Source organism: Micropterus salmoides, unplaced genomic scaffold, assembly GCF_014851395.1.
Source record: "Micropterus salmoides isolate LMB-PRFRI ecotype aquatic unplaced genomic scaffold, ASM1485139v1 Ms_hic_scaffold_2, whole genome shotgun sequence".
Lineage (NCBI taxonomy): Eukaryota > Metazoa > Chordata > Actinopteri > Centrarchiformes > Centrarchidae > Micropterus > Micropterus salmoides.
This window is the reverse complement of record NW_024041150.1, coordinates 51,867,859-51,928,806: the sequence shown is the minus strand read 5'-3', so window position 1 is coordinate 51,928,806 and position 60,948 is coordinate 51,867,859. Positions and strand designations below refer to the sequence as shown.

General features: G+C 42.1%; 2 protein-coding genes and 1 long non-coding RNA gene across 4 annotated transcripts; 2 read left to right on the top strand and 1 right to left on the bottom strand.

Moving 5' to 3' along the window:
* The first annotated feature begins 11,348 nt into the window (after window positions 1-11,348).
* Window positions 11,349-22,986, top strand: LOC119912657 (zinc finger protein 239-like). 2 transcript variants are annotated; one of them, XR_005446197.1, is made up of 3 exons: window positions 11,349-11,616; window positions 20,481-21,485; window positions 21,548-22,986. XR_005446197.1 is itself a non-coding variant. In XM_038731941.1 (2 exons), exons 1-2 carry the CDS (start codon window positions 11,524-11,526, stop codon window positions 21,432-21,434), a joined length of 1,047 nt encoding a protein of 348 aa, XP_038587869.1. In that variant the 5' UTR covers window positions 11,349-11,523; the 3' UTR covers window positions 21,435-22,986. The 2 variants fall into 2 exon arrangements, 1 of the variants encoding a protein (XP_038587869.1); XM_038731941.1 differs by having other exon boundaries at window positions 20,481-22,986.
* An 11,599-nt stretch (window positions 22,987-34,585) lies between these two features.
* LOC119912821 lies at window positions 34,586-37,223 on the bottom strand. The gene is made up of 3 exons (XR_005446272.1): window positions 36,112-37,223; window positions 35,273-35,355; window positions 34,586-34,954 (listed from the first exon to the last, which is right to left on the bottom strand). It is a non-coding gene; the product is annotated as an uncharacterized LOC119912821 (long non-coding RNA).
* A 10,506-nt stretch (window positions 37,224-47,729) lies between these two features.
* On the top strand, window positions 47,730-57,253 carry LOC119912038 (zinc finger protein 883-like). The gene is made up of 2 exons (XM_038731013.1): window positions 47,730-48,387; window positions 55,482-57,253. Exons 1-2 carry the CDS (start codon window positions 47,730-47,732, stop codon window positions 56,690-56,692), a joined length of 1,869 nt encoding a protein of 622 aa, XP_038586941.1. The 3' UTR covers window positions 56,693-57,253.
* The last annotated feature ends 3,695 nt before the right edge of the window (window positions 57,254-60,948 follow it).

The following is a 60,948-nucleotide window of genomic DNA, read 5'->3' as shown; positions in this document are numbered from 1 at the left end:
GCAAGGAAAAACCTCGAGCAGAACCATGGCTCAGGGTGGGTGGCCATCTGCCTCGACCGATTGGGGTGAAGGAGAGAGAGAGAGAGAGAGAGAGAGAGAGCAGGAGAGGAACAGAGAGAAAAAGAGAGGGATGTAAGGAGAGAGAGAGGGGGGAGGGAGGCAGCCTACACAATATACACACAGAGGTACAGACAGTGAAGGTGATGTTGCTATAAACTAAATGAAAAATGGTACAGATATTTATAGTAGTGTTAATGGTAACAGTCGTAATGTTGATGATTATAATAACAATCAGACTAGCAACAAGTCGTTGCAGCAGAGGGTGTCGAGCAGGAACACGGGGGCAGCAGGTGACCCGCAACCACAGATCCAGACTCCACAGCTCCAGAGCCAGGAAACCTGCAGGAAGTGATAGGAGGAGAGAGGAAGTAAAAGTTGTTCCAGCTCTTCAGTGAAAATCGGCTGTGATATGATGTCATCACTGAGTGAGATATTCAAGCCAGATCCTCCATGTTTTTATGGCTGCACCGTTCCATCAAATGGAAATATTGTTCAGAAGGAAGATACATCAGCATTAGCTCGCCTGCTGCTTTTCAGTAACTAACATAATTTATTTGTGTGACTTTCCCCTGGAGGCTCAATGTGAGCACAGCTAAATGTACTGGATGATAAAAACTGTTAGTGAGCTGGACTGAATAGTTGGATGGAAAACCCCGAGTTAACAGAGGCAGTCCATAAGCAGTTCCATGATACTGGTTATCCAGGACGGCCATTGTTAGTCTCACTGAGACCAGGTCAACCAGAGAGACCCAGACTCAGTTAAACCTGCTTCAGGATTCAGGCCCCAGATGTGAGGGAGCAATAAAGATGGAGAGAAATGTTGCAGATCAGACCTGTGGTTTGTTTGTGAAGTGTGACCGCAGACTGAGATTAGAGAATGAAGAAGAAGACAGACATTTGGAGCTCAGCTCTCCTGAAGGAGTTGAGATGAAGAGGGAACAACAGGAGGAAGAAGAGAGAAGTCTTTTGGCTGAAGAAGAGGAAGCAGACAGAGTTTTTAGGATTCATTTCTGATTTGGATTCCACACACATGGAACCATTTTCATTTGCTGAATCATCATGAAGACGTTCAGAGCCTCTGCTGCTACTGTTATTCCCTTTTACACTTCTGGAGGAATATTAATATTAGAATTTCCACTTTTACTGTCCATCAGATCAGCCGACCAATCAACAAGCAGCCTGTTTCTGCCCGGTAACAGACGTCCACATAGGATCCAGCTGGGGCTCCTCTCTGCTCCACCTGATCACCTGAAGAGATGTGAAAATGTGCATCAGTCGCCTTTTCAAGCAGCTGATCCCCATTTGAATAGAGAGCCAACCTGGACAAACACACGATGGTGAAGTGAACAAACGGCTACCAGAGGAACGTTACCAGGGGAAGCCCGGAAGCGAGAGAATAAAGAAACCTGAAATGAACATAAACAACAAACAATGAATGCCCCTCATCTGTGTGTTACATGATTTTAGATCCCTTTAAGTTCGACACGTATCATAAAACAACGCTGATCCGCTGTTAGCTACCATCAAAAACATATTATATGGGGACATTGCAACAAATACATTTACCCGCCAATGTGGCAGATAGCTTTCCATCATTTAGATGCCAGACGGAAAATCTACCCACATTTGGTGCTTGGCAGGTGTTAATTTCCAGGCCTGGTTGTATTTATTCATTCTTTTCCTTTTTACAGAAGGTGAACTTATATATTGTCAACTTTTGTATACTATTTTACTCATCTCTTGCATTTCTTGCTGTACTTGCTTGCCGGTTCCCAAAATATATATATAAATAATTCCACTGATGACATTTACGTTACATTCACATTGATTCATTTAGCTGACATGAGGAAAAACGTCAGCTGGTGTTTCCCTGTAGGGATGAAACGGTTACCGGTTTAATGATAAACCGTGGTAAAATTCCCGATGGTTATTATTACCGTACACATTTTAAATAACATTATAACTGGGTTCGGTTACCGCACTTTAATAAACTCTCAGGGCTTTACAAACCAACAGCAGCATTTTGATATCACTCAATTTTTAGGAAGCCCTGTAAAGACATGATTATGGTAGTCGAGTCGACTTAAGATAAATGCATGAACAAGTTTTTACATTACATTTATTCATTTAGCTGACACTTTTATCCAAAGTGACTTACAATCTGGGGTGCTGTGTAGGGGGGAAGTTAGGACAATTCCAAGGGCCCCCCAAAAATAGGTAAAAGCTTATAAAAAATTATATTACATTATAAATTATATAAACCATCATCAGTGAGTATATATATATATATATATAAAATTTGTTTGTACTTGTTTTTGGCAATAAAAGTTAAATATCCCCATTGACCAAAAAGTAAACATCCATATTGACCGACTACCCCCCTGTATCTGTGACACTGTGAGCTGCACTTTGTTTGAGCTGCTGAAGTTAACAGGTGTGGATTTGTGGTGAGATTACTTCCTGATTGTTTTGTTTTCTGTAACTTTCAGTTTCACATACAACATGCAGTCCCAAACAGTTTTGGTCAAATTTTCTGAAGGAGAAAATTGCAGCAGGCATGTAGGCTTAAAAATTATCATAAATTCTCATTAAATGATAAGATATGTGGGAGAGATTCTGAATGTGCAGAAAGTTTTGAACATAAGCAAAAAAAAAAAGCTGCTGAAACACAGGAGCTATTAAAGTCCAGGAGTTTACAACTGAATTAATCATTGAGGTAAAAAGGCGCAACATGCACATTTAAAGAAGTTACTTCCCCAAACAAAGACACAAAGAGGGGGGAAGACAAAATCATGACTCGGCAGGGATGATATTAAATAAGTTGATCTACAGGAGAAACAGATCTGACAGAAACACAGAATGCCTGAAAGCTGCACTGCATTATGTTCTGTTATAGTTTGAATTGTTTCCCTAAAGACAAAGAACATGGGTGAAAGAATGGCACACACAGATAGCGGGATTGTATGAGCTACAGACAGCGCTGGAGGTGAGTAAAAAGTGTTTTGCGGTGAAAAAGTAGCTGTCTGCTCTCATTGGCTGAATGTGGTTGTCAAGTCGGCCGACTTCTCCAGATATTTGGCATGCTAGATATGTGGCGCCGTTTTGACGCGTCATTGAGTAGTTCACACATAACGACTGGCGACCCCTGATCAACCCGTTATTTACTCCTGATCACAGCCTGATGGGCGCCGAGCTAGCCAAGCGGCAAATGAGCGTTGAAAATCGTGTAGTGTGAACTAGGCTTTATGTGGTGTTATAATTTCCACTAAATGAAACCAGTGTTCTGATATAACGACCTTCTGTGAGATTGTTTTGTTTCATGCTTTCCTGTGAGAAAGGAGTTTCCACTGTGGCTCAAGGCTGAGAAAGGCTTTTCTCGTTAACTACACAATTATTCTCTAGCATTAAATGTCTGAGTTATCAGTTTCTCTGGGTCAGGCTCTCTTTTTTTTAATAGTAGCTTCTTTGTTTGTTCATCAGACGTTGTTGTTTCTGCTGTCAGTATTGGAGTGATTAGCTGTCAGATCAAAGTCAGGCCATGTTCCACCTTTGTTTGGAACCGGACCCAGACCACCTCTTTAGCTGTGTCTCGTATGGCTGCTGTATTCACACCTGCCAAAATGATACGCACTAAGGGGTTGAAACTAACCTGAGTTTGATTAAATTGAACCAAACGAGACCGGTGTCGATACACCCAAAATACAAAAAGGACATTTCAGTCCAGATCCCACTGCTGATCAACATGTGACATCACTCTGACCTCACTCTGACATCACTGATCAATAGGAGTGAGTGTGTAGACTGTGTGTGAGAGTCAGTAGGAGTAAGAGTGAAGAAGAAGCTGACAAAGCGTCCTCCTGTCTTCATCTGTCCTCCATCAGCTGCTTCACCTCCATTTTCTCTCTGATCCAGAGTCAGATCTGATCAAGGGTCAAAGATCAAACAACTTGATCGGCCATCAGAGGAGTTGCATCAGTGGACCTGCTTCTCTCTGCCGTGGAAACCGAGGACAGTCAGACAGAGACAGACACAGAGAGCTCTGACCTCAGTCTTCATACTGACCTTTGACTCTGAGCTCAACTGTTTTCCCTCTGAGGAAGTGTCCCTCCCAGTTGTAGACATTGCAGCTGTATGTTCCTCCATCTCCATCTGTGGGAGATTTCAGGATCAGACTGAGGTCTCCAGTACTCAGCAGGTCTTCCTTCATCTCTGTGCGGTCTCTGTAAAACTGGTCTTGTTGGTCAGAATGATCAGAGCCGTTCTGATACACATGGACCGTCTTTATGGGTTAGGAGCGGCTCCACTCCACTCTGATGTCCTTAGGGAGGTGAGCGGTGGTCTTGAAGGGCAGCAGGACCAGACTCCACCCACCTCCACCTGACAGACTGAGAGCACAACAAAGCACAACATCAGCTGTACAGACAGAAGCAGGAACTCTGAAATATGTCCCATTGTTCCATCTAACAGAGACAGTGTTGTCTTTGGTGTCTCTACAATCAACAGCACAATACAACAGTATTATTGTCGACTTTTTTATTAAAACCATTGTAATTTGGTTTCTGCCTCAAAAATCCATTGACCTGTAACTTCAGCATTGAACTGCTATCAACCAGTACTATTAAAAATCTTTACTGAACAATGTATAATTTGTTGATAATCAAATGACAACGGTCAGTGGAAACCAAACCAATTTAGGGCTGGATTCAAAATCACACTGAAACTCTTTTTTTTAATCATAGGCAAATGCAACTTCTGTGACTTTCACGGCATCACAGTCTCATAATGTGACTCAGCAGTGTGTATGGGCCCCCACGTGCCTGTATGCACTCCCGACAATGTCTGGGCATGCTCCTCACGAGGATGATGTCCTGGGGGATCTCCTTCTAGACCTGGATCAGGGCACTTGGTGGCGTCAGATGCACTGATACAAAATGTCCCAGAGGTTCTCAGTTGGATTCAGGTTTGGCAAATGTCAGGGCCAGTCAGTGGCATCAATGCCTTCATTATCCAGAAACTGCCTACACATTCTGTCCACATGAGGCCGGCATTGTCCCGTACCAAGAGGAACCCAGGGCCCAGGGCCCACCGCACCAGCGTAAGGTCTGACAACGGCTCTGAGGATTTCATCCTGGTACCTAACAGCAGTCAAAGCATTGTTGGCTAGCAAATAGAGGTCTGTGCGAGCCTCCCCATACGATAAGGATATACCTCCCCAGAGCATCATGTTGGAAGATGTTGCAGGCAGCATAACGCTCACCACAGCATCTCAAGGCTCTTTCATGTCAGACATGTGCTCTGTGTGAACCTGCTCTCATCTGTGAAGAGAACGGGGCGCCAATGGTAGACCTTGCCAATTCTCGTGTGACTATTCTTGGAGACACAGCAAACCTTGCAACGACACGTATCGATATGCCATCCTGGAGGAGCTGGACTATCTCTGCAACTTAAATGGGCTGCAGGTACCACCTCATGCTACCAGTAGTGACGAGGAAACTGGCAAAATGCAAAACTAGAGAACAATCAGTCCGGAAGGATAAGGAGAGAGCAATTCTATGTGGCCACCACCTGCAAAACCATTCCCTTTTTGGGGTTGTCTTGCTGTTGCCTCTCCAGTGCACCTGTTGTCACTTTCATTTTCAGCAAAAGAGGTGACACTGATTCACATTTGAGTATACTTCCCAACTCCCAACTGGACAGATTAATATCCCTGAAGTTTAACTGACCCGACAATATACTGTGATAATTAAGTGTCCCCTTATTTTTGAGCAGTGTTTTTGACTTGACTAAACGAAAAGACACATAGACGCACAGTAGCCTATATCATTTTCTGCAGCTAGGTGTCTTTCACATCATAATAATAACAAAAAGTGTAGCTTGATGATCTCATGATCATTGGAGTTGTGGTCTTCACCATCTATGCCTTCATTGCAGTCAGCTTCTCCTGATTAGGATTCCTAGAGTGTTCATTGTTCAGGAGATGTTTATCTGAATTATCTGCAGAGGTCTGCTCCTCTGCAAAACAAACGGACACAGTGAATAAAACCGGTAGAAACACTAAGTAAAGTGGTGTACATTAAAAATGAGTCGTTCTCTGATGCTGTTTGGCAGACAACAAGTGCTGTGAGCCGAGCTGCACTAACGTTTGCTCAGCTTGTTCAACTGATAACTTGCTCTGTGTTTCTTGTTTAACTGTTGTCTTTCCTTACTCACTGATTGTCTAGTAGTTTTCTATGTGTCATTATGTTTTCACCTCCTGTTATACTTAAATGGTTTGCTCCTTTCAATCAGTGCTGGTTCATTGTTTGTTTGATGGTCTACAGCCAGACCGTCCTGTACGCTCACTCTGCATGTTGTGTAGGGTCCCGCATATAAAACAGGGCCCCACTCACTCTCTCAAATTATAAACATTAACTACTGGTACTTTACCTGGGTCTGTAGGACTAGCTAAAGATGTCTGTATTGGGTCTGTGCTGGTCCTGACTGAGGCTGGATGTGGATCAACTGTGCTGGAGTCTGTGCTTGTACTGACTGATGATCCAGCTTGTACTCTACTGACAAACGTAAGCATAGCTCCATAACACTTTTAAAATGATGTGCACCAATGTGTTGACTGGTCCTCACAAAGGTCTGCCGGAATTACCAACTTTTTTTTTTATAGGTCCCTGAGTCTAGCATGGTGATATTTTGCTAATAACCAACCCTGCACCTCCCAGAACCCAACACTTGTATCTACAGCACTGACCTTTGACCAGGAGCACCACTTGTTTCTCCATCAGGATATTTCTCTTCCAGCTGTAGACGGTGCAGGTATAGGTGTCTTCGTCTCTGACTGTGGGGTATTTCAGAGTCAGACTGAGGTCTCCGGGTCTCAGCAGGTTTCTCTTCATCTCTGTTCGGTCTTTGTAAAACCTGTCCTGTTCTTCAGGCTGGTCAGAGTCGTTCTGACACACGTGGACCTTCATGTTGTAACTGTCCGTCCACTCCACTGTGATGTCTTCAGGCAGGTGAAGTGTGGTTCTGCAGGGCAGCTGGACAGACTCCACCCCTGAATTCACCTCCACCTGGCAGACTGACAAAAACACAACATCAGCTGTACAGACAGGAGCAGGGACTCTCCTGAAATATGTCCCTTTGTTCCATCTAATCAACAGCACAACTGGCTTTATTAAATCACATTATTGGAATCTGTGAGTATTATTGTCAGCTTTCCATCAAACACAATAAATATCAAATTATTTGACTTCAATAAGTCACAAAAGTTAAAAAAATATTTAGATGGACTCTTTATTAATGTCAGAATCTGAAGATTTTCATTTAAATAATTGTCTGTTCAGTTACTATCTATTGTCTAATGAGGTAACACAATGGTGACTAAGCTTGTGGACCACTGATGAAAGTATATCTATATTTGCAGTATTACCAAGTGAAAAACTGCAGTATTAAGTTGCTGCTAATGCAAAGCGAATATTTCCTGCTACTGCACTTCAAATTAAAAACATTTAGCTGGCGAAAACACCAATTGACTTTTATTATGAAGTATACACAGGAAATGCAGAATGTTTGTCAGTGAGATTAGCACTGACCGCTGTCGTTCATCAAAAATGCATCTACAAACAAGACAAAGGCCATTTGGGGCATTTTTTGACAACGTTTTAAGTTTCTGGAAGAAGAGAGAGACATTCTGCCTCAGCAGTTAAGGGTAAGAAGGATAACCATTGGCAAGATGGGTAATGTAGTAGTAGTAGTGAAATACCTGACATGAAATAGTGTCGAAAATGTACCAAAAGACCCCCACACAACAAGACTAACAACTAGGAGAACCAGGAGAACTTTGGCCCAGGATGGAAATCGTTCTGTGGGAACCAGAAACATAAAGAACATGACCTCCGACCTCTGACCTGTATATACAGTATAGTAAGTTAAAGGGTTTGTTGCTGACCTTTGACCTGCAGCTGTATCTCTGTCATTCTCTGTTGTCCTCTAAACTCTCTGATGGTGCAGGTGTAACTGCCGCTGTCAGAGAGTTGGAGTTTTGTCAGCTTGAGGCTGAGGTCTCCAGTTTCCAGAGCGTCAGTCATCATGGATGTTCGGCCGCTGTAAAGCTGGTTTTGGTCTTGAAGTTCATCACCTTCGTGCTGACGCTGGTGGACGGTTGGAGGATTGAGATCGTAGATCAGATGGTGACAGATAAATGTGCCTGCTGAGCAAACTGCTAACACACCTGCTAGCAGCTAACATGCTGCTGTGTCAACCATTTATGTTGTACTGTGTTTACTGTTTTACCATTATATGCATTACTATTATAGCCTTATGTTTCACTAAGTGGTGCTTAACTATGTTGCAGCTAGGTGAAAGCAGTTTTCATGGTTAAGTAACTTGTTTATAAGTTTCTTATCTGAATTGATGGTTCAGAGATGAGCCAGCTGAATGCCGGTCCCTACCTTCAGCACCTTATAAAACTCTGTTAAAAACACTCAACTAAATACTATTAGTTTGCCTCAATAGTCACTAACTTTGTAGCCAGAAACTTCTCTGGAGATGGTCAAGAGTCGGCGCAAAAGAGTTTTTATTCCAATTAGGACAGAAAAAACCTGAGTAACATCCTTGCAAGTGGATGGAACTGATATTACGGTCAGCGAACCTCCCCTTATATTCACCTTTCAGGTGAGGGTTACACTTGGTCTCCTCCCAATCTCCACTTTTGTGTTCGCTGACCACTCCCTTTCCAATGGGGAATTTCTCATCCTCTGCTGCCATCAGTGGCCATTTACATGTATCGTTTTAACACTTTTTTTAAAACAAATTTTATTTTTAGCTGTTGTTAAACATAATTTGTTATTATAATATAGCCTGTTATATTTTTTAACACTCTGGATGAAACATAAGTATATAGTGTTGTACCTTTCACAAAGACTTGTGTGTCTACTACAGTGTACATTTCATCTCAGTCAGTGGTTACGTGACCTGCAGCAGGTCCTGCAGCAAGTGTCTACTTGATGACTCATTCTTACTACTACATTGTATGTTATCAGATCCTTAAGCAAAAACTGTGCCACATTTCCTTGGTACTGAGCAAACAATACATCAATTTATCAGGTGTTAAATAAACATTACCCCATCCGAACTAGACAAACAGTACCTGCCGTACATTAGCTAGGTTTTTGCATGTTCACAACTTGACGTGGCTTCATCAGCTTCACTTCACATGTAGAGACATTGAAAGGTTGTAAATTCACTTATTAAAACAGTCTATTAAAAAGACAGCAAAATAAAATTTGAGACATTAATTGAACCAGTAATGAGAATGAGTCATCCTACCATAAAATGAATAACATAAACAAGATAAAAATAATATAGGCATCATTAAAAATTACACAACAGAAGGGCCTTGACAGAAACAAAGTGTGCTTTATCTCAGAACAGCTGGTTTCTGCTCCCTTCCTCCCTCTGACAGCTGCGTAATATCATCTTCCAGTGTAAACAGTCTTGTTTCTTGACTGGCTCTTGTCTTAATTCTGCAGACTGGTCACACTTTCACTCTTCTTTATTTATTCATACACAAATATTCACTGTCTTGTGAACCCCTGCTGACAGACAGGTAGAAACATCTCAGTGTTTTTAATAACTGTGCCAGAACATCGTACCGCTGACCTGCCAGATGATGTTGTTTCTGAGCAGCCCAAGCTGTTGTGATAGTAACAAAATATGACACTCTAAGACAGATACTGGCTCTGCTGCACACCAGTAAATAAACAAGTGAACACTGAGCACAAAGCTTTAAAAGGTGAACACAGCCAACGAGTGCAGAAAGACTGACTGTGGACCTGTGAGGCTGAGCATGTGGTGTCCAATATATGTGCATTTGACTCATAACAGTTAAAAATAACACTGTAGCAGCTGGACAGAGGGTCAGTGACCTCCTAAGGGGAGAGTAGTGATTGATGGTTATGTAGGGACTGAACCCTTCTATGGAATTTGACCTCTAACCCCTGTTTTTGTTACCTCAGAATAGTACTGAACCCTTCTATGGTATCTAACATACACCTAAACACACCCTATATAAGCGATGTTTGATGTACAGAGAGACAGAGTGGTTATCGGGCTGGGTCACTCTCCAAGCTGCTGCAGAGCTTGTCATTGATACTGAACTCCTTGATGTAATAAACTTTTATGATCAAGAACAGTGTCAAGCGGGTTTCTTCTCAACACATCATCGCAGCATTATTGTTCGGACACCACAAGCAACATGTTCTCACCTGGTTCGTGGATAATTTAGTATTTTGGTGCATTTTAGCAGATTCCAGCTGAATAAACGATGGCATGCACTTTATTATTTTTTAAAGAAAATGTTGAACATGTTGAATAAAAGGTTGATTTTAATGTCAGTGACACAAACCGCTGACGGAGAGTCATTAACAATGAAGTCAGTCCAATTTTAAATAAAAAGGATTTAAACTACTGCTTTTGGTTTCAACTGTGGCATTCATTGTGTGTGTTTATGCATTGCTTTGACCAGTACTGGCACTATTACTCTTCACTCTTTGGAGGACAAGGACTTTTTCTTGAGTACCATCACTTCTCACAAGCTGCCAGTACTCGTGTCTGGCCTCTCCACCAGCGGATTCGGAGTAGGTAGAAGATTGGGTGCTTTTTTTATCCAAGCGTGTACATAAAGTTGCTCCTGGATAAGGCGGGGCATTAAAAAAGTTTGAAGTGATCCAACAGCAAACATGAACTTTTTGATTTTGTCAATTTATCACTTAGCATTAACAAATTAGAGACTAACTAAAACACCATGTAGACTATTTTTCCTTAATTAAATCTTAACAAAAAAAAAAGCGGTTTGATGGTCGGAACTGGGATATTTCCCAGTTGAAACTTCCGACATCAAAGTGTTCCAGGTGCACGGTGGTGCTGATGCCGAAAGTGAACGAAAACCATGGCTGACCGTAACAAAGTGTCCACACAGTTGCACCCTCAGCAGTGCTTTAGGTGTTAATTAAAAGGATGCAGTTTAAATGCAAACAACTGCCATAAATAGCCTGCACGTTACTAGTTCTGTGTACCGCTGGCTATATAAGTTGGTAGCCCTCAAGTCAGTCAGTGTTGTAGGTTACACTCCCTAATGTTTAGGCATTTTAAACAGTAACTTTTATGCAGAGAAGACTTTGAGATTCTTTTCTGTAGCCAGCTACCTAATAACATATTTCTACATCAATATACATGCAGAACAGGTTTTACTATATGACCGTATGTATTATTTTAATTTAAATAGATGCAAATATACTTTTTGTTGCCTTTTAGTTTATGGTTTACCATTAACGTAAACATTATGTGCGCTTCCATTGTTTTGTGACGTCATTCAGCTGCTACTCGATACGGAAGGACGCGTCACTACCCTGAAGAGCTCCGACAGACACAGAGGAGACCTGCTGGATCTGAGAGACCAGGACCAAGAGCGGGATGGAGGAGGACAACCAGGACCCGGAGCCCCGGAGCAACAACGTCCCCGGAGGACAAACAGCAGGCTCGAGCTCTGATAGCACCGATGTTCAGGTCAGTGTTCATGAACACAGCTAGCAGCTAACAAGAAGCTAACGTGGCGTTAGCTCGGCCTGGTTCCGACACGTAGCTTCATATTGACTGTAAACAAGATGTAATGTAGCAGGATTCAACAGTGGAGCCATCAGAACCCCGTATCTCTACAGAACCCACACTTAATGTGACGGTCGGAACCGGAGGAGGAGGAGGAGCAGGAGGAGGTCTCTTGTAGCATGTAGCCTGCTGCCTGGGTGTTAGCATGCTAGCTAGCTGGACAAAGCTACAGTTAACATCCGGTTCGGCAGTTAAGGGAAACTTGAGTTGGTGAGCAACGATCCTCCTCCGTGTTCTGCTCCTCTTACTGTTGTGAAGGCTGTTAATTATTTTAGATGGAGCCCGAACGCTGTCTGAAACCCACTTTAGATGTATTCAAACTTTATTTTAGTTGTTACAGTAATATAAAGGGTGATTTTATGTTTGTTTACCAACATGTAGACCACATAGGATCAGGTCCAGATCAAAAACCACTATCTAGAGCGGTTAAATCTGTACTAGATCATTATAGAGATCTAAAATTTCTTTAAGAGACAAAAAAATTAGCTGGTTCGCTGGTGTGTCACAAAAGCGTTTAATTGATACAATGGAACGCAGATTATTTTTCAAATCTAATGATGTGTGATGAGATTTTATAACAATTTTAAGAAATGTTAAATGCTGAATTGAAAAAAAATTGAGCATTAAACACTAAACCTGCATTCTGATTTTTTTTTTTTGCACCTATTTATGGAGAACATGTTTTTATTTTTGTAAAGACATACACAAAATTCAAGTGGCAGGTGACAATTGCCTGTTAAGGCCCCCCAAAACAGTCACAAAGGTGACAAGGTTGCAAGGACAGGTCCAGAGACAGCAGGTTTTGCACACATTGTTGAAGGGTCCTAGAACAACCCCACATCAACAAATAGCCCCTGTGGTATGTAGAAAAAAAGACTAAGGAATAATCATACCAAGTTAGGATGGTGAGATGATTGAGTGTTCTCACACACTCTGTCAGATTGGAGTGTTGTTTTTTTAGACAAAGTTGTCTAAACAGCAGGTCACACCAATTCTGCGTTTTCGTTTTACAATTGCGACCTTTTTCTACGTTTGCACCTCCCGTCCAGACTAAAATGGCAAAAATAAAGACCTAAAACAGAGAAGGGCTTTAGAAACGGTGACGCTGAGTTTTTGACAGGGTATTTTTATTAAAATATTTTGTACTGTCCAAATAACACTTGTACTGTGGATGTCACGATGTAACTCCCAGTCTGTCACCACACTCCCGTGGTACATTCTGTAACAGTCCCAGCTAGGGCTTTTACATATTGATTATTTTTCAAGTCGATTAATTGACTTAAACGACTAATTTTGTTTATTCTAAAGAAAGAAAAGTTGCCTATTACTCAATTAACATATGAATTTATCCAAAATAAATATAAAAAACATGTCTAATCAATAAATCTATATTTTATTCAATCATCCAGATGAATAACATTAGAATAATGACAATAGCAGCAAATCTTAAAATGAATCAAATTTCCACATCACTGATGAACAATGACATTAATTAGGCTACGTTACTTAAAACTTTAAATGTTTCTGACATGGATTCATTTCAATATTAAGTAATGCATTATGATAATGTGATAAACACCTGAAAGGACTCACAGACTGTACAGACAGTCACAGATTGTCTGTAATTAGATTCAGCTGTTTTCTCGCTCATACATGGCCATTAAATAAACACAATATATGAAACAGCCCAACATTAGATGACACGCGGTGTGTTGTAACGTTACGTTACCATGGCAGCAGCGGGACAGAAATTACTTTTAACATGAAGGCAATAAACATTTTAACGGATGTGCCGTGCTTGTGTGGCAACAGAAAGTAAACACGATTTGCGGTGCTGCCGACTAGACAAAGTGCTGCGGGATACTTTTGTTTCAAGTGTTCATGTTGCTTCTCGTATTTGTGGACAGCAGTTGTGCTGCAGTGAAGCTGTTCAGACAGCTCACGGAGCAGCATGTTGTTGAGTGTCTGTCTGAAATACTCTAACTAAACTTTAGACGGTTGAAGGTACGGCTCGTAGCTGGAGCTTGTCCGGGAGAATCCCACACCGGATGCGGCGACGTATGTCGACGAATCGCCCCAGCCCTAGTCCCAGCTCGTTATTGGTGCATGCCAAATAAAATCTGGTGTGATTCTTCGGCTGCATTACTTTATAACTATGGAATAAACCATCTGCTTCATGTTTACACCGGCACGTGTATACCCTGTGTACGTGAGCGGCCACCAGATGTTGGTGTGGACGGAGATCGTATTTGTTTTAATTCATTTTAATAGAGTAGTGGAGATAGGGCCTTTATATCCAGTAGCAGTAAGAGCTACATGGGGGTGGTGATGGCGCAATGGATAAGACACATGCCTTTGGTGTGAGAAACCCGGGTTTGATTCCCACTGTGACCCATCCACCATTGTGCTCCTGAGCAAGACCCTTAACCCCTAGTTGCTCCAGAGGTGTGCGACCTCTGACATATATAGCAATTGTAAGTCGCTTTGGATAAAAGCGTCAGCTAAATGTAAAATGTAAATGAAACACTGATTGTTTTAACGATTTTTAACCTTTTCTCTTCCTTTTTGTGTCATTAAAGTTACTTTTTTTTAGCTGTTCTGTAACATGATTCATTATTATAATATAGTCTTTTTGACACTCTGGATCGGAAATTCACCAGCAGGTTTCAAACTCAATCTTACCGTAATTTTTAAAAGTTCTACATGCATAATTTGACACCATTAAAACTCAAACACACATAATTGTATTTTTTTTTTAAAGATTAACAAGAGAATAACATAGGGTAACATATCAAACATAAGTATATAGTGTTATAGACTTGGTGTCTACTACAGTGTTGTACATGTCATGATCTCATTCACTGGTTACGTGACCTGCAGCAGGTGTCGATGATTCATCCTTACTACTACATTGTATGTTATCAGATCCTTAAGCAAAAACTGTGCGACATTACCTAGGGGTTGAGCAAACATTACATGTGGTACTCTAAGCAAACAGTACCTGCATACGTTAGCTAGTTTTTTGCATATTCCCAACTTGACATGGTCTCAGTTGCTTCACTTCACATGTAGAGACATTGGAAGATTAATGATTATTTAGCAGCCTATCATTCTTAGGCAAAAAAAATTACACAAGCGCTGATAGTGAGTTAAAATCCCCTTATTATCATCGATATGCGATCCAGTTGGCACAAGCCTACTTTGACTCTCTCAAGAGTAGCCTTTAGGGATGGTGATCGTAAGGAGTTTGTTAAAGTATGGAGCCTGTAAATCAGCAAAAATGACAATTAAATCCTATTTCTTGGCGAATCGTCGATTTTCGACGCCAGCCACGGGCACACTCGTGGATGAAAACTCACCATTTGTACAACTTTCAATCAGTAATGTGTTTAGAGTGCACAAGTTGATCGGATTAATTCTCTTAGAGGAGGTCGTTAAAGTACGAAGTGTTTAAAAGAGATATAGAGAGATAGATATATAGACAGATGCTGAGCCGGCCTTCTTGCTGTTGGAGGAGGTTGCTGACGTAAGCGTGTCGACTCATTTCCGTTTCCGGTGCTTGTGTGTTGGTAGCGTGTTGTGCTGCTCTCGCTAAATACCAGTTACATTTGTTGGATTACAGCGGCCAACTGTCCGCTAAACACTTATTCTTACAGTAATTTTGCTTAAGCACTCGCAGTTCTTTCCATCTTTTAGTGACTGCTGTTCAATCTTAGTTGTTCAAAAGTTTTGGTAGCTGACGCTACAGTACTTTAGCTTAGCCGTTAGCGACTTTAGCTTAGCAGCTAGCGATGGCTTGTCCTTCTCCCTCTCTCTCTCCTACTTTCTCCTGCTCGGTGTGTCAGATGTTCAGTTACTCCTCTGCCTCCTTTAGCGGTAATGGTACGTGTAATAAGTGTAGTTTATTTATAGACATGGAGACGAGGCTCAGTGATTTAGAAGTCCGGCTCTGCACCTTGGTAGATCAGTCTTTAGCTACTGTAGCTAGCCAGTCCCCGGGAGTTGGTGCGGGTCGGCCTGAGTTAGCCTCTGGTAGCCGTCCCCCGGCATCTCCTGTGCAGCCAGGAAAGGGTGGCTGGGTGACTGTCCGAAGGAGGAATAGTCGTAAGCATTCGAAGTCCACGGGGCACCATCAACCTGTTCACGTTTCTAACAGATTTTCCCCACTCAGCGACACACCCGCTGAGAAACCATCTCATCATTGGCAGCTCCATTTTGAGAAACGTGAAGTTAGCGAAGCCAGCGGCCATAGTTAAGTGCATCCCTGGGGCCAGAGCGGGCGGCATTGAGTCTTATTTGAAACTGCTGGCTAAGGATAAATGTAAATACAGTAAGATTGTTATTCACGTTGGCGGTAATGACTCCCGGTAACGCCAATCAGAGGTCACTAAGATTAATGTTGAGTCGATGTGTACATATGCAAAAACAATGTCGGACACCGTAGTTTTCTCTGGACCCCTGCCAAATCTGACCAGTGATGACATGTATAGCCGCATGTCGTCATTCCGCCGCTGGTTGTCGAGGTGGTGTCCAGCAAACGATGTGGGCTTTGTAGATCATTGTCAGACTTTCTGGGGAAGACCTGGTCTGATCCGGAGAGACGGCATCCATCCCACTTGGGAAGGAGCAGCTCTCATTTCTAGAAATCTGGCCAAGTTTATTAGTGGATCAAATCCATGACAACCCAGAGTTGAGACCAGGAGGCAGAGTCGCAGTCTAATACACTTCTCTGCCCTTCTTTTTCAGCAGTTACCCACCCAAAACCCTACGCAGAGTCGCAGTCTAACACACTTCTCTGCTCCTCCATTTCAGGAGTTACTTAGTGAAAATCATATAGTGACGGTGTCTGTCCCCCGACCATCGAAATTATTTAAAAAGGTAAACAGAAGAGGAGCTGTGCATAAAAACCTCATAAAAATTAAAACCACAAGAGCAATGGTGCAAACTAATAGGAAAATTAAATGTGGACTCTTAAACATCAGATCTCTCTCTTCTAAAGGTGTACTAGTAAATGAACTAATATCAGATTATGATATTGGTTTATTTTGTCTTACTGAGACCTGGCTGGTGATGGAGAATATGTTAGCCTAAATGAATCCACCCCTCCCAGTCATATTAATACTTGCATTCCTCGAGGCACAGGCCGAGGACATGGAGTTGCAGCTATCTTCGACTCTAGCCTACTAATCAGCTCTAAACCTAAACTAAACTCTAACTCATTTGAAAGTCTTGTTCTTGGTCTTTCGCACCCAAGTTGGAAATCACTGCAACCAATTCTTTTCATTATAGTGTACCGAGCACCTGGCCCGTACTCTGAATTCTTATCTGAATTTGCAGAATTTTTGTCAACTTTAGTCCTTAAAACGGACGAAGTTATTGTTGTAGGGGATTTTAATATTCATGTGGATGTTGAGAATGACAGCTTTAGTACTGCATTTATCTCTCTGTTAGATTCCATTGGCTTCTCTCAGAGTGTTCATGAACCGACTCACCGTTTTAACCACACCCTCGACCTTGTTCTGGTATATGGTATTGAAATTGAACATTTAATAGTGTTCCCACAGAATCCCTCTTTGTCCGACCACTGTTTGATAACTTTTGAGTTTGTATTGCTGAACTACTCGCCATTGGGCAAAAATTTCTATACAAGATGTCTGTCTGATAGTGCTGTAGCTAAATCTAAGGATGCGATTCCATCAGCTCTAAATTCATTATCAAGTCACAAAGTAACGGAGTACTCCTATGATAATTTCAGTCCCTCCCAAATCAATCATCTTGTTGATAGTGCTGCAGGCTCGCTGCGAATGACACTCGACTCTGTAGCCCCTCTATAAAAGAAAATAATAAAACAAAGACGGTTAGCTCCATGGTACAATACTGAAACTTGCAAATTAAAGCAAATATCGCGGAAACTTGAGAGGAATTGGCATTCCACCAAACTGGAAAATTTTCATTTAATTTGGCAAGATAGTCTTAAAACTTATAGGAAGGCCCTCCGTAATGCCAGAGCAGCGTACTACTCGTCATTAATAGAGGAAAATAGGAACAACCCCAGGTTTCTTTTCAGCACTGTAGCCAGGCTGACAGAGAGTCACAGCTCTATTGAGCTTAATAATTTCTTCATCTAAACCATCAACCTGCCTCTTTGACCCCATCCCGACTAGGTTGCTTAAAGATGTTTTACCCTTAGTCAGCACTTCTATACTACATATGATCAATCTATCTCTATCAACAGGCTATGTACCACAGTACTTTAAAGTAGCTGTAATTAAACCTCTTCTGAAAAATTCCAAACTTGATCTGGATGTTTTAGCCAACTATAGACCTATATCTAATCTTCCATTTCTCTCTAAGGTTCTGGAGAAAGCAGTTGCTAAACAGTTGTGTGACTTTCTACAGAGCAATAGTTTTAGCACTGGTGAAAATTACTCATCATTGCATCAGACAAAGGACTCGTCTCTGTACTGGTTTTATTAGATCTTAGTGCTGCATTTGATACCATTGACCATCAGATCCTATTGCAGAGACTGGAACATTTCACTGGTTTAAGTCCTATTTATCAGATCGATTTCAGTTTGTACATGTTAACGATGAGTCCTCCATGCACGCCAAAGTTAGTCATGGAGTTCCACAAGGATCTGTCCTCGGACCAATCCTCTTCACTTTATATATGCTTCCTTTAGGCAATATTATCAGGAAATATTCCATAAACTTTCATTGTTATGCAGATGATACTCAGTTATATCTATCGATCAAGCCAGATGAAACTCATCAGTTAGCTAAACTTCAAATGTGCCTTCAGGATGTTAAAACCTGGATGACCTGTAATTTTCTAATGTTAAACTCAGATAAAACTGAAGTTATTGTTCTGGGGCCTAAGCACCTCCGTGACGCATTATCTAAAGATATAGTTTCCCTGGATGGCATCGCCCTGGCCTCCAGCACCACTGTGAGGAATCTTGGAGTTATCTTTGATCAGGACATGTCGTTTAAGTCTCACATTAAGCAAATTTCAAGGACCACCTTTTTTCACCTACGTAATATTGCAAAAATCAGGAACATCCTGTCTAAAAATTATGCAGAAAAACTAGTCCATGCATTTATTACTTCTAGGCTGGATTACTGCAATTCTTTATTATCAGGCTGCTCGAAAAAGTCCGTTAAGACTCTTCAGCTGATCCAGAATGCTGCTGCACATGTTCTGACAGGAACCAGGAAAAGAGATCACATTTCTCCTGTTTTAGCTTCTTTGCATTGGCTTCCAGTAAAATCCAGAATAGAATTTAAAATCATTCTTCTTACCTACAAAGCTCTTAATGGTCAGGCACCATCTTATCTTAAAGAGCTCATAGTACCTTACTACCCCACCAGAGAACTGCGCTCCCAGAATGCAGGGTTACTTGTGGTTCCTAGAGTCTCCAAAAGTAGACTAGGAGCCAGAGCGTTCAGCTATCAAGCTCCTCTCCTGTGGAACCAGGTTCCAGTTTGGGTTTAGGAGGCAGACACCATCTCCACATTTAAGAGTAGGCTTAAGACTTTCCTCTTTGATAAAGCTTATAGTTAGGGCTGGCTCAGGTGAGTCCTGAACCATCCCTTAGTTATGCTGCTATAGGCCTAGACTGCTGGGGGATTTCCTATGATGCACTGAGCTCCTCTCTCCTCTACTTTCTCTCCCTCTGTATGCAACCTCATCCCATTATTGCATGTTACTAACACAACTTCTCCCCTTTCCGGTAGTCTTGTGCTTTCTCGTCTCTCTCCTATCTCCTCCTATCACTTCCTGCAGGTTTTCTGGCTCTGGAGCTGTGGAATCTGGATCTGTGGCTGCGGGTCACCTGCATGGTTCTGCTCGAGGTTTCTGCCTCTTAAAAGGAAGTTTTTCCTTGCCTCTGTCGCCTAGTGCTGCTCTTGGTGGGAATTGTTGGGCTTCTGTAAATAACATCATAGAGTACGGTCTAGACCTGCTCTTTTATGAAAAGGGCCGTGAGATAACTGTTGTTGTGATTTGGCGCTAAATAAATAAAATATATATATATGAGAAAGAGAGAGATAGATAGATTTAATTGTCCCTTATTTTCAGATCACAATGATGACAGTTGTGACTCCTCTCTCCTCTCCCTCTCTCCCTGCTCCTCTCTCTCCCCCCTTAAACCCACAGAACCTGCCTGAGCTTTCCAAAACAAAAAACAGCTACTTCAGAGTTCATCATCGACTCATGATGCCTGTGCTCCTTTGTCTCCTACATATTTGGGCTACAGCCTTTTGTTGCAGTTTTTATAATTGAAGTAAATTTATGAAGATGCTGTTCTGTTTTTGTAGTTTATTCCAGGGGAAAGCTATAATTGTCAAGCTATAAGATGTCCACAGTAACCAGGCAAAGGCTTCTATGGTTTAAGTCTCTAAGACAGAGGGGGTGGAATTTGTTGCCCATGTTCCTGACTAATTAAATAAATATACAGTATACTGTATAATGCTACATGATAAATAATAGGCTTCAAATAGATCGGTGATTGGTATTGGCCGACACTGCTTTCAGCAATCTGTGATTGGCCCAAAAAATCCTGATTGGAGCACGTCTATAGTATACTAATTGTTCATTTTGTACGCATTATGCAGTGAATACTGACTGAGTAGTAGGCAGTATGTTGGTATGCAATGTCGAACACAGACATGCTCTAAATGTTGTTTTATGGTTCTAGATAGCTCACTCCACCATGACATCTCACTCCCTGTCTTTCTTTCTGTATGTCTGTCTGTTGATATAGAAACAAAGAGGAAGACATAGACTCAAATGTCACCGCTGTCAGCACTGTGACAAATCCTTCACAACATCTGGATATTTAAAGATTCATCAGAGACTTCACACTGGAGAGAAACTGTACAGCTGTGACCAGTGTGAGAAAGCTTTCACTACATCTGGTCAACTTAAAGTCCACCTGCGTGTTCACACTGGAGAGAAACCGTACAGCTGTGACCAGTGTGAGAAAGCTTTCACTCAACCAGGTCAACTTAAAATCCACCTACGTGTTCACACTGGAGAAAAAGCGCACAGCTGTGACCAGTGTGGAAAAGCGTTTAACCAGTTAGGTCAATATAAAATCCACTTACGCTTTCACGCAGGAGAGAAACCGTACAGCTGTGACCAGTGTGGGAAAGCCTTCAGTACACTACACCACCTAAAAACACACCAGCGCGTTCACACTGGAGAGAAACCGTATAGCTGTGACCAGTGTGGGAAAGCCTTCAGTACCCTACACCACCTAAAAACACACCAGCGTGTTCACACTGGAGAGAAACCATATAGCTGTGACATATGTGGAAAGGCCTTCTCTCAATCAGATCAAATCAACAAACACAGACGTGTTCACACTGGAGAGAAACCCTACTGGTGTGAACAATGTGGGAAAACTTTCGGTCGGTTTGATAAGTTAGAAAAACACAGACGTCTTCACACTGGAGAAAAGCCGTACTGGTGTGAACAATGTGGGAAAACTTTCCGTGGGGCTGATAAGTTAGAAGTCCACCGCCGTGTTCACACTGGAGAGAAACCGTACTGGTGTGAACAATGTGGGAAAAGTTTTGCTCAATCAGGTAACCTAAAAGCCCACCGACGTGTTCACACTGCAGAGAAACCGTACAGCTGTGACCAATGTGGGAAAGCGTTTAAAGAGAGTCGTACACTTAGAAGCCACAAACTCATTCACACCACATTGTTGTGATTTTTTAAAGTCAAGTTAGCCGTTTCCTCATGCTTATCCTCCCTGTGTCCCGTGCAAGAGAGTGAAAGACTAGAGTACCACTCAGCATAGCTGCCACAGAGGTTGCGGTGTAGATATTATCTAGATATTTTCTACGTTACATTAGCATGTAGCTGACGCATTTAGCCAAAGCTTACAACTTACGCTTATAACTGCTATATATGTCAGAGGTTGCACGCTTCTGGAGCAACTAGGGGTGTAATGCTATGTTAAATACATCATATTTTAATATTGGACTACACAGATAAAATCAGAAGGAAGGAAACAGATGTTTGTTGTTACTCCGGTTTCACACACAACGCAAATTTTCAATTTCCGTTGCACGAGTTTGACCGCTGGACTACTCGCACAAGTTTTCCACACTCGACAATGCAACAGCATAAATAAACAACCTGCCATTACTACAACTGTATGAACACAAAATGAACATTTTTCTGCGATGTAGTTAAAACAAATGGATCAAACGGATGACGAACTAATAAAAAATAAATAAAAAATATCATGATGCCCATATGTAAAAAATATTGTTATTATAATGCATTTTATATTTTATATTGGTAATACAATGACCCTGTGCACAATTACATGAAAACCAATTAGTATTTAGAAGACAGTGATGGTAACTGCAATGAGCCCAACAAACGACGTAAATACAGTTTTAAGCGTTTCTCCTGTTCTGACACTTAACTTGATAGCTGCTGGATTTAAAATGGAGAAGATATTCTGGTTGGTTGACTAAACAGCGTGACGCGTTATCATGTGCAGTGGACGAAAACTGGGAATTTGAGAAAGAGTGCACCTCTTTTGTGCACCTCCTGCCTCACCTACTACACCAACCTTTCTGCCAAGAAGTAGGATTTGGTGCATTTAGCTGCCTCTTGTGCAAACATTTTTTTCCTTCTTAAATCTTATTTTTTGTCGGCACCACATAACTTTTTTTCTGTCCTTCCGCCACATTTACCATCTCTGCTGTGCTTATCACATAACCCAGCGCTGAGTTCAGCCCTGCCATAACGTTTGGAGATTGAACTCACCCCAGACAGAAAGTAAACTTTGATCAACGACGTTGAGCCAATCAGATTTCAGCAAAAACGAGGATCAGTCCAAGTGTGGACGGGCTACTTGTATCCATCCATCCTCCATTTCAAAAGTATTGGTTTGGCCCAGTTTGATGGACACAGACAGTGTTCACTGCAGCAGACTGGCCGGCCAGCGCGGTTGCAGATCATGAAGTAAAACATTAGAAATGGGCTGACTGTTCGGGAACACTCCCGCTCGCACAATGGCCGGTCCGCCCCTGGAGTCTGCAGACACATAACACACAGCAGCAGAACAACGTGTAGCATTTTTACAAGAACAGCTAACAATTAAAGCTTCAGTTTACAACCTGTTAGCAGACAGACAAACCAAAGCTAAAAGTTAACTCACCCAGCGTTCCAACACAGTCTCACTCCCTACTCGTCAAATGTTTGACGCATGGTCAAGGCCCTTTGTCGTCGCTTTTTAAAGACTTGGGTAGCCCTTTTGCATCAATTATTGACGTTTAAGGATCTACAGTCAAGTTAGCAACGCTTAGCAACAATAAATATGCAATATCCGGTTACACTTTCAAGATAAAACGTAACGTTTCGATACACGCATAATTAAAGTTGTGAAACGTTGCAGTTTCGTTAGGTTTAGGCACAGAAAGTACTTGGTTGTGTTTAGGCAACAAAACTACTTGGTTAAGGTTAGGAAAAGATCATGGTTTGGGTTAAAATAGCTATGTATGTCAATTAAGACTTAAGTTAACTAACGTTAATGTCAATTTACCTCACTCGCCTAAATAAAAACATTTAATGTTTTGTTTCGCACGGGACACAAACCCTGTTCTCCTGCTTCAAGGTCCGGGTTCTGGCCCTCTATCCACCCCAATCACCTCCTTACTTCGTCTTTTCTCTTAAATATCATACTTGCCTTTACCACCAAAAACTGACACAACAGGGCTTCCCTCAATACGTCGAACTATGACGTCAAAGGGATCCCTAGTGCGTCACAAACTGACGATTATGGCTCTTGACCAAGCGTCCATATTTGACGACTTGGGAGTGAGACCGGGTTGAGCGTTCACTAGAAGGTCATTTTCCCTCAGTGCTCTCATAAAGACATAATGTGACCAGACTTAAGAAAGACTGAAAATCTCCACAGCGCTGTCTTCACCATGTTGTCATTGACCCAAACAAACCCACATGTTTGTTTGTTTTACATGTGTGTTTATTTGTTTTACAACAAGTGTGTTGTTTCACAACGCACTCAAAGAGGATCAGTTTCAGCCTTGTTGGATAAAAGCCGTATTGACAACCAAACTCCAGGATGAAGACTCATCTCCTCTGCTTGGAGTTACTCCTCCTGGCTGGTCACATCCTTGTGGCCAGTGGGCAGCTGGAGCCAAAGAAACAAGTGCCACAGGACCCTCTTACTGTTACCCAGAGACTTGGACTCGTAGAAAGAGACGTGCAGGGTCCGATGAGGCCCGATATCACCATGCCCCGCCGCCGGCCTGGTGTTTGTTGTGGGTATTATTGGTAATACCCACAACAAAAAGAGAGACTGAGACTGGGAGACTGTTGCTAACTGGTTGATGCTGGACAGTGTTCGCCGTGAGTTTATTATAGCACGGTAACCGTACCCGGTTATCATGGTAATTAAGATGTGTATGGTAATAATAGCCGTTGGGAATTTTACCGTGGTTTATCGATTAAACCGGTAATAATTTCATCTCTAATAAAAATATTGAGGCCTGAAATGGTACAATACAAGTTAAAGAGTTCCTCCTGGTGTTAAACAACTCCGTTATCAGAGCAGAATCCAGTCAGACTGTAGCTCTGCAGCTGTTTTTCTCTCTACTCTTCCCGGTGTCCCTGTCCTCTACACATCACACTCTGGAAAGCTGTCAGTGATGTTGATGCTATCGCGACAAATCGTCACTCGAATTTCACACTCACAATGAAAACTTTTAACTCACACAATAGAGCGTCTCATCTTTGACCACGTCTACAAACTCATCTTTGTATTGAGTTTTTATAGAATCTCGCTGGCATTGCGTTGTGTGTGAAACCAGCATTAGAACGCCGTGCTTAGATTCTCTTAACATGTCAGCCTGACCTTAAAAAAGCCAAATCCCTAATGCAACAGTGTGTGTATAGTAGGATTGGCGAAAGTGTCTGAACAGTACTGATCTACAAAGGCAAACAACCTTTTAATCGCTGGAGTGTAAAACTGAGAAAAATTACGTTAAACTTGTTTTGTTGTCAAATTAATTGTAGGTAGAATACCGGACATGTGGCAAATCTTTTTTATTTATAAAGTTATTTATGTACATAAAAATCTTGATCTCAAAGACCTTTGACCCTTATTCAAAAGTTAATGTACTCTGACTTTGCATTGTCAGCAAAATAATGTCTATGTTAAACCTACTAATCATGGCAAAATCAGGCTTAATATAATATAAACAGATAAATAATATAATGTAAAATTGTATTCATTATTTTTAAAGCTCTTCATGGCCTCTCGCCCTTTTATATCTCTGATTTCTTTTTGTCCCATACGCACCAGCACATATCGTGAGATCCTCGGGCAGAGGTCTGTTGTCTGTTCCAGAGTGTTTAGAAATCTAAAGGGGACAAAGCATTTGCAGTCAGTGGCCCGAGGCTCTGGAACAGCCTGTCAGTTGAGTCAATGAACTCTTTTAAGTCCCTTCTTAAAATATACTTTTATAGGAGAGCCTTTCCTGATTTTAGTTGATATTGTTTTATTTTATTTTGTATTTACTTTTAACGTGCGTTTGTGTCAAGTGTTTTGTTGCTTTTATCATCTATTTGTGTTATATTGTCTTTGCACTTGTTAAAGCACTTTGTAACTTGTTTTCGGAAAGTGCTCTATAAATAAAAATGGTGATTATTATTATTATAAATGAGAACAAGTGTATTAACGTGTATTTGAAGGTCACAAAAGTGCATAACCACCACACATTGTTAAGACTTATTTTATGATCCTATTGTTGTAGTGAATTAAAACATAACACAATTTCTCTACGTATTCCTTAAATTTCAAGTTGTAACTGATTTTGCAATGCTAGTGTGGCTTTTATACACTCTCAGAAAATTTACACACAATATTATCAACAACTTTTATCCCCTTTCCAACATTTATTGCGAATGATTTACGATTACTTATAGCTGGAAAGCCATCTACTTTTTGTTTGATTCTAATCTTTAGTTTGGTGTGTTTGCTATTGTTGTGGACGGTAATCTATTTCTTTTAACAAATAAATTAATTACAACAAACCGTTGTCTTTTTTTTGATTTATTAAATGAGATTTAACAGAGAAGTAACATGTAAAAATTACGATTACTTATAGCTGGAAAGCCATCTACTTTTTGTTTGATTCTAATCTTTAGTTTGGTGTGTTTGCTATTGTTGTGGACGGTAATCTATTTCTTTTAACAAATTAATTAATTACAACAAACCGTTGTCTTTTTTTTGATTTATTAAATGAGATTTAACAGAGAAGTAACATGTAAAAATGAACCAGCCAGTCCAGAAATCCACCACCTGGTCCACTTGCTAACGTCTTGCCCAGAGTGTTTAACAATTCAGCTCGTTGTCACAGTGCTCAGTGTATGATTAGGGAACAGAGGCTTCTTGGCCATCATTAAGACTAAACATACTAAAACAGAGTGGAAGGGCACAAAGGGCGCACAATAAACCTAGCAAGCTGTTCCCTTTAACACAGCCTAAACATTAGTAAATGGACAACATAATATGGTAGATAAAGTACTAATATATGTGAGTGTATGGATAAAGTAATACAAGTGCATTCATAAAAGATGAAAAACATGAAAGGATTTTCTGCCACCATAGCTACCGCTAGCTTGCACTACTTAGCTAACAAGTCATTATAGTAACGTTAGTTAAAACAATCACTGACACTATTTTCTTTATACTTTATTTAAGCTGTGTGTGTGTAATCAAAGCATTTCTGGCACATGTATGTATTATACATGGGCATAACAAGGTTAAGTCCAATACACAAGGTACACAGTAATTTCATAGATGCGCAGTAAATCAAAGGCAGAGTAACTTAACCCAAGATTTTAACTCAATTTGTGCATTCCAGAGTGCATCAAAACAATGAGAAAGAACCTAATCTTACGGCAAAAACAACCCATTATTTTCTCCAAAAAACAAAAGTTAGTCAAGATATTTGCCCACATCACGAAGGAGATTGTTTTTTCAAAAATGACAATATATCGAAGTTAAGGCCTTTGCATGGCAGAGTGCGTTTGTGTGTCGGAGAGGTTTGCAGTCAAGCTGTCACTATGTAGTACGTAAAACGTATAGGTGAAGCACACAAAAACGCTCACCTGTATCAAAACATGTAAACTGCTCAAAATAATTAAGGGAACACATTAACCAAACATGATTGTAAAGAACGAAATAGTTCCAAGTTTAAAATTTTACTGAACAACGGTGCAGGGTGAGAGAGAAATGAATGAATACCAACGAAGGTTATTATAGTTTTGGATTTTCATCAGTTTTTATTTCGTTTTTGACCTTTTGTTTTCCATTTTGTTCTTTTTCAGATATAAGGCAACATAATGTTATAACTCCTTTAGGATTACATTGATTTTTAACTTATTTGCATGATCAAAATACTCCAAATCATTATGCAGAAATATACATTTAAAATACATTGTTGCCAATAAAATAACCAAATAAAAGCAATAACCAAAAAAAAAAATAGCCTACAGTTAATAATGGAAACTGAATAAGCATGAAGCTCTAATGATTCATTTTATATCTGGCCTAATACAACCATTTTCACATTGTGGGGAAGTGAAAGCACTATCTTCATTAGTGGATTTTATAGGAAAAATAATAGTGAATCCAAACAATAATCCAAACAATAAGCATAACACAGGCTACGCACAGCAGGCTCAACAATAAAGCATTTAACACAGGCTGTAGAAAACATGACTTGAATTCACTCAGTAAAGTTAAAATAAATTTAAACTGACAAAGCTGTACTGGTGGCGACGTACCTAGTGACAACGTGTGTGTCACATGGTTTTAAGGGGACGTACCTAGTTCAGATGTACTTAGTAGGCATATACAGGAATTCTAATATACGACGCTGTGACGTCGCCGCCGGAAGACGTTCATTTCATGCACTCGCCGCCAAGTCACCGCCGGTCTCCCGTCTGCGGTACCAATGACTCCCATTCCAAAATCCACACGGTCTGGCGGTGACGGCAGGGTAGACTGCTCCTTATCCTTCTGCTGGTAATCCTCGCTTTGGCACAATCCACTTGTTATAGCCGTCAAGTTGGACACATTCTACCTGCGTGAGCTTACTGTGAGTTGAGATCAATGGCTGATCTTGTGGCAAAAGTGTGGTTCCAACTTTGTGCAGCCGCAGAAAAGCAACTACGGTTGCCTTGCTCCCACGAGGTTTTAATATCATGTGACATGGTGATGTTTTGCAGCACTGGCGAAAGTTAGACAAAATTTCTAACCAGCACCTTATTTTAAGTCCAGCATGCATCACGTTAAGTCAGCACTGCTCTGTGCCACATGAAGTTAAACACAACTACTGTCGCCTTGATTGCGTTCACCTGTGTTCAATAACCCTGCCCCCTCTTTCTCTCTAGAGGTTTGCGTGTTCCCTTTGTTCTTGTCGGATTGTTCGTTAATTCTGTCGAGTGTCTTCTCTCCTGGCTTTGACTTTTTCTGTATTGTTTTTGGATGAATCTTTGGATTTTCATGATCTCTGGACTCCTGGTTTTTCGTGTTCATTGAATTGTTTGTTTCTTGGACTGCCTGCTTCTTTTGTTTTAATAAATATCACTAACTGCACCCCTGCTGCTTGGTGTCCTGCATTTTTGGTCCAAATCCCTTTTTAGCTGTGCTTGCACTTAACAAAACACAACACAGTCTAGGCCTATAGCATAACTTAGGAATGGTTCAGAACTCACCTGAGCCAACATCTATAAGCTTTATCAAAAGGAAAGTCTTAAGTCTACTCTTAAATGTGGTGTCTGCCTCCTGAACCCAAACTGGAACCTGGTTCCACAGGAAAGGAGCTTGACAGCTGAAGGCTCAGGCTCTCTTCCTGCTTTTGGAGACTCTAAGGGTGCTTTCACACCCGCCTCATTTAATTAGTTTGAATCGCACTAGAGCTTGTTTTCCCCCTTGGTGCGGTTTGCTTGTGGTGTGAATGCTCAGTGTGAAGGAGGTCTCGGTACGCTTGTGGTGTGAAAGCAAACAAACCAACCCCAGGATTTTATGATTGCAGAGATGTGATATGAGCATTATTTTCAAAGCTGAACCACTATTAAATCCATCAGCTGACTGTGAAATGTGCACAGATCAGAAGTATTAAAGTGCTGAATAAACTTCTGTCAGTCACCGGAGTTTGATTTCCCGACATGGCTCCTTATGCGGGATAACAATCAGCAAAGCTGTCCGATCAACAAGTTACCTGTAGGTCTGTTACATCATGGTTACTTCTCTTGGTTTGTTTGTAAAACTGCAGTGTGAACATGAACCGGACCAGAACTAAAATGCAACAGTTTATAATTTTTTTTCACTTGGTCCGGACCAAATGAACCAAACTGCAGTTGTGAAAGCACCCTAAGAACCACAAGTAACCCTGCATTCTGGGAGCACAGTGCTCTGGTGGGGTAGTAAGGTACTATGAGCTCTTTAAGATAAGGTGGTACCTGACCATTAAGAGCTTTGTAGGTAAGCAGGAGGATTTTAAATTCTGTAGGAAGCAGAGTTTTTAGGATTCATTTCTACATTTGGATTCCACACACATGGAATCATTTTCATTTGCTGAATCATCATGAAGACGTTCAGAGCCTCTGCTGCTGCTGTTCTTCCCTTTTACATTTCTGGAGGAATATTAATATTAGAATTTCCACTTTTAGTGTCCATCAGATCAGTCGACCAATCAACAAGCAGACTGTTTCTGCCTGGTAGGATCCAGCTGGGGCTTCTCTCTCCTCCACCTGTGAAAGTGAGACGAACATCCTGGATGATGGAGGAGCTCGATGGATCTCTGGGTCACCAACTTGAGGACAAAAATCATTGCCAAAATAGACTACTTTGAGTCCAAAAAGGCTCAAGACAAACTAAAGAATCCGCTCAAATACACCATCTTCTTAGGCGGGGTTTTTGCATGATCTCCACATCCATCTTTGCTGGCTTCCCCCTTTTCAGTAAGTTCTGAAGATGAATTTCTATCCTCTGCTAGTGGCCTTTTCTGAGTACAAATTTAACAATTCATTCAACTTATATTTTTGGATGATTCAGTCTCAGTATTCACCATTATAGAAATTCAGAAAGAAGAAAGTGAAGACATTTAGAGGTTATACAACTGTTGGCAAACTTTCAGGTACTGCAAATCACTGCCTCTGCTCTGTGTTCTGTTCAGACTTCTTCATACTTGTACTGTGTGTTCACTACCTAAGTATCTCCAGCCAATGCATCTGTGTGTATAGTGTTTCTAATAATTCAATTCAATTCAATTCAATTTTATTTATATAGAGCCAAATCACAACAACGGTTATCTCACAGCGCTTTTCATAAAAGAGCAGGTCTAGACCGTACTCTATGGTGCTATTTACAGAAGCCCAACAGTTCCCACCAAGAGCAGCACTAGGCAACAGAGGCAAGGAAAAACTTCCTTTTAAGCGGCAGAAACCTCGAGCAGAACCATAGCTCAGGGTGGGCATTAGAGGAACAGAGAGAAAAAGAGAGGGATGGAAGGAAAGAGAGAGGGGAGGGAGGCAGCCTACACAATATACACATACAGAGGTACAGACAGTAAAGGTGATGTTGCTATAAACTAAATGAAAAATGGTACAGATATTTATAGTAGTGTTAATGATAACAATTGTAATTTTAATGATTATAATAACAATAATAATAATAATAATAGGAACTAGCAACAATAGTCGTTGCAGCAGAGGGTGTCGAGCAGGAACACGGGGGCAGCAGGTGACCCGCAGCCACAGATCCAGACTCCACAGCTCCAGAGCCAGAAAACCTGCAGGAAGTGATAGGAGGAGAGAAACGAGAAAGCACAAGACTACCGGAAAGGGGAGAAGTTGTGTTAGTAACATGCAATAATGGGATGAGGTTGCATACAGAGGGAGAGAAAGTAGAGGAGAGAGGAGCTCAGTGCATCATAGGAAATCCCCTGGCAGTCTAGGCCTATAGCAGCATAACTAAGGGATGGTTCAGGACTCACCTGAGCCAGCCCTAACTATAAGCTTTATCAAAGAGGAAAGTCTTAAGCCTACTCTTAAATGTGGAGATGGTGTCTGCCTCCTGAACCCAAACTGGAACCTGGTTCCACAGGAGAGGAGCTTGATAGCTGAACGCTCTGGCTCCTAGTCTACTTTTGGAGACTCTAGGAACCACAAGTAACCCTGCATTCTGGGAGTGCAGTTCTCTGGTGGGGTAGTAAGGTACTATGAGCTCTTTAAGATAAGATGGTGCCTGAACATTAAGAGCTTTGTAGGTAAGAAGAATGATTTTACTGGAAGCCAATGCAAAGAAGCTAAAACAGGAGAAATATGATCTCTTTTCCTGGTTCCTGTCAGAAAACGTGCTGCAGCATTCTGGATCAGCTGAAGAGTCTTAACGGACTTTTTCGAGCAGCCTGATAATAAGGAATTGCAGTAATCCAGCCTAGAAGTAACAAATGCATGGACTAGTTTTTCTGCATCATTTTTAGACAGGATGTTCCTGATTTTCGCAATATTACGACATATAAACGACATGTCCTGATCAAAGATATCTCCAAGATTCCTCACAGTGGTGCTGGAGGCCAGGGCGATGCCATCAAGGGAAATTATATCTTTAGATAATGCGTCACGGAGGTGCTTAGGCCCCAGAACAATAACTTCAGTTTTATCTGAGTTTAACATTAGAAAATTACAGGTCATCCAGGTTTTAACATCCTGAAGGCACATCTGAAGTTTAGCTAACTGATGAGTTTCATCTGGCTTGATCGATAGATATAACTGAGTATCATCTGCATAACAATGAAAGCTTATGGAATATTTCCTGATAATATTCCCTAAAGGAAGCATATATAAAGTAAAGAGGATTGGTCTAAGGACAGATCCTTGAGGAACTCCATGACTAACTTTGGTGTGCATGGAGGACTCATCGTTAACATGTACAAACTGAAATCGATCTGAGAAATAGGACTTAAACCAGCTTAGAGCGGTTCCTTTAATACCAATGAAATGTTCCAGTCTCTGCAATAGGATCTGATGGTCAATGGTATCAAATGCAGCACTAAGATCTAATAAAACCAGTACAGAGACGAGTCCTTTGTCTGATGCAATAAGGAGGACATTAGTAATTTTCACCAGTGCTGTCTCTGTGCTATGATGAGCTCTAAATCCTGACTGAAAATCCTCAAATAAACTATTGCACTGTAGAAAGTCACACAGCTGTTTAGCAACTGCTTTCTCCAGGACCTTAGAGAGAAATGGAAGGTTAGATATAGGTCTATAGTTGGCTAAAACATCCAGATCAAGTTTGGGCTTTTTCAGTAGAGGTTTAATTACAGCTACTTTAAAGTACTGTGGTACATAGCCTGTTGATAGAGATAGATTAATCATATCTAGTATAGAAGAGCTGACTAAGGGTAAAACATCTTTAAGCAACCTAGTCGGGATGGGGTCTAAGAGGCATGTTGATGGTTTAAATAAAGAAATTATTGAAGTTAGTTTGTAAAGATTGAGAGAAGCAAAACAGTCTAAACATATATCTGGTTCTACAGCTGCTTCTAAGGTTCCTGAGTTAAGAGATAAGTTGGTGCCAGTTGAGGGCAGGTCTTGGTGAATTTTGTCTCTAATAGCTAGAATTTTATCATTAAAGAAGCTCATGAAGTCGTAACTACTGAGAGCTATGGGAATACTTGGCTCAATAGAGCAATCAATAATAGCATACATAGACAGTGGCCAATAGAATGGTTTAAACAAAAGTGGCTAAAACTGCACTATACAGTATAGTTACTTTATTATGTAGCTTAAAACATTAAATATATTAAATATTACAGAGCTAAGAAACCTCTGTTAAGAGAAACCACTGATCTGAAGGTTCAGAGGGGGAAATGTGAATGCTTTTAGCTTCTGAGATCTGGGTCATCACATGTTGTCAGGTGGAGTTTCAGGTGAGGCTCGTCTCCAGACCAGAGAGGACAGGTGGACGCTGTTTGGCTCATGGCTTTCTCCGCTCCCGTTTCTTTCTCTGAGTGGGAGGAGATAAGTGAGGACGGAGGACTTTTATTCTTCACATGGGACGTCCTCGCTCGCTGCTGCCTCATTTACACTCCTCACCTGTCACAGGTGTAGAAATCACTCAGGGTCAGTTTCAGACAGCTGATGCTTCTGCTCCAATACTGAACCCAGACCTGTGTCTGTGCCAGGGACAGATGAAGCAGCAGTTTACGACTGAAGGACCAGAACAGGCTCTGGACCTCAGAGACACATCAGGGGGTTATGTATAGCCCCTTTTCCACTGCATGGTACCAGCTCGCCTCGACTCGCCTGGACTCGATTTGGTTTTCCATTGTGTAAAAGTTGTACCTGTACCTGCTACCAGGTACTTTTATTCGTATCACCTCCCTCGAGGTTGCAAGCGAGCTGAGGCGACACTAAAATGTGACGTGAAAACACAGCCAACTACTGGTCAGAGAGAATCATCACTATTCACTGCATTATTATTGCCCCAGACAGAGGCCAGCAACAGAAAGTTTTATATTTTACAATTTTCATATGTTATTTCATTACTTTTTCGAATATTCACAGTTTTACAAAAAGTGACGACGGAACAAAATGGTGCTTGAAAGTTTTCGGGGTTGAGGAGCTCCGCAATGGCAGCGGGGGATGCCTGCGCCAACCCGCAGGAGAAGCTTGCGAGGCCGGCCAGCCGGCCGCTCACAGAGCCCTCTGCTCCTGCCGTCACACAGACCGCTGCAGCAACAACGGCAGAGGAAAACACAGCTGGAAGGTTTTCATACCGCTTATCTGTCTTTACATTCTGAGGAAGGTTGAAACGTTTCAACTTAAATCAAGAGACAGCTGTGTGTAGGTCACTGGCGTAATGGTAATGGGAAAACAGCATATGTATCTCAGTCGAGAGCCAGATCTTTGGTTCCTTTCCGAGAGCCAGCTCCCAAATGGCTCTTCATTTAAGACCACTTCTGTTTAGATTAGAATCAAGTTTACTGTCATTTCGCATTGCAACAACGTCCACATTTCTTTCAGCCACTTTAGTGTAAAAGCCACCCGCTCAAATAAGATGAAATATTTGTCAACATCCTTCTCATTAAAAGGAGGAACTAAGCGAATGTTTCTGCTTACATCAAAACTTGAAGATCTTTATGAAACTTGAGAACTCCAAGCTCCAATTAACGCATTCGGAGATCATTCTTCCTTGTTTCAAGACCGTTCAAATACTTAAGTTCTTTTTCTTTTAACGTCAGACACTGCAATACAACTTCCAATTATTTAAGTCTTACTGCTTCACCAGTAGTTTGACGTGAATGCTTGTGAGTTTCTGGAGTTCTCTGCAGCTGTGGCAAAATGCCTTTTTTCACCAAGGCAGCACATAACTCCGCCTTAATAGCCTGCTTCTTAATTTGCTTAGAAACAGCTACCTCATAGTGGTCAGCAATCAACAGCAGCATTCCCCTAGTACACCGATTAAACACCTTGAGAGTAGGACAATCAATAAACTCCATCAATTTAATCTCTGTCTTTGAGAACCACAAATCTGAGCCTATCACCAAAACGCCAGCTATGTCCACAAAATTACCTGACACTCTAAAGGGCAATACACAGTACTAAAGGCTACAAACAAATCAACAGATCTAGATTAAAAAAGGTTTACTGCCACCAAACCACCCTAATCTAGATCTCAAAAACCCCATTGAAAACGTTACCATGTTTACAGTTCGTTTGGACAAGTCCCCAATTTATGTTACGACGCCCACCAAAGCTCATGACAAATGGTGGTCGTACATAAGTTAAAGAGTCCAGGAGTTGTGCAAAGAAACATAAGTTTATTTAATAAACATGAAAAAAGTCCAAAATAACTCAAACATAATAATAAGTTTGATGGGCAAAACAAACAAAAGAAAGAGAAGCCCTGCAGACCAGTCCACAAAGGGCCGTAGGATCTGGAGGCTTTCCCGCTACCATAAACCAATAACTAAAAAAACATAAATAAAGCTGTGAAACTAAACTACCAGTCCCATCAGAATAGAATAAAAACAACAGTCAAAAGAATACAAATCTGCAGCAGTTCCCGTCAGTCTGCTGTTGTTGCTATGACTGGAAGGTGGATAAGAGAGAGAGCCAAGCACCCAGCACCCTCTTGGTTTCTCCCCTCATCAGCCAGACTTGAAATACCTGAGGAGAAACAGACAAACACGAGTCACCATAAAACTGAAAAATCTACATCATGACCTGCAGGGGGAGACAGTAACAGTGGGCTCTGAGCTAATGAAACGCAGGGACCAAACAGAATGAGTGCAGTTATGCTAGATCTTACAACATGTACAGTGGAGTTGCACAGATATTTTACAGTATTTATGAATATACTGAATATTAAAAGAAGAGAAGAGGACAGATTTAGAGAATGTAGAGTGCAAATGTAAAGAAGTATGTACAGTATGAACAGCAATGTGTGGAGTCTATGGTAAGCATGCAGAGTAAAACCACATTTACACAGAGGGTCGCCTCTCAGAGGGGAGCTCCCATTGTTCACTTCAAGGAGGCGCCTGAAGAGCTCCGTCAGTCCCACAGGAGACCTACTGGTAGTGATGGCGAGATGAAGAATTGAAGCTTTCCATCCAATTGGTTCACTCATGGCACTTTCACGGTGCTTCATTTGTTCTACTGCGCCATCAAGTGGGCAATAAATGTAAAACAGGCAGAGTGATTATAACGGCAACATGGCTTTGGTGTGTGAAGCTTTGAATTGAATAAATTAATGAATGATGTTTATGATGCTGATACATGACTGACTAGCTTTTAATAAGGTGTCTGTCTTTATGATACAATGACAGGGTCAAAAGGAAAGTGGAAACAAGGGAGAGGGTTATGATAACTTGGTTTGTGACTTTAGACAACATTTTATTCATCTTTATTTAAAAATAACACTTCCACAGTGCCGGTTTCTTTTTTGGAGATGATTTTTCCAGCTTTAGAAAATTATTATTAGGGTAATATAGGGTAAGAGTTTAATTCTTACCAAAGCTACAAAATGTAAAAAAAAATGTCAACACTTTCTTTTCCTCTGTGTGATCAAAGCAATTCTGACATAAGTTGATAAACTTTTTTAGTCATTTAAAATCAGCTGTAGATAAAATCTAATTGTGTTCAATTTCAAGTTCAAAAGTCCACAAAATGTTGAGGACGGTCCGCTGCATTTTGCTGCTCCTTTCGAATCGCACGCAAAACCCGCAAACCATCTCCTGAATAGGTCACGAACGTCACCACATACGTCATCAACAGGGGCCTCGACACGCGCTTCGAAGCCTCGATACGGACGGACACACCACTACCTGCTGGATCTCAGAGACCAGGACCGAGAGCGGGATGGAGGAGGACAACCAGGACCCGGAGCCCCGGAGCAACAACGTCCCCGGAGGACAAACAGCAGGCTCGAGCTCTGATAGCACCGATGTTCAGGTCAGTGTTCATGAACACAGCTAGCAGCTAACAAGAAGCTAACGTGGCGTTAGCTCGGCCTGGTTCCGACACGTAGCTTCATATTGACTGTAAACAAGATGTAATGTAGCAGGATTCAACAGTGGAGCCATCAGAACCCCGTATCTCTACAGAACCCACACTTAATGTGACGGTCGGAACCGGAGAGGAGGAGGAGGAGCAGGAGGAGGAGGAGGAGCAGGAGGTCTCTTGTAGCATGTAGCCTGCTGCCTGTGTGTTAGCATGCTAGCTAGCGGGACAAAGCTAATGTTAACTTCCGGTTCCGCAGTTAAGGGAAAGTTAAATTACATTGTTGCCAAAGCTGTTTTATGTAAAGCTTTAACTCTGTCTGAAACTCACTTTCATATCATGTTAAACCTTTATGAGATTTCACTGCTTTACACTGTTCCACGTGTGTAACGTTAGACCAGATCCCAGTGTTTCCCCCAAGATTTCAAGAGACTGTGGTGGGTGGGCCTCGGTCCCTCTCTGGGTGTCTGGGAGCATAATCTTATTTTCTGACCAACAACACAAAGCTGTAGTTGTTTAAATATGATTAAAGTCTAGCAGGAGGGGCGGGATAACCGCCATCTTTGCCGTTACGAGCTTTCCTCATAGAGTTGTATTGAGGTTCACAACGCGGTCATATTATCCTAAATAACTTGCGTCCTCTAGGCTACATCGTAATTTAGGTTTCTTCTGGGATAGAGGACGTCTCTTGCATACACATCTATATATCTATCTAAAAATGGTACACAAAAATCACGGTTCGGTACGTACCTCAGCTTTTAAGTCATGGTTTGGTTTATTTTCAGTACAGTAAGGGGGGAAAATTCAAACATTAAATTCCTGCTGGTTTATTATTAAGTTTTGTAAACATTAAAATCAGTTTACAATGTTTTAAGCAAACTTCCGAATTACACATAATAAATAAATTATATGAAATATAAAAGAACAATAAATAAAATACTGCTGCAAACTACTACCAAGTTCTCCACTAAATACAGTATTCTAAAAACAATTTCAATTCAATTTTATTTATATAGCGCCAAATCACAACAACAGTTATCTCACAGCGCTTTTCATAAAAGAGCAGGTCTAGACCGAACTCTGTGATGATATTTACAGAAGCCCAACAGTTCCCACTGAGAGCAGCACTAGGCGACAGAGGCAAGGAAAAACTTCCTTTTAAGAGGCAGAAACCTCAAGCAGAACCATGGCTCAGGGTGGGCGGCCATCTGCCTCGACCGGTTGGGGTGAAGGAGGGAGAGGGAGGCAGCCTACACAATATACACACAGAGGTACAGACAGTAAAGGTGATGTTGCTATAGACTAAATGGAAAAAATGGTACAAATATTTATAGTAGTGTTAATGGTACATAGTTAATAAAATATAATAAAAAATATATTGTAACTGGACTGGATGACTAGTTGGTGTTTATTGTGGAGTCAGAATGTCACTACTAAGGTTGTTTTCTGGCAAAGAATGCCTCTTTTTAAGACTTCACCCAAACAAACAAGGCTCAGAAATGTTAGCTGCTCACATACAGCATGTGGTTTGGTCCACACATGACTTACGTGAATGACTAATCATTCATGCAGCACACCTGGACACACCACCGCTCACTGAACAGATCTCTGCCTCACTGCCACAAACAACTGTCTCCACCTGCTGGCATGTAAAGCCGTTTGCTCCCAGCGCTGTTCCACAGACTTCTATTCCTGTCATCATCACGCATAGACCAGTAAACCGAAATGTGCACATCCCACACAGAAATATTAGTAATCTCTTAAGGATTAGGACAACTGCACCAACTCCAGCACCCAGAACAAACTCATTTAAAATGGCTCTCGTCAATGTGAGATCACTTTCAAGTAAGACTTTTATCTTAAATGATTTTATCTTGTTTGCAAATCTAGATTTTATGTTAACTGGATCCTGTTTGCAAATGAATGACTATAGCCAGCTAGCTGAACTGTGTCCGCCTCAATATGATTGTTTTAGTCAACCGAGGGTCAGTGGTCGTGGTGGTGGGCTAGTGAGCGTGTATAGGTTGTATAAATTGTTCTTTGTGGCGATTTTAATATTCATGTTGATGACCCCAACAATGTTAATGCAACTAACTTTTTAAATATGGCCACTTCTTTTAACTTCAAACAACATGTCAAAGGGCAAACACATAACCGTGGTCATACACTGGACTTGGTTTTTACCCTGGGTGTCAGCATTTCCTCTGTGGAATTAGTGGACATGACCATATCTGACCACAGATGTATTGTTTTTAGCTGCGATTCGCCTGTTACTCATGCCGCCTCACCAAGCTCCGTGTGTTGTCGCATCTTTAATGAACAAAGTGTTTCAAAGTTTTGCGCATTCTTTCAGAGCCAAAGCCAACACCTGTCTGATTCCAACACCAACAATCTGGTCGATCACTTCAATCATATCTGCTTGTCGTCACTAAATATTACTGCTCCTCTAAAGGTTAGGCCTACGTCTAAAGCTAGTAAGCAACCCTGGATAAATGACAGCATTCGCAGCCTCAAAAGGGAATGCAGGAAAGCAGAGCGCAGATGGAAAAAATCCAGTCTCCAAGTCCATTACCTCAGTCTGAAGGATTTATTAATTAACTACAATAACTTGGTTAAGGATGCGAGAACACACTATTTTTTCTGAACTCATTACTACACATAAACACATAATCCAAGGTTTCTGTTTAAGACTGTGGATCAGCTGGTAAACCCAGTTTTTGTTTTTGTTTTTCTTATTTTACCAGTAAGGTGGTGTCAATCAGAGCCTCTATTACCCCTGTGGCCTCTTACTCAGAGGTTCCTCACCAGCAACAAGAGATTTTTAACCAGTTTTATCCCATCGACCTGTCTGAGCTTTTAAAAACAGTATCACAAATGAGTGTCCTCCAGCCCACTTGATGTAATACCTACAAAGTTTTTACTAAAAGTAATAGATTCTGTTGGGCCCCATTTGATCTCTGTTTTCAACAGCTCCCTATCTACTGGTTGTGTCCCTGATTATTTTAAAACGGCTTGCGTGAACACACTTTTAAAGAAACTTGGTTTAGATCCCTCCCTCCCACATAATTTTAGACCAATTTCAAAACTGCCTTTTATTGCAAAGATTCTAGAAAGAATTGTGTCCAAACAGCTGCTCACTGTACTGGAAAATAACAAATTATTTGAAAGGTTTCAGTCTGGTTTTAGGAAGTACCACAGCACTGAGACTGCCCTGCTTAAAGTCACCAATGACCTTTTAATGTCTGCTGATGAAGGCATGTGCTCAGTCCTGGTACTCCTGGACCTTAGCGCTGCTTTTGACACCATTGATCACAACATCATGTTAGACGGACTGAGGCACTGGGTGGGGATCTCTGGTACTGCCCTAGAATGGTTTTCATCCTACCTGTCAAATAGGAAGTTTTGTGTGTCTGTAGACAACTATGTCTCTTCATTCTGTCCAGTTAAATATGGTGTGCCTCAGGTGTCGGTCTTAGAACCCATTTTTAGGGCCCGAGCACGACCGTGCGAGGTCCCTATTGAATTTTCTCGGATTAGTTTTTTTTTTCATTTTTTTTTTTCTGCAAAGTAGGCTCAACTGACATGGCCTAAACATACTCAAACTCACCAAAATTTGCAAACATGTCAGAACCGGTGAAAAATTTCGTATTCTACAAGTTTCGCACATGGGCGTGGCAAAATGACTCGCTAGCGCCACCTAGAAAATTGGAAAAGATTAGCCCCTCGTTCACGTTCAACCTACATGTACGGAATTTTTTGGGGACATGTATCGTATCAAGACGCACAAAAAAGCCTCAAGAACCCATAGCCTAAAGTCAACAGGAAGTCGGCCATTTTGAATTTTACGGCCATTTTTGGATGATTTACACACTTCGTACTTTAACGAACTCCTCATAGGGATTTATACCGACCGACGTCAAATTTCTGCTGTGCCTTCTAAAGGCATTGACGATGAAAAGTTGTGCTATTTGCGAGTTTTCGTCAATGGGCGTGTCCGTGGCGTCAAAGATCAACTCTTCGCCATGACACAGGAAGTTGTCGTAACTTCAGTGTATATGCTTACATCTGCACCAAAGTGTACATGTAGGATGAGAGTCCCGCCCTGAACACATGTACATGCCGACATTCACCCACAGTCATAGCGCCACCTGCTGGCAACAGAAAGTGACTTTTAACGAAGCAGCCCCCGCCGCACGTTTCACCTACGTGTACGAATTTTCTGTGGTACGTGCATCTTGTCCAGATGCACAAAAAAGCCTCTTGGAGCGATGCCCTAAAACCAACAGGAAGTCGGCCATTTTGAATTTTACGTCAAATTTTGGATGATTTACACACTTCGTACTTTAACAAACTCCTCCTAGGGATTTAGTCCGACCGACTTCAAATTTGTGCTGTGCCTTCTAAAGGCTTTGAAGATGAAAAGTTGTGCTATTTGCGAGTTTTCGTCAATGGGTGTGTCCGTGGCGTGGCGTCAGAGATCAAGTCTTCGCCATGACACAGGAAGTTGTTGTAACTTCAGTGTACATGCTCACATCTGAACCAAACTTTACGTGCTTGATAACTCTCCCACCCCACCATGGAGGACTGATCCTGACAGTCAGAAATAAATACAGAAATAAATAAATGCTCAATAAACAAATAAGCTTCCAATTAAATACACAAAAAAATAAAGTAAATAAATAAATGTTGGTAGTAATTAAATTATACAAGGAGACATAAATGTATATATTTTAATTAGTGCCTTTACTTATTCACCTTTGTTATAATTACCTTATTTATTTATTCTCCGTTATAATCTAAAACTTTATTTATTACTCATTTTTTAAATATATTTATTTGTGTGTGTTTTAATATTTTTGTCTGTTTTATTCTTCCTTTGTATTTTTCTACCTTATTTGTTTTCACCCATGGTATTTATTTCTGCCTGTCCTTTTTAAATTTCTGTATGCATTTCTGCCTCATTATGCAAATGAGGAGGGGCTCTAGGAGCCATACACTGGGTTTGTTTGAGTTTTTATTGGGTTTCCTCTCTTTTCTTTGCACTGTAGTGTACATGCACGCGCATCGTCACGTCATCAGTTACTGTGGGTGTGACCGGGGGCGTGGTGTCTGTATTAATGTGTGTGTGTTCACCTGTGAGGAAGCTTGGGTTGATCATGGCTGCAGGGTGAGCATGGGGAAGAACTTTCTGTTGACCGTTACCATCGTCGTCAACATCTTTCACTGATGTCTCTGAGGTACCTTTTGCACTACTTACAACATGCATCACTCAAAGTAAGTGATTGGTTTTCTATGTATGTGAAATAGCGTAATAAAGAGACTCAATATGTACGATGGTTCAGCGTGACGCGTCTTCAGTGTAAATCCTCATGTTTCAGCCTGCTGTGGCGTTTTAGTTGTTTTGGTGGGTCTGGTCTGTTTGTTTTACTGGTATACGCCGCAATATTGTGTCAACAGAAAGTTGTTGTTGCGCTGATTCAAACGTATTGTCGGGACTACACTGGATGTTTGCAATCGCTTTCCATGTTGTAAGCGATAGACGAGCCAGCCTTTAGGACTCACGTAAGCCCATTCATTCACAAATTGGCTGATTACTATGCTCATTTTGTCAAGCAGTCGTCTTTATCACAAGGTATAAAACATTGAACTTTGTGGATTGTCTGTTAAGGACCAATTGTATTCCCTGCTAGGCTCAGCGGTACTTTCGCATAAGGTGATTGTACTGTTTGTTTGTTTTGGGACTTTTTGTAGTATTTTGGTTCGTGCGTCAAGCGGGTGAAGCATTGCGCTTGGGAGTGCCGCCGTGGTTCTGGTTCTAAGACGGTCAGTCTGGTTCAAGACTATCGGTATTTAGGTACATAAATACCCACCGCTAGTATGCACAGAAGACTAGGGTTGAGTTAGTTTAGCTTCAGTGAATAAGTTAGAGGGAATCAAAGACAACACATTGTACCTTGTTCACATGGTATGTGTCATGAAATATGATATAAGTCATTATGGGCGCTGTTTAGCATGTCATTAGCAGGTAGTTTTAACATTAGCAGATTATTGGATTATTTTGTAAATGAAAATGGAGTTGGATGGTTCCAGGTCAATTGAGAAAAGACAAACAAAACTTACACCCAAGGCTTTTGAATATAAATTGGAGCAGCTCCAAGAAGAACGTCAAGTAAAAGTAAGAAAAATTAAAGATGCAATAAGAGAAATTAAAGACCTAATGAAAAGTGTTGGAAATGCTAAAAAAATACGGTCTTGTCTTGAAAGTTTGTCGAGTTTGTTAACAGAAGCAAGTCATCTCCATGGCGTTGTTGTTCCTATGCTTCCACCTGAGGAACAAGAAAAACAAAATGCTTGGTTTTATAGTGTTGAAGAACATAAAACTGCTTTTGTGGAGGAGACTAATAAATGGCTGCTGGAGGCGCCAGAGGCACCAGCAGAGGGCGTTGTTGCACCATGTTTAGGATCTGCTGTTTTCAGCGATAATGAGCCATGCATAGTCAAAACTGTGGAAAATGCAGAAGATGACGTTAGGCCAAGTGATAGTGTTTCCAATGTGTCATTGAGGTCAAAGAGATTCAGTACAGTAGTGAGTAAACCTCTGTCTACTACATCATCAGCCAGAATAAGAGCTGAGGCTGAGACTGCTGCCCTTATGGTTCGTCAAAAGCTGCTGAGTAAAAAGCATGCCCTGGAGGAACAGCAGGAACTGTTGAGGAGAAAGCAGGAGGTGCTGGAGATGGACATGGAGCTGGAAGCGTCTATGGCTAAAGTGAGTGTGTTCAAGGCTTCAGAAGGATCTTGCGTGTCTCATGTTTCTGTGAAATCAGATGGGATGAACTCTTATTTGAAAAGAGGGAAAAGTACACAGTTGAGCCATGAAGCTCCAATATTTGTGCCGGAATTCAACACTCAACCATTGGCTGCAGAGGCGATAGGGGAAATTTCGTTTCCAGGTGATGCTTCTGTGAGGTCCAAGACATACAACAAAAGCCAGTTGCCTGCTGTTGTGACCTCGGCCGGTCAGTCCACTTTGCATAGTCTGCCTGCTGCTGTGACTGGGGTTGATCAGCACACTTTGCCAGAAGGTGTTTCTCATCCATCTATTACTAACTTTCTGTATGGAGATGCACCTGTAACCGTGAATAATTCTGATCAGCGTTTTCTCACAGTTTTAGAAAGGCAAAATCAAATCACGTCTTTATTGGTTGGACAACAGTCACTTTTTCTCTTACCTAAGCGAGATCTACAAGTTTTTGATGGAGATCCACTGCAGTATCAAACCTTCATAAGAGGATTTGAACACAACATTGAGGCAAGAACGCAAAGTCAGACGGATTGTTTGTATTACCTCGAACAGTATACGAGAGGTCAGCCCAGGGATTTGATCCGAAGTTGTCAACATCTGCCTCCGTCCCATGGTTATAGTAAGGCAAAATCACTACTTCAGGAGCATTTTGGTGATCCATTTAAGGTAGCTTCTGCCTATATGGACAAGGTGCTTTCCTGGCCGATGCTTAAGGCCGAAGATGTCAAGGCTTTACGGGCCTACAGTTTATTGTTGCGGGAATGCTGCAACTCTATGGGAGCTTCTGCAAGTGATCTGAACGTACCTACGAATATGCAAATCATTGTGAAAAAACTGCCTTATAAGCTGAGAGATTATTGGAGAAGTGTGGCCTGCGATATTCATGAGAAGTCTCATCGCAGAGCTATGTTCTCAGATATTGTGAAGTTTGTTGAGAGGCAAGTCAAGATGGCGAGTGACCCTCTTTTTGGAAATATACAAGAGACATCTGCGAGTGGAAGAAATGAAGTAAAAATGGTCCGGTCTCAACCTCGTTCAAAAGCCAGAGGCAGTAGTTTCGCTACTACTGTAGCACCTGCTGAGAATAAGGTGGAGCCTGGGTTTAAAAGGGAGAAGAATTCACTAGCGAAAGTTTGTTTGTTTTGCGGGGCTGGGCATTTGTTAGATGTTTGTTTTAGTTTGGATAAAAGAACACAAGATGAGAAAATTTCCTTTTTGAAGGAGAACCGTATGTGTTTTGGATGTCTGTGCGTCGGACACATGAGTAAAGACTGCCGAAAACGTATGACATGTAAAGTATGCAATAATAAGCATCCCACGTTGTTGCATATCTACCCCACAGCAAAACCAACGAGTCCGACTCAGGCCAATGGTGGCTTGAATATGGCCAGAGACGGTGCTGTGGTGTCTGTTCAGTCTAGTGGCTTGACTGGGGCCGGTAAGCAGGACTGTACGCTCTCTATCTTGCCTGTTCAAGTGAAATCTAAGAGGGGTCAGGAGATCTTGGTCACATATGCGTTTTTGGACCCAGGGAGTACCGCCTCGTTTTGTACAGAGCGACTCATGACTCGGCTCAATCTTACAGGGAAGAAGTTGGGAATTCTCCTTAGGACTATGGGACAAGAGAAAGTGGTAGACAGTTACAAGTTGTCAGACTTGGAAGTCGCCGGGCTGGACTCGAACAACTTCTGTGGCCTGTCTGAGATTTTTACTCAGCAGAACATGCCGGTTCATCGAGGTAACATTCCAAGCTCAAAAGACCTTCAAAGATGGCCGCACCTAAGACACATAAAAATACCAGAGATCAATTCTGATGTGGATCTTCTGATTGGCACTAACGTTCCTCAAGCTTTGGAGCCGTGGGAGGTGATTCGTGCAGAGAACGGGGGCCCTTATGCGATTAAGACCATCTTGGGTTGGACGGTGAATGGCCCGCTCCATGGAGATTGTCATATCAGTGAACAATGTTTGCAGCCTGACATCACAGTCAATCGGATCTCGGTGGCGAGGCTTGATGAGCTTTGGGAGAAGCAGTTGAAGGTAGATTTCCCTGAAACTCTGCAGGATGAACAACCTGGTCTGTCAGTGGAGGATAAGCGCTTCATTGAGTTGGTCTCAGAGTCTACTAAGCTCATTGATGGTCATTATAGTATTGGTTTGCCGGTGAAGCAAAGACACCTCAAAATGCCAAACAATAAGACAGTGGCACAACAGCGTGCATTGAGTCTTAAAAGACGTTTGAATAAGGATCCATCTTTTCGTTCCGATTACATGCATTCATGTCTGAGATGTTGGTTAACGGCTATGCAGAGAGAGTTCCAACCGAGCAGTTGACCCGTTGTGATGGAAGGGTATGGTATATACCTCATCATGGGGTGTATCATTCTAAGAAGAAGAAACTGCGGGTAGTCTTTGATTGTGGAGTTACGTTTCAGGGGACATCGTTGAACTCACAGCTTCTTCAGGGACCAGATCTCACGAACTTGTTAGTGGGAGTGCTTACACGATTCCGTAAAGAACCTGTAGTGCTCATGGGAGATATTGAGGCCATGTATCATCAGGTCAGAGTGCCGGCTGAAGACTCTGATCTGTTAAGATTCTTGTGGTGGCCTGACGGAGATTGCAGTCGGGAGCTGGTGGAGTATAGAATGACGGTACACCTGTTTGGTGCTACTTCCTCTCCCAGTTGTGCCTGTTTTGCCCTGAGGAAGTGTGCTGAAGACAATCAAAAGTGCTTCAGTTCTAATGCAGTTAACACGGTCTTGCACCATTTCTACGTTGATGATTGTCTGGTGTCTGTTGGCTCTGAAGAGGAAGCAGTTTCTTTATGTCGAGAGCTTAGTGCCTTGTGTGCGGAAGGTGGTTTTAAGCTCACAAAATGGGTTAGTAACCGACGCTCTGTTCTCGCTACTATTCCTCAGGATGAGCTCGCCAAGGAGGTGAAAGATCTGGATTTAAATAGTGACGCTCTGCCTGTAGAGTATGTTTTGGGTGTACAGTGGTGTGTCCAATCTGACTCATTCAAGTTTAAAATTACGCTTAAAACACACCCACTCACAAGAAGAGGAATCTTGTCTGTGACTAGTTCGATCTATGACCCTCTTGGTTTCTTGGCACCTGTTGTTTTGTCTGCCAAGAAAATCCTTCAAGACCTCTGTAGGAGACGTTTGGGATGGGACGAACCTTTGCCCTCTTCAGTGATTAGAGAATGGACGGCTTGGTTGGAAGAGCTTCATGAGCTTGAAAGTTGGGAAGTTAGTAGATGTTTAAAACCTGTGGACTTTGGTTTTCTTGTCTCTGCTCAACTTCATCACTTTGCAGACGCAAGTGAGGAAGGGTTTGGGACTGTGACTTACCTGTTGCTCCATGATGATAGCGGGCGAACTCACAGTGTATTCATAATGGGAAAGGCACGAGTAGCTCCTTTAAAACTTGTCACCATTCCTCGGATGGAGCTGACTGCCGCGGTGATGGCTAGCAGAATGGACAAGTTGTGGAGGAAGGAGTTGCAAATGGACCTTCAAGAGTCTGTCTTTTGGACAGACAGCACTTCTGTTTTGAAATACATAAACAACGAGACGTCCAGATTTAAAATCTTCGTATCAAACAGAGTGTCTGAAATATTGAAAATATCTAATGTATCCCAATGGAGGTACGTGAATACGTTAGCCAACCCTGCAGATCTAGCCTCCAGAGGCGTTAAAGTTCAGTTATTTCTAAAGACTGGTGCATGGCTCCGTGGTCCTGACTTCCTTCATGAGCCTGAGAGCAGTTGGCCCCAAAATCCTGAGACCTTGGAAAATACTCTGATTGGAGACCCGGAGGTCAAGGCTGTGGTGGTGAATGCGGCTCAGGTTGAGCAGGTCAGTCCAGTGGAGAGGCTCATTGATTACTTTTCCTCCTGGTTCCGTCTTAAAAGGGCTGTTGGTTGGCTTCTCAAGTTTAAGACCTTACTTCTGTCTCTGGTGCGACATCGAAAGCTGCTGAGAGGAACCCTTTCTGAATCGGAACAAAGTGCTGAGCAGGTGGAAAAAGAGCTACAGGTCCAGATGAAAGGTTTTAAGGCTCAAGTGCCAAAGGATTTTCTGTCTATGGAGGATATGGTTGTAGCGGAGTCAAATATTATCTGTTTTTGTCAAAAAACAATGTTTCCGGAGGAACTGGCCAACTTGAAGAAAGGAGTGTGTAAGGAGGACGAGCCACCTCTACAAGCTCAACCCGATCCTGGATGGTGATCTCATTAGGGTTGGAGGACGGCTTAGTAGAGCAGCTATGCCAGTTGAAGCAAAACATCCAGTTATACTGGCTAAAGATAAACACATCTCCAATCTTATTCTCTGTCATGTACACAAAGTAACAGGCCATGGTGGACGAAACCACATGCTTTCTCACCTACGTCAGAAATATTGGATTCCTGGTGCTTGCGCCGCCATCAGAAGGGTTTTGGCCAAGTGTGTCATCTGTTGTAGATTGTCCGCTTCACCTGGACATCAGAAAATGGCTGACCTTCCTTACAACAGAATAACTCCTGATGAGCCTCCTTTCAGTCGAGTTGGTTTGGACTGTTTTGGACCATTTGAAGTTAAACGTGGAAGAGCTGTGGTCAAGAGGTATGGGCTAATTTTTACGTGCTTAGCGATGCGAGCCATACATCTTGAAGTTCTGTCTTCTTTGGACACAGACTCCTTCATTAATGGTTTCAGAAGGTTTTTGGCGAGACGTGGTCAAGTTTTGGAAATCCATTCGGATAATGGCACTAACTTTGTGGGCGCTGAGCGTGAATTGAGGAACGCCATTGAGAATCTGAATCAGAACCTCATCAATGACATGCTGTTACAAAAGAATGTGAAATGGGTTTTTAATCCCCCAACAGCATCCCACCATGGAGGTGCTTGGGAAAGGCTAATTCGGTCAGTCCGTAAGGTGCTAAACTCTATTTTGAAGACTCAGACCCTGGATGAAGAAGGCTTGGTGACAGTGTTCTGTGAGGCTGAAGCTATTGTTAATAGCCGCCCTTTAACAAAGGCATCAACAGATCCTCAAGACTTGGAGGCATTGACTCCTAACCATCTTCTTCTGCTTAAGTTGCAACCTTCGTTGCCACCAGGATTGTTCGAGAAGGAGGATGTTTACAGTCGTCGTCGCTGGAAACAAGTGCAGTATATGTCGGATTTGTTCTGGAAGCGCTGGGTGAAGGAATATCTTCCTGGACTTCAGGAGCGCCAGAAGTGGAATACTGCCAAGAGAAACTTTGTCCCAGGAGATCTTGTGGTGCTAGTGGATGAGATGGCACCTCGTAATGCTTGGATTATAGGAAGAATTGTGGATACTGTTCCGGACAAAAATGGACTGGTGCGAAGTGTACGGATTAAAACTAAAACCAGCTATTTGACAAGGCCAATAACCAAAGTCTGCCTTCTGCAGGAAGCAGAGGAGCAGTGAAGATCCTTGGATATAGCAGACTTGAACTTTGGCATTAACAGGACCTTTTAAGGGAATATTTCACTTTGCATTTCTAACTGGTGTTTGTCTCCCACAAGAGGGTTGTAGTGGTGGTCAATTATTACTATAAAATAATTGGGGGCCGGAATGTAGGAGCCATACACTGGGTTTGTTTGAGTTTTTATTGGGTTTCCTCTCTTTTCTTTGCACTGTAGTGTACATGCACGCGCATCGTCACGTCATCAGTTACTGTGGGTGTGACCGGGGGCGTGGTGTCTGTATTAATGTGTGTGTGTGTTCACCTGTGAGGAAGCTTGGGTTGATCATGGCTGCAGGGTGAGCATGGGGAAGAACTTTCTGTTGACCGTTACCATCGTCGTCAACATCTTTCACTGATGTCTCTGAGGTACCTTTTGCACTACTTACAACATGCATCACTCAAAGTAAGTGATTGGTTTTCTATGTATGTGAAATAGCGTAATAAAGAGACTCAATATGTACGATGGTTCAGTGTGACGCGTCTTCAGTGTAAATCCTCATGTTTCAGCCTGCTGTGGCGTTTTAGTTGTTTTGGTGGGTCTGGTCTGTTTGTTTTACTGGTATACGCCGCAATAGGGGCTGTGTCTCAAGGGGTCATCTTCTCTGCTATTGGTGGACCAGTCAGACAGGAGAGCTCCTACTCTGCCTGCAGACATCAACGATCTTGCCCCTCACACAGTCAGATGGCTTCCTTCAGTGCACTGAGGTGTTTAACAACTCTGAAGACAATACTACCAGCAATGTCTTCCTTCTCTTTTCACATAGACGCTCCGACAGACAGTGCTTTCAGTTTGCTGCATGCATGGACACAGAACTGCGGTATAGGGAGAAGCACACGGGCAGCTGGCTGCAGCTAAATCTGGAGTGCACTCGTATTCAATTCTGTATGGTAAATTCAGTTTTAACGGAGCAGAGCGAGCTGACAGGCAGAGTTAGACTTTTTCTGTCTGTTTCTCTCTTTAGAAAGACGCATGTTGCAGTCAGAGTCTTCTCTGAGATGCGAGCACGACATACAACACAATTTATCAAATTACACAACGGATATACAGTATGAAAATAAGATTGATTGGATTATACTCACAGGAAGTATAAAACCTGTTACATGCGTCTATTAAAAGTAAAGTAACACAAAAATGTCAGGGAAATTACTTTACTTAGATTTAAGTACTGCAGTTGTACATTTGAAATACCTTCCTACCTTTCTGATAGGAAGCCTTCTTGAGGTGGTATAAAACATTTCTTCTTATATTCTGATTTGAGCTGTGGACAACTATGACCACATGAATTAAAAAAACATTTCACTGCCCAAGTCAGCTATAACACAAGTCTTGTTCATTAGACTACATGCTGTACAGTATTTGTGGACAGATTTTGTCCCAGGATTTATTATGCATTTCTTCTTCTTCGTTGCATGATTTAGAATAATAAGGTGAGAAATGGGTCTATTCTGAGTTCATCCTGCACTGCAGCAGCTAATAAAGTCCATTTAATCCCCAAAACGCTTTTCTTTTAGGCAGGCTGGAGCAGAAAACAACTCACCTTTCTCAAGTTGTACAGTAATGTCACATGTGTATGAAGGTGGATCAAACAAGCTAATCTTAAATGTCAAAGTAGAGAGGAGCCTAGTAGGCCTATTTATTTTCATTCATTACACAATATGAATAAGCTATGCAGACAGTTGTAAAGAAAGAACATCTTTTTCTTCTGTTCTCTACTTGTTATAGTTACACAGTATTAGGGGTGTGGGCTGTATTAAAAGTATCCACTGTTCTCCCATGCTCTAACACACAGTAACGATGAAATGTGTGCTGTTCTCACATTCTTCCTCTGTATGTACACATAAACAACAAGGCAGGGAAATATAAAAGGAATTTATTTTGTTGTTTGGGTACATTATTGTTCGGTGTACATGCTCACATCTGAAACAAACTTTATGTGCTTGATAACTCTCCCACCCCGCAGACATCTACACGTCAATACCGATTTATATTCATAGCGGCAAGTGCTATGTAGCTCCACATAGGGGACACAGGAAGTGAATAACACCTTCATGCGGCGTCGGAACCGCGTAGGAAATTCACAGCCGCGGCTCACACGCGGACGTGCTACAAGTGCGAGGGCCCGCCCAACGCTGCTTGCAACTTTAATGTTTTCCTTGTATCTGCTTCCCCTTGGACATATTATCCATAAACATGGCATTTCTTTTCATATTTATGCTGATGACACACAAATATACTTGCCCGTCAGATCCACAGACCCTGGAATGCTGAGTTCACTTAACAACTGCCTTTGTGAAGTTAAAAAATGGATGTCAAGTAATTTCCTCCAGCTGAACTCGGACAAAACAGAAATCCTGGTCATCGGGTCCCAGCAGATGGTAAAACAAATACTGCCATCTGCTGGTTCCCTAGTAAATCACATTAAGCCTGTGGCAAAGAGCCTTGGTGTTTGGTTTGATAGTAATTTAAATTTCGAGCAGCACACCACAAAGCTTGTTCAATCATGTTTTTATCAACTTAGAAATATAGCAAAAATTCGATCAATGTTAACTTTTAAGGACACCGAGACCATTATTTTATCCCTTTTATTTTATTGTATTTTACTAATTTTATATTTATCTTAAATTTGTATTTTAGTCTTTTCAATGTTTTCATGCTTTTATCTTGTATTGTTTTTGTATTATTGTCTTTACACTTGTTAAAGTGCACGAAATTTTTTGGGCACATGTATCATATCAAGACGCACAAAAAAGCCTCAAGAACCCATACCCTAGTCAACAGAAAGTCGGCCATTTTGAATTTTATGGCCATTTTTGGATGATTTACACACTTCGTACTTTAACGAACTCCTCCTACGGATTTAGTCGGATCGACATCAAATTTCTGCTGTGCCTTCTAAAGGCATTGACGATGAAAAGTTGTGCTATTTGCGAGTTTTCGTCAATGGACATGTCTGTAGCGTCGATGATTCGCCATGAAACAGGAAGTTGTAACTTCAGTGTACATGCTTGCATTGGGCGTTGGGCGGGCCCTCGCACTTGTAGCGCGTCCGGGTGTAAGCCGGCCGAGTTGCACATTCTGGAGCTCTGCCGGTGCGGCTGTGAATTTGCTACGAGGTTCCGACGCCGCATGAAGGTGCTACAGTGAGGAAAATAAGTATTTGAACACCCTGCTATTTTGCAAGTTCTCCCACTTAGAAATCATGGAGCGGTCTGAAATTGTAGGTGCATGTCCACTGTGAGAGACATAATCTAAAACAAAAATCCAGAAATCACAATGTATGATTTTTTAACTATTTATTTGTATGATACAGCTGCAAATAAGTATTTGAACACCTGTCTATCAGCTAGAATTCTGACTCTCAAAGACCTGTTAGTCTGCCTTCAAAATGTCCACCTCCACTCCATTTATTATCCTAAATTAGATGCACCTGTTTGAGGTCGTTAGCTGCATGAAGACACCTGTCCACCCTATACAATCAGTAAGAATCCATCCAACTACTAACATGGCCAAGACCAAAGAGCTGTCCAAAGACACTAGAGACAAAATTGTCCACCTCTGCTAGGCTGGAAAGGGCTACGGAGAAATTGCCAAGCAGCTTGGTGAAAAAAGGTCCACTGTTGGAGCAATCATTAGAAAATGGAAGAAGCTAAACATGACTGTCAGTCTCCCTTGGACCGGGGCTCCATGCAAGATCTCACTTCGTGGGGTCTCAATGATCCTAAGAAAGGTGAGAAATCAGCCCAGAACTACACGGGAGGAGCTGGTCAATGACCTGAAAAGAGCTGGGGCCACCGTTTCCAAGGTTACTGTTGGTAATACACTAAGACGTCATGGTTTGAAATCACGCATGGCACGGAAGGTTCCCCTGCTTAACCCAGCACATGTCAAGGCCCGTCTTCAGTTTGCCAATGACCATTTGGATGATCCAGAGGAGTCATGGGAGAAAGTCATGTGGTCAGATGAGACCAAAATAGAACTTTTTGGTCATAATTCCACTAACTGTGTTTGGAGGAAGAAGAATGATGAGTACCATCCCAAGAACACCATCCCTACTGTGAAGCATGGGGGTTGTAGCATCATGCTTTGGGGGTGTTTTTCTGCACATGGGACAGGGCGACTGCACTGTATTAAGGAGAGGATGACCGGGGCCATGTATTGCCAGATTTTGGAGAACAACCTCCTTCCCTCAGTTAGAGCATTGAAGATGGGTCGAGGCCGGGTCTTCCAACATGACAATGACCCGAAGCACACAGCCAGGATAACCAAGGAGTGGCTCTGTAAGAAGCATATCAAGGTTCTGGCGTGGCCTAGCCAGTCTCCAGACCTAATCCCAATAGAGAATCTTTGGAGGGAGCTCAAACTCCGTGTTTCTCAGCGACAGCCCAGAAACCTGACTGATCTAGAGAAGATCTGTGTGGAGGAGTGGGCCAAAATCCCTCCTGCAGTGTGTGCAAACCTGGTGAAAAACTACAGGAAACATTTGACCTCTGTAATTGCAAACAAAGGCTACTGTACCAAATATTAACATTGATTTTCTCAGGTGTTCAAATACTTATTTGCAGCTGTATCATACAAATAAATAGTTAAAAAATCATACATTGTGATTTCTGGAATTTTTTTTTTTAGATTGTCTCTCACAGTGGACGTGCACCTACGATGACAATTTCAGACCCCTCCATGATTTCTAAGTGGGAGAACTTGCAAAATAGCAGGGTGTTCAAATACTTATTTTTTTAATTTTCCTCACTGTATATGTCACTTCCTGTGTTCCCTATGTGGAGCTACATAGCACTTGCTGCTATGAATATAAATCGGTATTGGCGTGTAGATGTCTTCAGGGTGGGACAGTTATCAAGCACGTAAAGTTTGGTTCAGATGTGAGCATGTACACTGAAGTTACGACAACTTCCTGTGTCATGGCGAAGACTTGATCTTTGACGCCACACCACGGACACACCCATTGACGAAAACTCGCAAATAGCACAACTTTTCATCTTCAATGCCTTTAGAAGGCACAGCACAAATTTGAAGTCGGTCGGACAAAATCCCTTGGAGGAGTTTGTTAAAGTACGAAGTGTGTAAATCATCCAAAATTTGACGTAAAATTCAAAATGGCCGACTTCCTGTTGGTTTTAGGGTATCGCTCCAGGCTTTTTTGTGCGTCTGGACAAGATACACGTACCACAGAAAATTCGTGCACGTAGGTGAAACGTGCGGCGAGGGCTGCTTTGTTAAAAGTCACTTTCTGTTGCCAGCAGGTGGCGCTATGACTGTGGGTGAATGTCAGCATGTACATGTGTTCAGGGCGGGACTCTCATCCTACATGTACACTTTGGTGCAGATGTGAGCATATACACTGAAGTAACAACAACTTCCTGTGTCGTGGCGAAGAGTTGATCTTTGACGCCACGCCACGGACACGCCCATTGACGAAAACTCGCAAATAGCACAACTTTTCATCGTCAATGCCTTTAGAAGGCACAGCACAAATTTGACGTTGATCCGACTAAATCCCTAGGAGGAGTTCTTTAAAGTAGATTAGGCAAATTAACCAGCTGAAGATGCACAGGCATCATTAGGCCTAGGCTACTTGTAACCACTATCCATGAGCAGAATTTATAAATGAACATCAGATTTGATTGGAATTTAATGGCAAACTATAGGCTGTGCTTGACCATTAAAGCAGCTTTTTTTGTGTGGGAGTATAATGAAGAGACACTCTAACATAACGCCATTAAGTTCTTAAAATAACTCAAGCACAGAGAAACCTACACAAATAAAATTGTGACAGTTTGGTAGGTTATTAAAACATTTCCAGCGACAAGAGCTACAGATCAGCTGCAGCACTCACGTTTCTGCCCGCCTGCGTCGGAGGAACGGGATGTTTAACGAGCTTAATTACCTGGAGGAGGAGACTGACTTCGGCTCTGTGTGTAAAAAAAACAAAAAAAACAAAGAAAAAACAAACTGTAAAACTCCTGACTGATGAAAACAACAACTCTGGACTCCATTAGCTGTTGGCTGTAAACACACCGAGTCTGGCTACTATTTGTATTTAATGCTGATGATTGATCTGAAGCGGACAGCGGTGAGACTTGTGTGCTATTTGACTGCTGATTGTAATTTATTGGTTTGCAAACAACGGTGGAAAAGAGAGGAACAGTAGCAGAGAAACGGCAGACATTATCCAGTTAAAGCGAGTAGCCTCTACTCGCCCATTCAGAAATTCACTGCAAGGCAAGCTGATTAATTGTAATTTCCAACATAAAATCAATACTATAAAGTTTTACAATTGTATTACTCCATAGTTTTTACTAGATGTTACAAAATTTTATTTACCTGCAGGGGTCTCCTGTAATTGGAGGAATGGCAAGATTTACCTGAGCTGCTCAATGTTCCCGAATGTCTGTCGGCCATCTTGCAAATTTAAGTTGCACTTACAATGGCTTACCAGATGGTGGCAGTGTATGGCATGACACACTAGTGTCCACTGTAGTGGCTGATGTGCAACTAGACTATCAGAACCTCTGGCCATTCAAGAAAATGGCTTTTGAATAGCTGTCCACTGTAGTGACCACTATGCGTGAAAGGGTTAGTAGGCATTACATTAGTATGTCAAACAGACATGTTCTAAATGTCAGTTATGGTTCTAGATAAACTATACGGCACTTTAGCTTGGCTGGTAGCGATGGCTTCTCCCTCTCCTGCTCTCTCTTGCCTTGATGTCCAGTTACTCCTCTGCCGCCTATAGTCGTAATGCTATGTGTTACAAGTGTAGTTTATTAGTAGCCATGGAGGTGAGGCTTAGTGATTTAGAAGTTCAGCTGCAGCAGAGTACAGGGCAGGTAGACTTTTAAAAATTAGATACTTACTGTCTTTCTCTCTGTATGTCTGTCTGTTGCTATAGAAGCGGGCGGAAGAGAGGGAATCAGACGTCACCGGTGTCGGCACTGTGACAAATCCTTCAAAAGATTGGACTCTTTAAAGATTCATCAGAGAGTTCACACTGGAGAGAAACTGTACAGCTGTGACCAGTGTGGGAAAACTTTCACTACACCAGGTGCACTAAAAGTCCACCAACGTGTTCACACTGGAGAGAAACCATACAGCTGTGACCAGTGTAGGAAAGCTTTCACTACAGCGGGCCACCTAAGAATCCACCAACATATTCACACTGGAGAGAAACCTTACAGCTGTGACCAGTGTGGGAAAGCTTTCAATCATTCAAGTACACTAAAAGTCCACCGGGCTGTTCACACTGGAGTTAAACCTCACTGGTGTGAACAATGTGGGAAAACTTTCAGTAAGTCTGATAAGTTACAAAACCACATGCGTGTTCACACTGGAGAGAAGCCGTACTGGTGTGAACAATGCGGAAAAACTTTCAGTAGGTCCGATCAATTAAAAATCCACCAACGTGTTCACACTGGAGAGAAACCACACTGGTGTGAACAGTGTGGAAAAACTTTCACTCAATTAGGTCACCTAAAAATCCATCTGCGTATTCACACTGGAGAGAAACCATACTGGTGTGACCAGTGTGGAAAAACCTTCGCTTCATCAGGTGAACTAAAAAGCCACCAACGTGTTCACACTGGAGAGAAACCGTACAGCTGTGACCAGTGTGGAAAAACCTTCACTTCAGCAGGTGAACTAAAAGGCCACCAACGTGTTCACACTGGAGAGAAACCGTACAGCTGTGACCAGTGTGGAAAAACTTTTGCTCATTCAGGTGTCCTAAAAAAACACCAACGTGTTCACACTGGTGAGAAACCCCACTGGTGTGAACAGTGTGGAAAAACTTTCACTCAATCAGGTCACCTAAAAATCCATCTGCGTATTCACACTGGAGAGAAACCTTACAGCTGTGACCAGTGTGGAAAAACTTTCACTCAATCAGGTCATCTGAAAAGCCACCAACGTGTTCACACTGGTGAGAAACCTTACAGCTGTGACCAGTGTGAAAAAGCATTCATTTCATCAAGTAACCTAAAAGCCCACCTGCGTGTTCACACTGGAGAGAAGCCGTACTGGTGTGAACACTGTGGGAAGACTTTCACTACATCAAGTGAGCTAAAAAAACACCAACGTGTTCACACTGGAGAGAAGCCGTACTGACAAGCATTCACACAGCATCAATTAATTTTATTTTTTTTAAGCTAAGCTAGCTCTTTCCTCCTACTCTCCTCCTCATTACCCTCATTACAACCACCTGTTTATAATGTGACTGTGCTGGATTAACATCATGGTTAGCGCTCCTTCACTAATAAACACAGCATTAGCAGTAATATGTTGGGCAGTAATACTGTAATATTACTTTTCCCAGTAAAGAATAGTGTGACGGATTACTATTTCCAAAACAGTAATGTTATTACAGTTATTAATCATATTAAGGCTGCCATACTGTATGGACCATCCCTGACGTGAATGCGCTGCAGCTCAGCGGCATCGGACCTTATCCGCTATTAGCCAAAAAGGAAGACGGGAGAACAGGGAGGAGAGGTATTTTCGACAGCTCTAAGTAACATTGTTGCCGTTATTGTGTCAGTCTACGATGCAAAGAACATTGTCGTCCGTTATCCAACGAAGGTTAAAATGAAGGGCAACTGGACTTGGTTGAAGCTACTGGAAGACGTTTCGTCCCTTATCCAAAGGACTTCTTCAGTTCTGACTGACTGGCAGGGAAACTCAGCTATTTAACCTCAGTGGGGTCGTTATCCCGGGTCATCGATACCGCTGGTTCGTTAGTGTTCCTTGTTGCTGTGACGACAGTCGTTACAGTCGTTAAGACTACCTGTGGCCAAGACTAAACGACCATCGTTGGTATCTTCACCTGAGGCCAATAGGTTACGTTTGTTGAGTTTCCTGGGAAGTGATGAAAGGACAGCATTGTAAGTGGGGGATAAGTGGTGGCGTAGACCCCCTCCCCTGTTCAATGACGGCTTCTCAACCCTGGTGTAGATGCTTCCTTGACACCTCTTTCAAACCATCCATCTTCTCTGTCTAAAATGTGCACCTGGTGGTCCTCAAACGAGTGTCCTCTGTCCTTCAGATGTAAGTAGACAGCAGAGTCTTGACCTGAGGAGTTGGCCCTTCTGTGTTGAGCCATGCGTTTGTGTAGTGGTTGTTTAGTCTCCCCAATATACAGGTCTGTGCATTCCTCACTGCATTGGACCGCATACACTAGATTGCTTTTCTTGTGTTTGGGTGTGCGGTCTTTGGGGTGTACCAGCATCTGTCTTAGTGTGTTCTTGGGTTTAAAAAACACAGGGATGTTATGTTTGTTAAAAATCCTCCTGAGTTTCTCTGATACTCCAGACATGTATGGAATCACAATGTTGTTGCGTTTGACCTTCTTTTCCTCCTCCCCTGTAGTTTTGTTCTTCTTGGATTTTGTGGCTGTCTTCACAAAGGTCCATTTAGGGTATCCACAGGCTGTAAGTGCCCCCTTCAGGTGGTTCTGTTCCTTCTCTCTGGCTTGGGCGCTTGTTGGTATGTTTTCCGCTCTGTGGTGCAGTGTTCTCATGACCCCTAGCTTGTGCTCCAGTGGGTGGTGGGAATCGAACAGTAGGTATTGGTCTGTGTGTGTGGGTTTTCTGTAAACACCAATCTGCAGGCTCCGGTCCTCTTCAATGTGTACAGCGCAGTCCAGGAAGGCCAAACTGTTGTTGTGAACATCTTCTCGTGTGAACCTGATGTTACTGTCCACAGAGTTGATGTGTTCTGTGAAGGCTTGCACTTCCTGGCTTTTGATTTTGACCCAGGTGTCGTCCACATATCTGTACCAGTGGCTCGGTGCTGTTCCTCTGAAGGAGTTGAGGGCTTCATTCTCCACTTCTTCCATGTAGATGTTGGCCACAATTGGGGATACCGGTGAGCCCATGGCACAGCCATGCTTCTGTCTGTAGAATCCACCGTTGTACTGGAAATAGGTGGTGTTTAGACAGAGGTCGAGTAATTTGCAGATCTGGTCAGGGCTGAGGCTAGTTCTGTTGTCCAGGGTGTTGTCTTGTGTTAGCCGTTTCCTAACGGTTTCTACTGCCTCTATGGTGGGGATGCAGGTGAACAAAGAAGTCACGTCATAGGATACCATGGTTTCATCTGGATCCAGTTTTAGTCCTCGAACTTTGTTTACAAAGTCAATAGAGTTTTGGATGTGGTGAGGCGTGTTTCCCACCAATGGAGCTAAGATGGTGGAAATGTGTTTGGCAATGTTGTAGGTGACCGAGTTAATGCTGCTGATTATCGGCCTGAGTGGGGCTCCTTCTTTGTGTATCTTGGGTAGTCCATAAATACATGGAATGGCTTCTCCAGGATACAAACGGTAATATTATTCACGGGTGATGGTGTTGTCCTTCTGTAACTGTTGTAGACATTCTATGGCCTTTTTCTTGTATCCGCTGGTTGGGTCTCGTCTCAGTGTCTCATACGTGTTTGTGTCCATCAGTCTTCCAGTAGCTTCAACCAAGTCCAGTTGCCCTTCATTTTAACCTTCGTTGGATAACTATGACCTGGATGACTGAGAATCTTCATAGACATTGTCGTCCGTTGTAAATAAGTAGGCTAGAGTAGCTAATATTACTCTTTTAAGGAGTAGCCTATATGCTAAGTAACTAGATAATAGCTTTATTATTTCTGAGTAACTTGCCCAACACTGAGTTGACAATAAGCATCGAATAAATTGGGTATGATTTTATTATTGAAAAGTGACCATATCACCCCAATTCTGAGGTCTCTTCATTGGTTGCCCATTAATTTCAGAATTGATTTTAAAATCCTGTTATTTGTATACAAATCTCTATGCAACCAAGCACCGTGCTACCTATCTGAACTGCTTCAACCATATACTCCATCGAGAAGTCTGAGATCAGGTGAAAAGTATCTGTTATTAGTCCCTCACTGCAGACTTAAACGCAGAGGGGATCGAGCATTTTCTGTGGTTGGGCCTCGCCTGTGGAACAATTTGCCCACAGAAGTTAGGATAGCCCCTTCTGTGATTTCTTTTAAGTCACTTTTAAAAACGCACTTGTATTCTTTGGCCTATAAATAAGGTTGTTTATTTATACATATACAGTGGGTACGGAAAGTATTCAGACCCCTTTAAATTTTTCACTCTTTGTTTCATTGCAGCCATTTTCCAAAAATCAAAAAAGTTCATTTTATTTCTCAGTAATGTACACTCAGCACCCCATCTTGACAGAAAAAAACAGAAATGTAGAAATTTTTGCAAATTTATTAAAAAAGAAAAACTGAAATATCACATGGTCATAAGTATTCAGACCCTTTGCTCAGTATTTAGTAGAAGCACCCTTTTGCTCTAATACAGCCATGAGGTGTTTTGGGAAAGATGCAACAAGTTTTTCACATCTGGATTTGGGTATCCTCTGCCATTCCTCCTTGCAGATCCTCTCCAGTTCTGTCAGGTTGGATGGTAAACGTTGGTGGACAGCCATTTTCAGGTCTCTCCAGAGATGCTCAATTGGGTTTAAGTCAGGGCTCTGGCTGGGCCATTCAAGAACAGCCACGGAGTTGTTGTGAAGCCACTCCTTCGTTATTTTAGCGGTGTGCTTAGGGTCATTGTCTTGTTGGAAGGTAAACCTTCGGCCCAGTCTGAGGTCCAGAGCACTCTGGAAAAGGTTTTCGTCCAGGATATCCCTGTACTTGGCCGCATTCATCTTTCCCTCGATTGCAACCAGTCGTCCTGTCCCTGCAGCTGAAAAACACCCCCACAGCATGATGCTGCCACCACCATGCTTCACTGTTGAGACTGTATTGGACAGGTGATGAGCAGTGCCTGGTTTTCTCCACACATACGGCTTAGAATTAAGGCCAAAAAGTTCTATCTTGGTCTTATCAGACCAGAGGATCTTATTTATCACCATCTTGGAGTCCTTCAGGTGTTTTTTAGCAAACTCCATGCGGGCTTTCATGTGTCTTGCACTGAGGAGAGGCTTCCGTCGGGCCACTCTGCCATAAAGCCCCGACTGGTGGATTGCTGCAGTGATGGTTGACTTACTACAACTTTCTCCCATCTCCCGACTGCATCTCTGGAGCTCAGCCACAGTGACCTTTGGGTTCTTCTTTACCTCTCTCACCAAGGCTCTTCTCCCCCGATAGCTCAGTTTGGCCGGATGGCCAGCTCTAGGAAGGGTTCTGGTCATCCCAAACGTCTTCCATTTGAGGATTATGGAGGCCAATGTGCTCTTAGGAACCTTAAGTGCAGCAGAAATTTTTTTGTAACCTTGGCCAGATCTGTGCCTTGCCACAATTCTGTCTCTGAGCTCTTCAGGCAGTTCCTTTGACCTCATGATTCTCATTTGCTCTGACATGCACTGTGAGCTGTAAGGTCTTATATAGACAGGTGTGTGGCTTCC

What these genes read in the sequence shown, in the direction of transcription:
- LOC119912038 (XM_038731013.1), top strand. Translation starts at nt 47,730, where the DNA reads ATGCGAGCCATACATCTTGAAGTTCTGTCTTCTTTGGACACAGACTCC. An exon ending in AGTGGATGAGATGGCACCTC is followed by an intron (nt 48,388 to 55,481) that starts GTAATGCTTGGA and finishes CTGTTGCTATAG; the next exon opens with AAGCGGGCGGAAGAGAGGGA.
- LOC119912657 (XM_038731941.1), top strand. Translation starts at nt 11,524, where the DNA reads ATGGAGGAGGACAACCAGGACCCGGAGCCCCGGAGCAACAACGTCCCC. An exon ending in CTGATAGCACCGATGTTCAG is followed by an intron (nt 11,617 to 20,480) that starts GTCAGTGTTCAT and finishes CTGTTGATATAG; the next exon opens with AAACAAAGAGGAAGACATAG.